At 42.1% G+C, this 60,948-nt stretch overlaps 2 protein-coding genes across 4 annotated transcripts; one reads left to right on the plus strand and one right to left on the minus strand.

Annotated features, from left to right (window-relative positions):
- Nucleotides 1–2,964: 2,964 nt before the first annotated feature.
- Nucleotides 2,965–12,574, minus strand: WDR12 (WD repeat domain 12). The gene is made up of 13 exons (XM_086615461.1): nucleotides 12,522–12,574; nucleotides 12,344–12,438; nucleotides 10,970–11,064; nucleotides 10,188–10,294; nucleotides 9,188–9,303; nucleotides 8,650–8,804; nucleotides 7,824–7,869; nucleotides 6,937–7,022; nucleotides 6,616–6,756; nucleotides 6,403–6,508; nucleotides 5,525–5,657; nucleotides 4,634–4,706; nucleotides 2,965–3,884 (listed from the first exon to the last, which is right to left on the minus strand). Exons 1-13 carry the CDS (start codon nucleotides 12,572–12,574, stop codon nucleotides 3,807–3,809), a joined length of 1,284 nt encoding a protein of 427 aa, XP_086471587.1. The 3' UTR covers nucleotides 2,965–3,806.
- Nucleotides 12,575–13,314: 740 nt separating this feature from the next.
- CARF (calcium responsive transcription factor) lies at nucleotides 13,315–58,056 on the plus strand. Of its 3 annotated transcripts, none has more exons than XM_086615534.1 (19): nucleotides 13,315–13,451; nucleotides 17,619–17,740; nucleotides 19,229–19,444; nucleotides 20,530–20,650; nucleotides 22,932–23,061; nucleotides 24,591–24,675; nucleotides 29,621–29,810; nucleotides 35,414–35,534; nucleotides 36,424–36,567; nucleotides 37,012–37,245; nucleotides 37,644–37,806; nucleotides 38,783–38,861; nucleotides 40,259–40,386; nucleotides 41,407–41,770; nucleotides 43,083–43,777; nucleotides 50,648–50,691; nucleotides 51,977–52,138; nucleotides 52,568–52,620; nucleotides 57,150–58,056. In XM_086615534.1, exons 2-15 carry the CDS (start codon nucleotides 17,663–17,665, stop codon nucleotides 43,199–43,201), a joined length of 2,172 nt encoding a protein of 723 aa, XP_086471660.1. In that variant the 5' UTR covers nucleotides 13,315–13,451; nucleotides 17,619–17,662; the 3' UTR covers nucleotides 43,202–43,777; nucleotides 50,648–50,691; nucleotides 51,977–52,138; nucleotides 52,568–52,620; nucleotides 57,150–58,056. The 3 variants fall into 3 exon arrangements, with proteins under 3 accessions (XP_086471660.1, XP_086471659.1, XP_086471661.1); XM_086615533.1 differs by having other exon boundaries at nucleotides 38,783–38,858; nucleotides 40,271–40,386; XM_086615535.1 differs by having other exon boundaries at nucleotides 38,783–38,858; nucleotides 40,271–40,386; nucleotides 43,515–43,777.
- Nucleotides 58,057–60,948: the final 2,892 nt, after the last annotated feature.

Consider the following 60,948-nt stretch of genomic DNA (forward strand, 5'->3'; position numbering starts at 1 on the left):
CCCTTCCAACCCAAACCTTTGTATGATTCTATGTGTGCTGAAATCTAGGGAAGTATGTTTAGTTTACACTGGAAATTTATTAGCCTGTATAAAACTCATTTAAACTTCATATCTCCTGTCAGCCTGTTCTCTCCTCTCGCCTGTGCCTCCAGAGTGTACAGTGCAGTCCTCGGCAGCTCACACCCAGAAAGAGGGTCCAGTAGCAAAGTGTTTGACTGGAGAGCAGGTATCTGAGGTGAGTTTGGGGGTCTCAAAGCCATGACCAGCATGTGGGTTGAGGCTGCTGTCCACAGTGCTGTGAGTGAGCTGGCATGCCTTCCCTGGTGGGGGGTTCTGCACGGTTTATGGAAAGGGTGCTGATCTTGTGAGTGGTACCATGGTGAATGGCATTATCTACAGATGCTGATTTAGGTTTTGTGTCACTTTCACTGGAACGTTTAGTTTCCTTCTTCCTCCCCATGTTTTTAACTCAATCTCCTAGCTGAGAGAAGGCTGAGAAATGAAAAGATCAAAAAACTTCACAAAATGCCAACAGAAGAGAAAAAACAGTGCTCTGCCAGGGCTGGCTGTAGGAACGTGATGGCAATCATCCAGAAGCAAAGATGAAAGTCAAAAAGCAAAGAGCTGAAAGACCCAGCTGAGGAAAACCAAACATGTGAACAGAAAATGCAAGTGTTACACTGAACCAAGGACCAAGCAGGTGAACCCTTGTCTTAAACTAACACTTAACGTGTGTCTTAACGCTTGATGTTGCTTGAACTGCATTTAGAGGCAGCGTATGTGTGCTGGTAAAGTTAAGTTTATGCTAGGTGGCAGTGCAGAATGAAAAGATGAAATAGAACAATTAATTGCACAACCTCTCAAAACCAAACCCACCCACCCCCATGACTGTTGATACAAAAAATGAGTAAAGCTTGCAGTAGTTGACTATTGTCTTTATTCCTCTCACTTGTTGTATCACGTTGTATAAGGAAAACTAGCTGTTAGTAGTTCAGTTGAACAGAACAGCTCTTTGCTGTTCTATATTATGCTACCAGGGCACTACAAATATGTAGAAATGTGTTTTGGTTTTTTTTAAAAAAAAAAAAGAAAATATTTTTGTGAGTAGAATCACTGTCAGCACTTTGGTTCTGGGAAAATAAGTTCATTTTTGACTCTGTTCTTTTGCAATTTTAAAATCTACTCATATTGACCATTCCAATTTCGCATCATTATCTTAAATAGAAGAACTGCATGTTTGGAGCAAAACAAATACTCTTATTAAAATATTTTAATGAAGATTACAGATTATCCAAAGAACTTTCAGTCAGCCAAATTAAGAAAATATTTTTGTATGTTCTGGGATACTTTATATCAGTGGTACTACAGATGCATTCCAAAAATATGTTGTACTTATGCTGGCATTACTTCATAATGTTAATTCAGGACACCTAGTTGCTTCTGTGTCTGACACAGTACTTTTCCTAATAAGAGACCCCAAGGTGAGAGGAGGATGTAAAAACCCCCATGCTTCTGAAGTACTGGTTGCCAAAACCGACCTTTCGTTACACTCTGTTATTTACTACAGGTGACAAATGTGGCAGATCTGATGGATTCAGTGTTTGAAACTGAAACAATTAACCACTTCTTAAGTCTAAATAATATTTCTAAGCTAAGCAGACAGTCCAAGTGACATGACTTTTTTAAAAAGTATTTTTCAAATTTTTCTGGGAAGACAAGAAAACTGTATTAAGATTACCTACCTTGAATTCATGAGTCCTTAGACGTATGCATATAAGAAACCCCACTTATTTTTATCAACTACTTAATTGGCTGGAAGTGCTCCACAGCTATCTGACTGTAAAATACGACAGTAATTCTAAAAGCCATGCTCAAGCATAATTTACCTGAAAGAAAAACTGAAAACCAAGTAGTAAAATAGATGTTTCTTGTAACACACAAAATAGCTCAAGACTTTAGATTAAATGGAGTCTTGAAGGGAAATGAAGTAAACTAGTCTCCAAACTTCCTTCACTTTTGTGCTTTCTACTAAAAGTATCTCCAAACTTTACTTGGTTAAGACCTCGAAAAGTCAGGTATACTGGATTAAGGATTATCTAAAGAGGATATTACTCTGTTCTATTTTCATACTAAAAAATTATTAAAGACTTTAAAAAAACTTTTATGAATATTAGGCCAACGATTTCTAGAATGGACTGGTATTTCCACAAATGTTCATGTAACATTATACAAATTTGTAATAGTGGGGAGGAATGAATGCTGCATGTTCCAGCACATACTAAATTCCTGCTCAAAAACACTTTGTATTTTTGATGGGTTTACAAAACAAGTTAAGTTATTCAGTAGGTCATGAACATACAACATATTTGCAAGTTCCAGTTTGTAGAGCAAATAGAAGTCAGTATTTTAAAGGATTAAAGTTTAGTAAGAAAAAAATGTAATTCGTTGCTATATTAAGGTATGAATAGCATGTATTGCTTTAGAAAGGATGCGAAGCATGTATTATCCATGTGAACATTCTCAGTAACATGATGGCAGGACAACTAATTCCTTGTAAGCAGCATTTGTCAATAAAGGTTAGTCTATTAGTTGCCATACATTACTTGCAGAGCCAAGGGACCGGAGATCCTTCATGTATCCTTGCCATTTTCTCCATAGGTTTGCTGTTCTGGTGTTTCCTAAACTGCTTACTCAGAACTTACTCATATTTTACAATGGACTCCTGGAGGCTGGAGTTCTCACTCTTCAAAGAAAAAAAATATTAACCTTGCACTTCAAGCATTTGACTTGATTGTGCTGTACAGGTCTTACATTTATTGAAAGCTGAGTGAGGATACTCAAGTTTGGTTTCCACACTGTTAAACTATGTGCTGGTTTAACATCACGTACATGACATCTAACAAACTGAAGGAGTAGCTTTTGCATTTAAATGCTGCATTAAAAGCAATACTACCAGCAAATAAAATGAGCATGTTTGGACAGTACTTATCCTTTATCAACCTAAAAGCTATTGCAACTTTTGGTATCTGTTCTTTCTAGGAACAAATTAATTTTTCTTCTACCTTCTCTGTATGATCCTCCACTCGTTTCTACACATCTGCTGCTTTTCAGAAGTAAGACACCACATTACTTGTACTGCAATATAACATGTACTGTGACACAAGGCAGGCATATTCTTATACAGTAATTTACAGCCCTATCTGAAGAGCAACAAAATAATGGAATATTTCATCTGCCAGTAAAGCTTCTTTATATCATACCATTTGCACTGCAAACATACGAAGTCTTCATCCTAGAAAGAAGACTGGGTTCATTGACTAAGGACCTAATCTTATGAACTGCCAACAACCATACTGAAAGGAGAGTTGAAGTCTGATTTTTATCTAAAGTGAGGCACTAAACCAATGAGCTGTAGATAAAGGCTTTATTTTTTTCCAAGGTAAAGCAGGTAAACTCAAAAAATAATTTAGTCCAGTGGGTAGTTTTTCTCTAAGTATCAGGAACAGCCTACTCCTTATTGAAAGGGCTATAGGAATAGCCATTTAAAAGATGTTGATTCAAAGCCATCAAAAAGGGAGGAAACGCCCTTTGCTTTGTTTCACTCTAATCACATTTGTAACTGCTTGTTGCCATTTTTCTGTGGCAAATAAGGATATAGGTTACTGATACAAAACCCAGGAACAACAGCTCTCTCTGAGCTACAGAAAGCTTCTTTCTTCAGATGTTGGTTGCACAGGGATGCTAACACAGAGCAACTGCAGCAAAAATATTTTTTAAAAAAACGTAATTCCTCTGGCTGTTGACCTTCATGCTCCAACATCAGAGGCTGTAGCTGGGTATCTGTAGCAATACAGTTTGTTGTCTGCACCACCACTCAATAGCAACTGATAAGAGAAAAAGAAAACTGTGATTAATATCAGAACTAAACAAAATACCTACACATACCTCCCTACCTCTGATTTTCTTTCCTTTGAAGACATAAACAGAAGTAATGAACTGTTAATGCATGACTAAAACCCAGAATCAAGAAGGAAGAAGCCTTGTCTCTTAACCCCCTCCTAAAATTAGTAGCAAAGTTTTTACAGGGAAATTTCTAAAGCTTTTCCTGCCTTTTACTAAGAACAGGAGCCACACTGAGAATCTTGAACACTAACAAAATGGGGTTTTTCCCATTTTATACATGTGCATATATACCACTACGATAGCAGAACAGCTTGCTCTAGAGAATTATACAGTTCCTCCTTCTACACGTTCTGCCATGCCCCAGCTGTCAGTTCATGCTGCTGCTTTAGTCGCCGTGGCAGCAAATGGTACCTTGGAACATGTATTTTCTCACCGAGGCATGGTGCTGTTCTCATGTCTCTCCTTGTTTGAGTATCAGTGTAACACATCCACTTCATGCTACAGAGCTTGAACTCTCATCCTACTCTTTTGCACAGTAGCATGGGGAAGTGCTGCAGTGCATATGGCAATAACACCTTCTCTTTTACCCAGTATCAACCACAGCACGCCTAAAACTTCCTGTTCTATTCTATCTTTAAGCAAAAAGGAAAAAACAAGTCTATGACTGCTTTTAGCCCTCTTCCTAACCACTCTGCATATAAATTGAGTAACTTGCTCTTCAGATTCTTACCCCTGCTTCTGCCCAGTCCACACACAAAACCTTGTCTTCATGAGCAGCCAAGTCATACAGAGGAGCTTTGCAGCTGGTAAAACACAGGTATTTACAATCACACATTTGAAGTTACATCAGCAATCACAGAAAACAAAATTGCTCCCTGGAAGAAATACTATCACAATGCCATGAAACAGATCTGGTCTAGCAATACTTTCAGAGAATACATATATCTACCATCTGTGATGTTTTCTCTGCTTTCTCCAGAGCTAGTTACATCAGTTTTAACCTCCCATATATCCCCAAAGAGAAATGCAGCAATATTTTTCACCTGCATACAAGCTACCTTGGGACTGAAATCTAGTCAAACTGCTTTTTAGGAACAGTTTATTATATAGTTTCCTTCTTTCATATGTGGATGCTGCTTGACTGTGTGTGTCTTCCAGAAAGGTCATTTATGCCTTCTGAATGCAAACTATTTAATTGCTTGGAAATTTCTAACGAAAGGTCTGAAAAGAGTATCAAATAAAACTTTACATTGTTAGGCTCATTCCTTGAAAAAAAACCAACATATTTTGTTCCTTAAAATAGAGGAATGGTTAGTAGACCTTCTGCTGTTCCTAATCCCAGTAGCAATGTTATGGTTGCTGCATTCTGCTGTTAATGCCATGTAAGTTCCCATGCTGGAATGCCATACAGGTCTCTCAGATGTTAAGCCACAGGTTCTCTGGTAGACTACAAGTATTTTTCTTCCTTTCGTTATATGCTTGACTCCTAAAACCTAGAGGATTTTCACAAACGCCACAGGAGTCTCCAATCAATGTCTCGGACTGCTTTTGCCATTTGATGAGGTTAACTGACCCTGTAAGCTTACATGCCTTTCAACAGTGAAGAACACATTTATTTTACCTTCTTGTGTCCCAGAGCTTCACAATGTTGTCCAGGGAACCAGAGATCAGCTGATGCTCATGGGTAGGTGACCACTTCACAGATGTCACCCAGCCTGTATGAGATGTCAGAGACAGGAGAACCAAGGAGCCATCTGAACAGAAAAGGAGGGGAAAAAAAAGACATCAGTAGATGCCAGCTGAAACCAGTGCTTTTAAGATGCATGTAAAATCCAGTGAGAAAAGCAGTCAGCAACATATTTGTGTTCAAGGCAAGTGTTTCTCCCACCCGTAATTCTAACTTCAAAAATCAAAATGAACTTTAAAGAAAGCAAAGTCGGCGGGAAGGAGGGAAACAACCGAACCAAAATTCAAAATGCATTTTTTTTGTCTCTAAACTCTCTTTTCAAAGATTTTTGGATAAAGGCAAAGAAAAAACATTGCTTTTTGCTTTAACATAGAAGAAGGTAATACCATTAAACTCTGGATTAGATTTACAGAAGCTGAACAAGTAAACATGCCTATGAAATAAATCTGGCAGGCTCAAAGTTATTCGCAATCCTGTCAGACATGGCACCTTAATGATTGTCTGACGAACTTCGGTGTAAAAATGTTCAGGCCTGCAACTGCACAGTTGAACATTCATTAGCAAGTTTGGGGGTGGGGGGGGGGGAAGGGAAAAACCTAAAATGAGTCAGTTTTCTAAATTATTAGATGAGAAACCAAAAGAAGTCTTGCACCAGATTATGGAAAATAGACATAATCTTTGTATTTAATAAAAGGCCTCAGATGGCTTGTTTCAAGCAGAGGGACCAGAAAACAGTTTGTGAGATGTCTCCCAACAGGGAGAAGTTCTGATTTTGAAAAAACAACTCTGATAACACACATGTTTTAGCTCACCTTTGCTGCGAGGATCCCATAGTCTAATATGTCTGTCAGTGCTCCCGGACGCGAGGCGTCGACACAGTGGTGAGTAGGAGACAGAATTAAACACTTTGTTTCCTGTCTGTCAGAAAGAAAATAGTAACTAAGAGAGGATCTACTATTTTTGCACAACTTTTTTATTTGAGCTGGACCTTAGCTGAACCTACAGGCAAAGAATAGTGATCTCACCAAAGTTGATTTGAGATCTCCAGTCTCAGCATCCCAGAGTTTAATGGTGTGGTCCCATGACGCACTGCAGATTTCTTCAGCATCTGACCACAGCACAGAGGAGATGGCTTCTGTGTGACCAGAGAGGGTTGCCAGGGGAGTCTAGAATTTAAAGGTGAGAAGAAATTCGGTTGAATATTGTCAACAAATAAAAACATGTGTCTGATCAGCCTCAGACCTTTCACCAGAAGTTTTCATATAGTTTCTTTTAAGAAAGAGAAGTTATTTTGTGTGGCCACACTTTGAAAAGAAAATCCTGGACAAACCTGGAGCTCATCTTACCCTTGTTAGTCCCAACTGTTCAGTTTTCTGCTTCTTCCGTGGTCTGTTAGCTGCTTCTTCCATTTCATCCTCTTCATCTGTAGGTACTGTGACAGAAGACAGTCAGACTTGATCTAGAGGCTTTTGAATTGCATTTCTGTAGAAGCAATTAAGCAAACCTCCACACTTAACAGTACCTAACCTCTCTATGAGGCATGAATATTTTAACCTTACACCTCTGATCAGACCAGTATTACCTACATTTTGAGTGCAAGGAAAATGAATACAAATTAAGTTATATTCTCCAGATCACCCAATTTAAAATGAAGTACCAACAAATTTTAAGACCATCCTTACTCATGGAAAATCCCGACAGTAATTCAGGTGTGTGATAAAACACTAAGATTCTTTTAGATACAATACCTACTCCCAAACTGAAAGAATATGACTTGTAACAGTGAAAGAAAACCTTCAGACCAAATGAAATTAGTCTATGTTTCTAGAAATAACCTGGTCAACTTACTGTCCTCCCATGTTATGGTGTCAATAACAGAACAGGAAAACGGACAAACTTTTGATTTGTAAGGAGTCTGTCCACAAACCTGTGTATTTATATAAATCCGTTAAAAACAAATGAAAGAGATAAAGTACTGGCTTCTGAACAAAATAAACATCAGCAGGCAGTTGATAACCATACTTTAAATTAAGTATGGTCTTTGTTACCAACCAAAAGATTAACTTAATACAGTGATGGATAGCTGTGATTTTGCGAGAAAAAAAAAAAGCTCTATCTTGCTTTCAATATTACAGATCCAAATTTTCTTAAAGAAAAAGCATTCAGATATCCAGGTCGTCGTTAAGTAGAGTTTTTTAAAGACAGCCAAGATGCCAGCTTACACTTATCTTACCTGCAGACCAGATCTTTAACATCTTATCCCAAGATCCACTGCAAAACTGTATGAACAGAAACATTTTGTTAGAAGTTCTTTCAGACAGACCTCATAAGACATTCTAAGTACACTTCCTGCTTGAAAAATTAACCAATGGGTTATAACACATGAAGAACAGTGCTAGGCTCCTCAAAAAAAAAAAGTTTGGTATAGATCAAATTATTCTTTTTCCTTTCTTTGCAGGAAAAAAAAATCTACAAAATATCTCTTTATTTCCTTCCTCATCAAAAGATTTTATTTTAACCTGTCTGATATTAAGCCAAGCTGGGAGGGATGACTCCACCTTTGGGGCATGATTGCTTTTATCTGTTGAATTCCTGCATAAAGGGAAAGGACCTCTTAACACCACCTGCTTTTTCTTACTATCATTCTGGAATTTTTTTTTCCCCACCAAAACTACTGTGAAAATTTAGGCCAAATTTGAAAATAGTTTATTATAACACAAAATTCATATGCATTAAAAGCAAAATCTACTTAAAAGTAAGCATTCAACTTCATTCAAGTCAACAGCAATGGTATAATGGTTTGTGCTATCTGAAGTCACTTTCAGCTTTTTGTGATATTAGAGGTTAACTGCATCGCGTTGTTTGAAAAGATGGCCTAGTGTTGATGTAGCACTCCTAATCCTTGATAACCAGAATTTATAACAAGACTGGAAATTTAACAGTGTGTTCAATCCTAATAACATGATGACTAGCATCTATGCAGGGAAAAAAAGATGATTTTTGAAATATGGGCTGCTAACATCCCAAAAGACAAAGATTTCTTTTCAGAAGTCACTCACTTTAGTTCTCGTGCAATCAACAGCTACGGAATCTACACTCCCAGCGTGTCCCCTGCAGCAATGAAGGGCTTTCACTTTGTTTTTCTCCACGTTCCACTCCCACAGCAGGATAGTCTGGTCCATAGAAGCACTGAGTAATAGGCATGATAAACTATCTGAGGAAGAAAAAAGTCATGCTTGCACCCCACTCAGCTTTCCAAAGTCTTGATAATAATCATTCTAGTCAAAGAAACAGCAGACAGATAGAAACCCACACGTATCTCAGTTTACATCATGTTACCCTGCAAGTACAATTAATACAAAAATATATATTAATATGGATAATGAAGGCTACAAGGTGGATAGACAATGTACATATTAAACTAAGTATATTCATTACTGTTAAAGGACACTTCTGCTTGCACCATTACTTCACTTCTAACACCGCTAACAGAGATTGAAATAACTGTTAGATTATTAAATATTCATCATTGAGGAATGCTGACATTTCTCCCCCAATAAATCAAACTATTGCTACTCTGCTAATAAAAATACTGACCTTGCTTCACCCATGCCACGTCCTTCACTACTTCTGTATGCCCAGCTATTGTCATGATGGATTTTCCTTCCAAAGACCAGATTCGAGCAGTCTGATCGTAGCAGCCAGTTAATATCCTACAAGGTACAGAATTTGAAACGTTCTTGTCTTTAAAACCAACAGTGTTTTTATAAAAAAAAGCTTCAACCAGAAACTTACAAAAACATTAGCATAGTAACTGGTTATCTGAAACAAATTCAAAGTACAGCTACTTTGTGCAGAAAAAAATTGAGTTTGAGAAAGTAAAAGATCCTTTTGTTACAGAGTAAAGTTTCATTAAAGCCTACAATTATAAAGCTAGGAGTACAGGACAAAAAGAAAAGCAACGAGAGTACCACATATTCTGGTAGGTGAGACTTCAGATTGCTTACATCATTTACAATAAAAGATAATTTGTTGTTCCTGGTATGTTACTACAGAATGTCAAAGCATTTTCAAACCATTATTAATATAGCAACATTTCTGAGTTAATTGGAAAGTTTATGTTAAATTACAGAAGAAAAGGACAATTATAGTTGGGGGTTTTTTTAAAGAAAAGCTCTACATAAAGGTACACTGTTATATTTGTTGCTAGTGAGTATCACATTTGAAGTCAAGGGTTTAAGCTAAAAAAAGAGATAAGGAAACCTTAGTGTCCTTTAAGAGAAAGGATAGTAAACAGCATTTGTATTATGGATTTGTATTACCAGTATCTCATGTTCAGTGACCCTGGCTGTTTTCTACTTGTGCTAAAGTCACTGTCAGCATAGAACAGAGGTGATAAAACAGAACTGCTTACAAAAGCAAGTAGCTGACTGACTTGATGGGGTAAAAAAAAAAAAACAAACCATAAACCAAAAACAGAGCAAAGAGAAAAAAAAAATATTAAAGAGACATAATACCACTTCATTTGATACCACAGAGTCATCTGCACACAACAGGAATAAGCAAGACAAAATTTAGAACTGGCTTAGGGATGTACCATTCTTCAGTGGCTTGAACAGAACTGATCCAGTCATCGTGGAAGATGCATTCCTCTGGCTGAGGGGCCATGTATTTCTCCACATACTCTATTTCCACCACTTCTTCCTGAGCTCACAGACAAAACACTTATTTAGTGTGGTTTTATTTTTTTTAATTGATAACAGTAATATTTAACTGTGGTGTAGTGCAAATATACAAGTTTTTTGGGCAAAGATCTTGGTATGCAAGTCCTTTGCCACATTAGTGGAATTAAAGAATTTAGAAAAAAAGCGTCTGAATTATACTGCTTTCCATATTTTTATCAAACTCCTATTAATAGCAAGCTGGAAGCAAAAGCAAGTCATTTCACTCTTCTCACGTTTTCTTCTGTATTTACCCGTATAAAACTGGTGTCTAAAATACTTCACAGAGTGAAGTGTAGTTAGTATTTCTAGAGTAATGCTAACCTCCTCCATTATTCCCCAATGTAACTACTAAGAGTAGGAGACAAAAATAGATTAATGATGAACTGAGTAAGACAAGAATTTCCCCTCTGAACTGTATACAGGCAATAGATTGGATAACGATGTTCCGTGCACTGCTCAGTCCCATACTCCCTAACCACTTTGAGTTCAGAATGGATTTACACATACAGGCAATTCTCCTGGCAAAGTCAGAAAAGAAATAAAACTGAGCAAGGAAATCTACCTAGTCAGGATGACAGTGTAACACCTAAATCAGATTGAAGCAAACTAAGTCTGTTGTACTATCCAAGATGGGGAGAAATTGAGTATGACATACCGTGGAGATATTTTCCATTTCCATGTGTGTGATGAGTGGCATACGCAAGAACTGGCCATTGATAAGGAAGTCAAATTCCACATATTTGTGATCAGCTGAAACAAATTAGGAAAAATCCATATTCAAGTGTCACTGTTTATTTGATACCATGAAGAAAAGCATCATTCTGTGGCCAGTTCAGGAGAATGGGGCCAGCAAAAGGTTAAAAAAGACAAGAAACTAAAAAAACCTCAACAAAACAGCCATTTCCTTCTCCCAGTTAGAAGTGGGCAGCCCATGAATTCCACAGGATTATGTGAGTTAAGAGGGAAGGAAAATTTGCCGTTGGGGTTCAAAGAGTCACACTTGCCTCTTATTGTTAACGCGTTCTTTTCTAAATAATTTTCTCTGTAGGTACATCTAATTAAACCCCAGCAGTGCTTCATCACTGTTCTGTATGGAGCTCGCCACTGCTAGCCCACCTCTTCATCATCACCAGTCCGAGCCCTGTATCTGAGGCAGCAACAGGAAAATTCTAAGAGTTTTTGGTTCGTATTTCTCCCTCTGTAATGGCATAGTTGACAAAGTCCCCATGTTTCAACAAGAGCATTGCACGGTGCACTAATTTTTGTCTTCAAGGTTGGTTGCAATTTCATGGGTTAATAGCAGTTTACAGAAGAAGTCTCAGTAGGTTAAGATACAATTAGTCTAGTTTCTTATGGAAAATGGGATTTTTCAACATTGCACAGGTGTCTTTCCCCTGAAAATCTTTCAAGTCCGTCAGGCCCATTTCAGCTAGCATGGAGAGAATGGTTGAGCTCTTCTCCTAGGCCTTCAAAAACACACCTTTGGTTTCATTAGCTCTTTTGCCAGGTTTTGGGGAGCCCTTCCATTCCCATCTGCTGGAGCAGCTCAGTCTGCCTTTGGAGCAATTCTTCCAGCACTGCCCACCAGCACTCGTACCAGCTGAGTTTCAGATCAAGTCCAGCGTGCCTTACTCTGGACGGCCAGACCGCAACAGCAGGGCAGGGCTGGCTCAGGGTGAAGCCCCATCTCCCTGAGGGGTCCGTGCGTTCCACGGAGCTGCCTCTGACTTTGACAGCGCGTTTCTCTGGCCGGGCCGGCCCCGAGCTGTCCTGCTTGTGACACGGCGTGCTGCACCCGGTGGAGCTCGGCCATTGCCTGGGCCCGTCTCGCCCGGCGCACGCCGCGGCAGGGCAGCCTGTCGCATAGCCCGTGCCCCGCCATCAGAAACACGGGGGCGAGGCGGATCGCGCCGCCCCCGGGCGGAGGGGCTCGGAAGGAAAAGCGACCGCGCGAGAGCGGCGCCGGCGCCGGCCTGGGGCCGCTCGGAGCTCCGGCTCGGGAGAAGCGGCCGCCCGCCGCGGCACCTACCGTTGCTGGCCGCCAGCAGCTTGTTGATGAGGTGGCTGAGGTCGGCGGTCTCGGAGGCCGCGGGCACCGAGAAGGGCACATCCTCCACGGCGTACCTGCGGGCACACAGCACCGTTACCGACCCCGCGCGAGGCTCTCCTCGCTCCCTTCGCACCGGCGCGGGCGGATGCCTCCTCACCTGCTGTTCTCGGTGCGGAACCGCGCCGTGAGCTGCGCCGTGAGCTGCGCCATGCTGCCGCCTCTGCCGTCCGCCTCGCCCCCGACCACGTGCCGCGATTAGCCGCGCCCGCCCGCGGGGCGCCGCCGCGCCGGAGCCCTTCCCCGCGGCCCGGCCCGCTGCCGCTGCCGAGCCCGCGGCGCCACGCGGCGCGTTGCCGTGGAGACCACAAGGCCCAGCACACCGCGCGCGGCCCGCCCGCCAGCTGCGGCTCCCGAGAGGCCGCGCGCCGCCGCCTTCCCGGCGCCCCCGGCCTCGGGGCGGGCGCGGCGGCGGCGCGCGTGCGCTGAGGGGCGGGCTCCATGGCTGCGCCTGCGGGAGCCGAGAAGAGGTTGCGTTCGCTCCGTCCGGGGCTCTCCGCCGCTCGCCGCGGGGCTGGCGGCGGCTGGGCCGCGTCGCGCCGCGCTGTGCTGCTCCGGGGCGGCGGGCAGGGCCTGCGCTGGCGTCCCCTTCGCCCCGGGGCTGTGGCGCGAAGGGGTGTGACCGGGGGCGTGGGTGAGGGGCGGAGGAGGAGATGCTGCCGGTTCCCCTCGGGGCTGGGAGTGGGGGGCGCTTTCCGTTGGGCACTGGCGGGCCCGTGCGCCACTGGGAGGGGGGGGGGGGTGCCGTGCCCGCCGCTGACCCGAGGGCGGCCGGGCGGCGCGGTGCGGGACACCCGCGGTACCGGCTTTGCCGCCTCGGCGGTGAGGGGTTCCCCGTGTGGGGCCGCGGTGTTGCCGGAGCCGGCGAGCTGCTGAGGGACTGTCCTCTGCTCATGGTGTCTTCTTGGCGTAACTTGGCTTGTGTTTCTTTGCATGTGAAGTGACGCATAAACCGATAAACTAAGAGCAATAAACCCGACATGCAGCGGACTCTAAAAGAAGCTGTAAGTGAATTTGCTTCTTAGCTTGGGTGAGTACCTGCTGTGCGCTTGGTTCGGATGTCTTTTTCCCGTCTTTTTGACTCTGGCCTCTTGGGGAGCAGCTGGGCTTCCCCTGTGCGGTGACATGGGTTGGGGCGATTTGTTGGAGCGGGCAGGTGTTGAGTGTTGATGTTTTGTGGGACTCTGAAGTCTCATCTGTTTCTAAAGCTTACTTAAAAGATCTGACACTGGTTTGTCAATGTAATTGATGCAGGTGCATCTTCCAGATACTTGTGCTAGCTACACAAAAGTGGCTTACTTGAGAAAATTTTTAAGTAGGAGTCCTCAGATCTTCTGTGTGTTCTTAGTGCTATCTGCCTGCCCTTCCATGACAGAGATGGGCTAAATCTCCAACCTGGTACAAGTTAATACAAAGCTAATTGTAACTCGTTTACTTGAGGGTATCACTATACCCTAATTTCCTGCCTGTTATGTTTTACTGTGATTTGTGCCCTTCATAGTGGTGGTAGACAAATGTCATCAGAGGTAGCTTTTTTAGAAAGAGTATTAAATTGTTGTAAGATAGGCAATTATCTTAAATCTTTTTGTAAAACCTCTGCAACGTTTCATGGAAAGCCCAAAAAAGATTAGTTGGTGAGGCATTCAACTGTATGTAATTCCTGCCAGGAAGTATAAGTTAAAACCAGAATGGGGAATGGGAATATCGTTATCAGAAGTGCTGAAAACCTGAACTTGGGTAGTCAAGCTTTGATTTACATTTTGGTTTTGGTTTTTTTTTTTTCTTAGTGGGTATGCATTGAAGACTTGAAGCTTGAAAAATGTAAGAATTCTCTCCTTTCTGCCCTGACAGAGTAGTCCTAGGTAGAATGTGCTTGTTATCACAATAAACTTAGCCGTTTTTCACAGTTCAAGTTTCTTCTCATGACTAAAATCTTGCAGTGTGACTCAGTGTTAAAATAATTAGCTCTGGGATTTTGAAAGGCAGAACTTTGCGTTGGGATCTGGCTGCATGTTGCCTTCACAAGGAGGCCTCGTAACTGAGGGAAGGTGGAAGCAAGAATTCATACGAGGCCTTAAAATTATGTCAGTCTAGAACTGGTATATTTTTAGGGAACACTGCTTATAGTTGATAGATATAGGTTTTACCATAGAATTAAGGGCTGGAGACAAGAATATAACAGAAATCTAATACCCTGCCTTAAGACAGGGTGGAAATGTGACTGGTCAGTAACAGGATTTTAAAGCAATGCTAGTTTGACTTTTCTGTTAGTGTCTTTAAAAGTTTATTTATTAAGAATCAGTATGTGGGCTTCTGAATCAGAGAGGAGATTGCAACTGTCATGAGAAAGGTTCATCTCAGAGTGGGCATTGAAATCCTATTCTTGTTGAGAGTACCTGATGTTGTACAAGTTGTGTCTGTGGATGACGATCAGTGAGAACCTGGTGTTGGCTCTGACAGCTGTGTTATCACAGGAGTTCTTGATGGCTAAGTAAATCGAGAGCTGACTGCCTTTTGTGTTTTGCTAAATGGCCTTGAACTGTCAATGTGTTTATCTTTGGAACTGAACCTCTGATGATAACATGTGGGCTAGATTGCAGTGCGTAATGTTTGCTCTCTTGAAGATCCTGTCTGTAAGACCCTGCATAAAATGCTTGTGGTGATTATCGTGTTTGCCTGTGCTAGCAGTTTCTGTAGCTGCTTGCTCTGTTTGTAGAGTTAAACCAAGGATATCAATGGCCATAGATTTCCTTTTATTTTGAGCAAAGTGCTTCCCGAGTGGAGGCAGCGTGAAGGAAGCAGTCCTACAACGTTAAAGTGTGCTAACCCTTGAGTTGGAAACAGTCTTGGAGTGGTGGACTTCATGGAGAGCAGCCTGTAGAGTGGTTTGGGTGGAGCTGCATTAAGGCTAAAGCTGAGGCATGGAAAGCTGCCTGATGTGTACACTGAGGACACAACTGTTGGTCCTGTTTAATGCTAACATTAAACTGACACATTTCTCCTTCAACCTCGTTGAATGTGAGACACAGCAATGTTACATTGGAAATTTCTGTGGCGCTTATGTAAGGTGTTTATGGCAAGAAGAGATACTTGGATTCTATTTACTCATTCAGGTCAAAATATTCATATGTATATATATATGTATGCAGGATTTATCTGTCTTGTTTGGGAAATTTGCTAGCAGTATTTATACAACTATAAAATTTCTTAATTATGTATGTACTCGTAAGTATCCATAAAAGTATATATTTTGTCTTAATATCTTTTTTGTTTGAGGTTGCACAGCACTTAGGTTAATGAAACCTGGATGATTAAACCATGAAGTTCATTGTCCAGGATGGTGTGTGTGCCAATGGTTTACCTGAGTTAGAAGAGTGATTAGACAGTGTCACAGGGCAAAAATGTACCAAGGGCATTTTCTTAAACACAAAGATAAAACTTCAGCTATTTCTGGGCTGCTTGTAAGAGGAAGCTGGATAAATATCACTGTATATTTACCCTGCTGCTGTCATTTTTTCCCTAAGCTTTATTATTAACCAGTGTTAGATACAGGATATTGGGCTACTTGTGCGGTTGGTCCATCGCCATACAGCTATCTTTGTGTTCTGTAGTCGGGTTCCAGCACGCTCAGGGTACGTGCCATCGGTATCTCTGGAACAAATTTCTTCAGTTTATCTCAAAACTAAATGTGCTGCTTTGGCAAAACTGACATATTTTCTTTAGCTATTTTAACTGAGGGGAAATGGTTGAGTGATGATGAAATCTAGTTTTCTGTCTTTTTTTCATTTGCTGCTAAAATGCTTCAGATGTTTTAACTGAAATATCTCATAATTGTTCTCAGATCCAAAGCTACAAAATATTTGGTAAACGTGAGGTAACTTCATTTGGAACTTGGTTTGGAGTGTCATCACTTGAAAATTGAGTGGAAAAATAAATCTGCTTTAGATTAAAGTATTTAGTATATTGAGCATATGAGCAGCTTAACTTCACAATGTTGTTTGTATCAGCAGGATGCTTTATTCAGCTTCAAAAGCCAAGGAAATGTGGATTTACTTTGCCAGTGGTCCTTTACATCTTTGCAAGGCAAAATAAATTTGTGCTGCCAGGGTTGTACAGTTCTTTTCAAGTGACTCTCTTGCCTTTTACATTCTCCTTGCTAAAGCTGTAAACAGTCAAAATATCACAGCCAGGAAGGTCCATCTCAAGGAATTTACTATGTGTTGTGTTAAAGAAGATAAAGCTGGTGGGAGTAGTGCTAATGTAACGATGCCTAGCTTTAAATACTGAAGGGAAAAATCCTGAAATCTTCTCCCCCTCCCCCCCGGCCCCGAACTGCAGAAATTAAGTTTTCTTCTATTCAGTTTGGCGTATTATGTGTGTAGTCTAGCATATATGTACCCTAGTAACGTAGGGGCCAAGTTAATTTGTCATTTTGTCTCATTGCTTATCAATATTTGGGAATGGTCACTGATTTAAAGAGTGTACTGTCTGGGTGAAAGCCTTATCCTGTGGATGTGGCAATTCACCTTCCAATATTCTGTTTGCTTGAAGGTTTATAGTGGGCAGCTGAGCTCCTTGAAGTACTTTCCTTTGGGATAGGAGGTAGATCTCTGAAGTGCCAGGAGCTCTGTCTTTTTGTCTTTCATCACGTGCTTAATGCCAAATTTTGGTTTGGATATCTGGTGGCTTTCCTGCCCAAAGCTTACTGCTGTAGATTAACAATAGTTTGTTTTGTTTTTTTTTTTTCATTTATATGTTGTTTTATAACCCTTTCGAAGAAATGTAATTTCCTTCAAGATGACTGCATGACAGAGTTGGGTAATGCAAATCCTGTCTGTTGGTTATGGAGGTAGTATTAAGTGTTCTCTAGATGTGTATGGTTGTTAGTTGAGTGCTTGTGGACCTATTTAGATGAAAATCGTGAGAGTGTGTATGTGTTTTGTATCTGTCTGTGCAATGACAAGTCAAGCAAATGATCTTATACAGGAGGCTAAACTATACTCCTGGAGCAACACATTGAAATTTTTCTGCAGTGAGCAATAAAATGATAGAGGCAAGGATTTCTTGAGGGCTTTGCTGTTAGCTTGCAACAGCATTAGAACTTGTAAGACTAGTAAGACCAAAAAAAATCCAGCAGCATTGTCTTGGTTGAGGCTAAAGTACAGAAATCTGAAAAAAACTTTTATAACTTTTTCAGATCGTCTTGTAACGGAGGAAAATGGAGCTGACCGTGATGTTGCTATGGAAGGATCTAATGATTTGTTCATAGGCAACTGTAATAGTACAGAAGAGTCAGAAAGAAATGATCAGGTTTTTCAGGTGAGGTACGAATGTCCTGTCTCTGTAGATTTCTTGCCTTTATAGTAATACATGGTCTGTTGAACAAAAGTTCCTTCCCGTGGATTCTTGTGCCATTCAGTTTTGAACTGATGAATATCCAGATGTTACATGTAATGACAACCTTTAGTAATTATGTGAATAGATCCTGTTACATTGCTGAGAAGTATATGTATCAAAAAAATTGTTTAATAAAAGAATACTTGATGACATGCCTTGGAGTTAGGGCGGATTCAGAACACTTGAAATCAAGTCAAATTGCTTAGTGACCAAATGTGGCAATTAAGAATTCAGGGACACAGGACATCTGTGTGGGTATTGGGGTAGGGGAGTCTTTAGTGTATTTATTATCGAATTTATCAAATATTGCCAGATATTCTTGGTCAGAGATATTTCTGTGCATAAATGTTCTTCTGCAGATGACTTCAGCTGACATAAGATATCATCCAGTTAGTGATTTAGTAGTGTGTTTATGGTCTCTGCACAATGTCTTTAACACAACTAGTGCCATTTAGTTACTGCTACTTTTCTGGTGCAGTTTATAGTAGACAGTTTCAGCACAGAAGATTTGAACCTGCAGGTTTTTTGAGAAGATTATTTGGCCCAGATCTGACATTAATATAATATTTAGAAACCTTTTTCCTCACTGTTTAGATTTATAATTTATGAGTTTTTGTAGCAGAAACATCAGGGCTGTTTGTGCGATTGCTGCAAGAGATAAAACAAATTGCATTCCTTCTTGCGTTGGCCAAATGACAGCCTGACATGATATTTTACACAAGGGCTGTCTATTTTCTGTTATTTTTACATTTTTTAATATTTGTGTTGTTAGAGTTTCAACAAGACATTTGTGCTTAAACATTTAAAAGTCATGAAAATGGGATGTGCTCTAAGACCTCGATTCTGCAAGCTTGGTCAGAATGAGCTCTGAGTACCTATTTTTTGAGACTTGCAAAATCTGATTCTTGGTCTTGAGTCAGTGGGTTTGTGTTGCTTGTTTTTCTTGTGTGGTAAAGAACTAAGAAAGTGTATAGAGATTTTTGTCTTCGTAGCTCAATGCATGTATGTAAAGGCCAAGTGGAATAGTATCTAGGAAATTGAATCAAGTTGATGGATGTTTTACAGTTTTGTTCTTAGTATAAGTTCTCTCAGTTTCTGGGTAGACTTGAGATGTTACAGAGTGATGAGTGGTTTTGGGGAACAGATTTTGGGCACAAGGGATTTTCTTTCCTCTTATTAGAGAGAGTTGTTCTGGGAAGCGGAAATATGAATACATTTTCAGCATGGAAATGGAAAACAAAAATAGAATTCTTAGTGTTATCTAATAGCTTCTTGATCAGAAGGACAAGAGCTTTCTCTGAGTATACAATACAGCACCCTGGTTTTAAATGGTTTTGTTTTGGTTTTTTTTTTAAATAGAAATTGCTGCTCAAGATTAAAGTATATTTTACTGGTTTTCTTCTGTGAAAGCATCTGACCTGCATGGATTCCAGGGATCCACTGTTTGGACAGAGTGACTCTCCTGCAGCCTTGCCCATTGCAGTACGCCTCTCGGGCACTTCATCGGCTGCGCCTGTGCGGCCACCCCAGCCGCAGCCTCACTCTGCAGAGGAGTTCCACCTGGCAGACCAAACTGGGCAGCCTCTCTGCGAGCTGCAGCCCCTAGGCGGGCCCGGTGCACCAATGGTGAGTGTGTCTGAAACAGGGCAGGTGGTATATTCACAGACGAGGGAGCTCTTTGAAGAACTTTTATCTGGTGCAAGGTGAAACTTTTCAGTGGTTCAGTTCATGCTCCGGTTGCCCTTCCTCAAGTAGGCAAATCCTGTCTCCAACCATTACTAATTTTATTAAACAACAACTTATGTCTGTCCCTAGAGGTCAGTTTCTTAGGAGTAAAGGCCAACATTTTTATAAGTTGTGATTATATAAGTTTTATAAGTTATTATATTGTTTTATAAGTTGTGAGGAAGGCCACGAAGATGATCCGAGGGCTGGAACACCTCTGCTATGAAGACAGGCTGAGAGAGTTGGGGCTGTTCAGCCTGGAGAAGAGAAGGCTCTGCGGTGATCTTATTGCAGCCTTCCAGTACTTAAAGGGGGCCTACAGGAAAGCTGGAGAGGGACTTTTTACAAGGGCATGTAATGATAGGACAAGGGGCAATGGCTTTAAACTGAAAGAGGGAAGATTTAGATTAGATATAAGGAAGAAATTTTTCACTCAGAGGGTGGTGAGGCAGTGGAACAGTTTGCCCAGAGAAGTTGTGGATGCCCCATCCCTGGAAGTGTTCAAGGCCAGGTTGGATGAGTCTTTGGGCAACCTGGTGTAGTGGAGGGTGTCCCTGCCCATGGCAGGGGGTTGGAACTAGATGATCTTTGAGGTCCCTTCCAACCCAAACCATTCTATGATTCTGTGATTAATTCTGCTAGTCCATGAATGAGGTTACAGTGAATCCAGCTATGAATGGCTTTCAGGTTTTTGATAGCTTTAATACAGTGTTGTAAGTTTCAAAGAAACATGTAATTCATTGTGGAATTCCATAAGGTGTTCTTTTTCCTCATCTTTAATCAGTTAAAGGGCTATTTTAAAAGGACAATAATTTTAAGAAATTTGCAGTAAATAGGCAGTTTCCTTATTACGTGAAATCAAGTTAGTTTCCAGGCCCTAATTCCAACCAAAATTAATTTCCTGTTCTGGTAATAATGCAGTCGTGCTGCATGATGATCACCATATAAACTAGTGCCATTCAAGCTTTTGTGTGATTGCCTTACAGATGATTGTTGCCAGCCAGTCAGAAAATGGACAAGTGCTGCATGTCATTCCTTCTGCCCAGCCAGGAATGGCCCAAGTGATTATTCCTCAAGGTCAGCTTCTAGATGTGACCAGCACACAGGGTGAGTTTAAGCTGTGGGCCTTGAGGATGTGTGTTCCTGTGACTAAGCATATCCTGCATGGTCTCTTTTTAAGCACCTTGTGTTTCCTTTCTTTAGTCAGTTATAAGACAAAAGTACATACTTACTGAATCTGCTTTCTGATTATGAATCTGGCACCCCACACACCATGTTTTCTGTTGGAGAAAAGCCTTATGAAATTGGAGCTATGATGCTCACGTTAGATATGTGGCGAATAAGTTGACGTATCAAGCACAAAGCTGCTGCTTGCCTTATTTACCATTAATAAGGATGTTTGTGGCAAGTCAGACAGCTGTACTGTCAGTTTCAAATCTTCACTGTTTACTTCATTTTGAGTGAAGTGGTTAGTTCATGCAATGCAGATAGAAGAATTAATGTTCTTCTGGTCTGTTCCAGAGATCACTGGTGTTGATGCATCTTTTGGGAAGCCAGGAATGAAGTAGCTAGGTAGAAGCTCAGTTCCCAATGGAGAAAGTGAGGTGTAACTTTCACTTAATTTCTGAGTTTTTTCCCTCAGTATGTTAATTGTTGCATTTTAAATATGTGGTGAGATGCACAACTAGAAGTGGGAATTTTAGGCTTTTCTCTAGAAAAGGGACATACTGAAATCTGAAAGCATTGATTATTTATCTGCAAGCCTTGCTGGGTAGCAAAATGCTGTGTACTAGTTTACAGTCACAGAATAAGACTGAGAAGTAGGTTGTCACATTTTGTTGAACTCTGAGATATTTTTTAGAACTGTTTTTGCATTTTCTGTATAAAATTCTCAATCTGAGCAAATTCTTAAAATGTGAGTGCTAGTTAAGTGCTTCTGTGGAATGACAGCTCAAAGGTAAGTCTAGAGTCCTGATGCTGGGTAGATAGAAAAACTATGTGGTATTCAAGTCATCATCCAGCCTTTTTCACTTACGGTTGGAATAGGGTTTTATGACCTTGCATCGAAAGGCTTAATCCTACTGTAACGCTCATCCTTCCCTCCCTCTCTACCTGCTCTTGCAGGGGTAAAAACCAGCACTTGGTTACAGTGTAGACTTATGTGACTTTAAGCTGACTGTGAGCCTTCAGTTACTAAAGAATTGCTGCTAATTTTTGTAGACAGTAAGTTGCAATGCTGAGTAGTGTTTTTGTAATTCCCATTTTTCATTCTACGTGGGGCTCCCTGTTTGCAAATAGCTCAATTTCACAATACTTGAATACATATTCTGCAACTACAGGGGTTTTTTTTGTGGCTTGTTTTTGCTTTCTTTTCTCTATAGATTTACTGTGTAAAAGGCTTGGTAGTTATTTGATGTTTAAAAGGTGGTAAGGAAGACTTTGTCAGTAGTTTACTATGGAAATTAAAGGGGAAGGAGAATGGACTGTCAGCCCTTGAGTTTCACTTGCCTGCGGGTGTTGATAATGCCTGAAATGACACAGGCTTCAGAGTGGGCCTTAGTGTCTTAAGGACACATCTGTGTAGAAGGAACCAGTGCTTTGAGCCAGAGTGGTGTTACTCTGAGGTGCACACTTAAGAGTCTTCTGGCACAATCTTTCTAGTGGAGTGATTTCTGTACTGAGACAATAGCTTATCACTCTCTCTAGGGGTGGGGGAAAGAAGCTTTCATAGTTGAAGGGCAAAAAATCCAGCATCTAAAGAGATCTCCTTTTTCTTTATGTTGAGACCAAAGTATCAAATGTCTGCTTTCACAGTTTTCTGTTATGTTTTTGTTTAACTATACACACAGGCTTCAGTCTAACAGTATTTTTTGACTTATGGATTGCTCTCTGTTATCAAGAAAGGTGAAAACATTTGTTCTAACAGCACATCAGATTCAATTAAAGAGACTTGCTTTTTTCTTGTTTAGGTGTTCTTTTCTAAATACAAAACAGGATTGAAATCTCCTTTTTTCTTATTCTAAAAGCAACCAGTGCATGATTTGCAGCTGACCAAAATAGTCATGCAATCCTATATGGATTTGTGGAAATGTATAAAGCAGAGTAATTTACAAGTTTTTCTGGTTACTTGATTTGTTGTGGAAAGATTCACTAGCAGTAGCATGGTTACCAAAGTCCTTGAGTACAAACAACCTTACCAAGTGTATCTTCTTTGTATGTGTGCCTAGAGTTTGAGTACTGATTCACAACTGTTAAACTACTTGATCATCTAGAAATCTTCTCATATGTCAAAATGCTTACTTTTCCAACACACAAAGTTTAATCATCACTTGTAATTGTCTTGTTCTGAGTTCAGTAATTAAGCAGGAGGATGTTTGTATTTTTGCAGATGTTTCGGAAGAGAAGTGTCATGATGGGAACTTGCAGACTGTGGCGGTGGCTGCTATAGCAGACAGTGCAAGCAGTTACATTCTACATCCTCAGGCATCTCTCACCGTGTCGAAAAAAACAACCACCAGGTAGGTTAGGAGTTAAAAGAAAGAACAATCACTTTGATCCACTGTTAGTACTGCCTTTTTTTCTTGCAGTTTGTTTTTGCAATGGTTATCACAAAATTACCGTAGAATAGAGGTTATGAACCCTTATTATTAGTGAATGATGGGCAGCTGACTTTGTTTGCAGGCTGCTTTTGTCTGTGCCAGAGCAGTGGAAAAAGCAATTAGAGTACCTGTATTCCAGAGACAGTTGGATATATTCTGACCAGAGCCATAGGTGGTTGTTTAAAGTAGCACAGTGCAAATTACGGAAAGTACTCCAAATAAGCACTGATACTGCCAACCAAGAGTTCAAAGTGATCCAGTGAAGGAACTGCAGGGAAAGTTGAAGTTTGAGGGAGCAGAGTTTCTTGTATATTAAAACCTATAATCTTCCCACAAGAAAGGTTGATGGTAGAGATTAATTTTTGAGATGGAGATTTCAATAGCTGACATTAACAGGGAGAGCCTAATCTTTGTTCTCTGGATAACTTCTTCAGCTTCCTTTGATAAAATATGAGAAAGTAGCTCCTAATGGTGTATTTCAGTGGAACATGTAGGGAAGCAGATTGGTTAGCAAAGTTTCTGAAGTTAAAGTAGTTATGTTTTTCTTCTCTTGATATCAACTTGATTCTGCCCCTGTGCTAAGTGATGCCTGCTATTTTAATTCCTGAATACACTAGGATTCTTTTTAGCTTAAAAAAAAAAAAAAAACAAAACAAAACCAACCAACCAAACAAAAAAAGCCCTAAACCTGACATATTTGTGGACTGCACACTGGCTTTGCATTGGTTTATGGTCTTTTGAAATCAAGACATGGAAGAGATTAGAATAGTCTCACAATGATATATTCAAGAAACATTTAAAGTTAAGAGAAACCATGTGTGAATGGATTTTGTGAATACAGTCTGTATGTGTTAGAAAAGTAATCCTGGAAAGGAGATGTATTTATATGGACAGGAGATGGTGCATTTGCGTTTTGCAGTAATAAACACGGAGTAAGCGTTGTTTCTGCCCAGGATTTAGGGAATGGAGAAACTAGATACTTACTTAAAATAGTTATTGGAGCTGTTTTTTCAATAATTTAAAGTATACTAAAATGTGCAGCATTTAACAAGTGTTTGATACTAGTTTTAATCTTTAGCATTCTAACATCTGTCTGTGTAAGAAATTGTCAAGACAGTCAACTCATCTATTTCACCATGTTTTGTCTATTGTTTGTCTACTGTCAAGCAACAGTATACTGAATACTGAATGTTCAGAGGTCTCCTTGAATGTAGAAAACCGTGGTTTTTTTAGATACTTATATTTACTGTGAATTATTTAACAATGAAATAGAATATGAGGAAAATGAACCCCAGGTTTCTAAGGCAAGTTGATACTGTAGTTTGGTCATATGCTGTAGAGTTGTACATAATGCATTGATTTGATATGTTACCTGTAGTTTAGACTAAATTGTTGCTTTCCTGGATGTCTGTATAGATTTTTACTTTTTTTTATTTATTATTTTTCAGGGTGGTAGAAGATCCCTTTCCCATCTCTCTCCAGCCATTGCCGCCAAATACACCTGCATGGGCGCGCCGTCTCAGGAACTGCGAGGTAGGCTGCAAAGAATTCTGACTTGATGTTTTATCATCTATATCTAAGATATTGATCCTATTCCATGAAAGTAATAAAGTTCATAGTTGTGGAAGTTGTGTTCAAGCTTCCTGGTATTATGAAATGGTGCTGGTACTAGCTGTCACTAGTAGCACATTTAAACTCATGAAATGCTATGGAATCCCTTCCTTTTTTGGCAATGCTGGAATAACTGACCATCAACAGCTCCTGAAGTGAAAAATGTGCTTTTGAAATCATGATGCTGTACAGTGCTGGGAAAAGGCACTGATGCACACTGTATGCTGTGTTAGAGTTCACTGTTGAACTACGGTGCAAGCTCTACTGTCTTCTGCTGAGCAAACTGGTTTGTGTTGCCCGTACTGATCCATTAATTAAAGAATGAAATTGCTTTTGTATGGCCTAAGTCTGCAACTGTTCTTATTGGTTTGTGTTGTCGCTTAGAAATCAAAATCCGTGTGACTTGCAAGGGTCAAATCTGGGATTTAACAGAGCACCTTGATGTCAGTGTTTTACTAAGGATTTTTTTTAGGTGTTCTCATAGATATGATTTTTAATATTTTTTTTACTACTGTAGTTACCTGTGCTTGTTTTCTCTTTTGTTAAAAAATGCTGTCTTTATTCCCTGTGATGGCTTTTGACCTAAACAGAACTCCCTTGTTTGAATAGTGTTAGATGTCTGCAAAACTGTCCTGATGACTGGGTTATCAACTGCTAGAATGCGTCATAAATCACCTAAAAGGAAGGGAGGGGAGACGGGAAGATCTTGAGAGATCACCTGCCCCTTCCTCCTGCTACATATCTCTTCCTGATAGATATTTATTTTTACTTTCTCTTTTTAAAAACTCATACACTCTCTAGCTGCTTCACCTCTTTAAATATCTGTACCATTTGAAGTTTTTCCTGTTGGCTTGGCCACTGATAACTGGAAATTGCAGTTGCAGGGACTTAGAAATGGAATTTCTTTCTGTATCCACTTAGAAATAATTTTAAATTAACTAAATATATTAATCTGTTCCTCTTTTTGTTATATGCCTTTATTTCATATAATTGGTATTGTCCACTATTAATCAATGTAAACATTGAGGTCAGAAAATAAGTAACACTAATTCCTCCATGGTGGAGATACTGTTTTCACAGAATAAATGAGTCACTTAATTCAAATGGCAAATTAGTTGTTAAAGTCCAGTAAGATGTATAACCCCTGATACTGTTTTTAGCACTATGTGGCACATGCTTTTCTGTCTTAACATTGGTGTGGTTTATCTGAATCATTTATTATTGAATAATCGAGAAGCTCAATATGAGCCGGCAATGTGCTCTTGCGGCCCAGAAGGCCAACCGCGTCCTGGGCTGCATCAAGAGGAGCGTGGCCAGTAGGTCGAGAGAGGTGATTCTTCCCCTCTACTCTGCCCTCGTGAGACCTCACCTGGAGTACTGCGTCCAGTTCTGGAGCCCCCAACATAAGAAGGACATGGACCAGTTGGAGAGGGTCCAGAGGAGGGCCACGAAGATGATAAGAGGGCTGGAGCACCTTTCCTATGAGGACAGGCTGAAAGAGTTGGGGCTGTTCATCCTGCAGAAGAGGAGGCTCCGGGGTGACCTTATAGCGGTCTTCCAGTACCTCAAGGGGGCCTACAGGAAAGATGGGGAGAGGCTGTTCAGGAGGGCCTGTTGTGATAGGACAAGGGGTAATGGTTTTAAAATAGAGGGAGGTAGATTCAGATTGGATATTAGGAAAAAATTTTTTACCATGAGAGTTGTAGAACACTGGAACAGGTTGCCCAGAGAGGTGGTGGATGCTCCATCCCTGGAGACGTTCAAGGCCAGGTTGGACGAGGCCCTGAGCAACCTGATCTAGTTGGAGATATCCCTGTTCCTTGCAGGGGGGTTGGACTAGATGACCTTTGAAGGTCCCTTCCAGCCCTAACCATTCTATGATTCTATGATTATTGGTTTCACTTTATAAAAGGACTTGTATTATGGTCTGCTTGGTCTACCTTAATCTTACTGCAAGAAATTTCACCTGCTGTGTTTAAAATTCACTGCAGCAACATTTATAGAAGCATTCTTATTTTTTTTTAAAAAGGAAAAAAATACCGTCTGTTTGAATATGTTCTGAGGATATAAACATCTGCCTCTACTGTTCAGAGGAGCTATTGCCTGTATGCATGAATCCTCTCTGTTCTTTAAAAAAAAAAATAAATTTGTTGCTTTTCTCCCTGCAGTCAACTTGTCAAGGAGGAACAACCCAAATTCTCTTCCTCCTTGTGTGTTATCAGCAGAGTTACTTTGCTGAGTTTGATAGTTACACAGTGTGTAAATCCACTGGAGACCGCTAGGATGCTTGTGCCTTTTCATGGGCACAGACTAGAGACAATGGGATTTTGCGGTGTCTTTCGTCCTTCAGGTGTGACTGTCTTGCAGAATGTTTTGTTACTAGTAACAGGATAGGAGGGTCCAAATGGAATTTGGAGATGCCAGCAGGTGAAGCTGTGGCTTAACCTTGTTATGCGCTGCCAGTCGTATATCCCAGGGAGTTGGACAAGGCTGAACTCCAAAGGGCGATGACTCCTTTGGCAGTTAGCTCTGCACGCAAGCACAGAGCAGTAAAAGCTGCAGCTGTCAAAAATTAGCACTAAGCTCTGTGTTTCGTGTTGATTGATTGCCTGCCTGCCTTGAAGTGTTTAGCTTACACTTGCTGTGCCTAGACAGTGTAATGCCTCTGGTATCCTGTTGTTAGTTTACTCAAGGAAAACTGCAGTCTTGATGTGTGTACTTCAGTGTAAGCTTTTATGTATGCTTGCTGAGATGAGGCCAGGGGAGAGAGAAGGAATTGCTCCTTCTTTTGCTTGAAGATTGACTGGGTTTAAAGGGTTGGAAAATACGAGATTACTTTAGAGTAATTGCATTATTAATAAAAAATAGATTTTTGAATTTTAAAAAAAGTTATTTTCTATAACCTACTTCGTTTTCAGTGATCTGATCAGAATGCGTTTCCAGCATGTATCAGTGTAATGAAATAGTGTGTAATTAAAAACTGCATTAGTTAATCAACTGTACAAAGCTAAGTTCATGTGTTTGTGTGAGGCATATGGTCTCATTTGTTCCTACTTGGGAAGCTCCTAGAGAACAGGAATCCTATGTGCTATATGATTTTTCTTTTCCTCCTCCCCTCCCACCAATTTTGGGAAAATTATCTGTCTTGTGCAGAAGTGAAGCCAGAATAGGAGACAGTGCCTTAACTGTTACCGCTACTTTCATGGCACAACAGTTTCGTCAGTCTTCTCTCATCTCCCTAGAATAAGACCGTGACCTATTTACAGTGACATTCACGGGTATACGATGTGGAAAGAAAAACACTGGTCATGCAGTATGCACTGCGTGGAGGTAATACCTCTTGCAAAAGGGGACAACTCAAGTTTCTGTAAAGAAGATACTTCTGGTACTTGTCAGGCTGCTCTGCTTCTCCTGGCTTTTTCTGATCAAGTTTTGGACAGAAATTATAATTTCTGGGTAAACGATTGCCAGCTTCTCTTTCTCACCACAGCTGTGAGTGCAGCCTGTGTAGACTTTAACTGCTGGAGCAGTGTGCTTGCAGTGCACTGAGCTGCAAAAGTATGAGTAACTGGTATCTCAGAATAGCTCATGCAGCTGGTGCATGCGTAACCCTTTTGCTTTTGGGCTTGCACTAGCAGCAACCCCGTGCCGGCCCAGTTCATTCACAAGGTGAATTTGTTCTTTGTTGACTTTAGATCTTGCTAACCACAGTCGTTTTGTTTTTCTTCGGCAACTGTGAGGCAGGTTTTATGCAGTTTTCACTAAATATTTGTACGATAATGATCTTGAAGAGAGCTGTTGTTGCTTTATTTAAACATCCAGCTGCTCTGTCACTGAAGGTGGCAAATTAGATCCATTGGACTTTAGTACTTATTTACCATACGTTTACCCCACAGATACGCAGTGAGGCTGAGCTGGCAATCTACTCTGGATGTTACTTCCAGCTGCTTGGTCAGCCTGATCTTGAGCTGCATATGAACAGAAGCGAGCATGATGTTCTGAATTCGCATGGAAAGCTCTCCTCTGTTCCAGTGCTTTTGCTGCTCAGTGGCTGGCCCTGGTAGACCAGCACTGAACCAGCTGTGATGGCGCTGAGTAGCTGAACAGCTGTCACAGGGGATATTGCAAAGTCAGCAAGTTGTGGTTTTATTGTTGTTTGGGTTTTTTTTAATTATTTCTTTCTTTCAGTCAGATTAGATGCAGTTTTTCTGGAGTTGCCCAGAGCTTAGCAGAGTTCTTTGAAACCATCATCGGTTTGCACGTGGCAAATCTGCTATTTTATGTTTCTGTGTGATGTCAAGAATCAAGAGTGCCGTGAAGATTGGGAGGGGTATTACATCAGACATCCAATTCAAAGTTAGTGCACTAAGTGGGTGAGGTGGCTACTGGTGGTACAAGCAAGTGTATTGTACTCCAGCTCAGTGCAGCATATGCATGTTGAAGTAGATGCATAGACACTTAGTGCTTCAGTGATTATCTGTGGGAGCCAAGTGAAAATGTTTGCCTAAGATGAATTTGTCTAGGAAGTGACTGCAACTGAAGTGTGTGTTGGGGGAAACAACAGGAGGGAAGTTGCCTTATGAAAATCAGAGTTGGCAATAACTGTAATCTTTTCAGCAGTTTGTGGTGTACTTAGGGTCTTGGAGGGCTGAAAAACTCCTGACCTCGGTGGGGACTGCTCTGGTGTTTGATCCCATGGTAAATCTATTTGTGAGGATAATAGTGTGGGGGGGGAAAAATGCAAAACCACAAAAATCTTAGCCCATGTCTTCACCTGCCAGAGTCCTTGACTGCTTTTGTTTTCTTGTGTAATGTTCAGCAGTCAGCTGGGTGAATAATCCTATTATTCCACCTCCTTTCCATGCAGAAAATTGGGGACTCATACCGCGGCTATTGTGTGAGCGAGACAGAATTAGAGAGCGTTCTAACGCTACACAAGCAGCAAACACAAAGTGTGTGGGGGACGCGCCAGTCTCCAAACCCAGCCAAACCTGCCACACGATTGATGTGGAAATCTCAGTATGTCCCATATGATGGGATCCCCTTTGTCAATGCAGGTAACTAACTTTTCTTTTAATAACTGCTTTCAAAATTTCAATGTCACTTGCCAACTGGCCATAAAGAAGGTTCTTTATGGTGTTCCTTAGTGTTGATAAAGTCAAGGCATAAGCATTAAAAAAGAGCAGCTTGGGTGACACAATCTGAAGGAGCTTGTTTCTCTGAAACCACAGGCTTATGTTTTGTTGTGATAAATTCCTTTTCTTCTTTAGAAATAAATAGCTAAGTACGATTTGATGGGGGTTCTTGTGATGAGATCTTTAGATGAAGGTCCCATCTGCTCTATTGGGATGTGGAAGTTCTTGTAAGGGTAAGACCTTGTTTGAGTATTCTTGCCTAACGTTGAGATCCTTTGAAGAGTTTGTTCCACGGGAGCCAATAGACGATTTAAATGGCATGCTTTAAAAAATTAAGTTTAAAAAGCAAAATCAACATACCTGAGCAGACATATACTTTTTGTTTTAAATGAATGTGCAGGCTTCACAGGTTGCTAATTACATACTTAGCTCATGCAATTCATATGTGAAATTACTCAGAATTTATTCACAGGCTTTAATTGTTACATAGAGATCACGAATGACTTGAATGTAGGTTATGTGCTTTTTTTTTCCTCTTTATTTTTTTTTCCTGAAAGTAACTGAAAAAGTGAAATGTTAGCACCAATTTTAAAGTTTCAGCCATAAACTATGAGGGTTTATGAAAGCTAAGAAGAAAGCCAAAACAGCTTCCACTTTTTTTTTCTCCAAAACGCGTATGAGACATCTTTAGTTTCCTGTAAGATCTGCCTGATAATTGAGTTGCTCACAGCAAGATATTTAAAGCACAAATATAGGTAGTTTTTTCTTTAGTGTTGTAAACTAATAGAGACTCTGATAATTAAGTTGTAATATTTTTTGCTTTGTTCAGACCCCCAAACAGGCATTACATATATTTCTAACACGATGCCTTTCCAGTATGTTTATATTTAGTTTATAACTCCTCCATGAAATTCATTCAAATTCCTTACACCTGTAGAGCAGAGGCTGTAAATATGATTTACTGAACTGCAGTTTAAATCCCAGATAACTGAATTCTAAAGTGCGCAGGTATACAGTGCGCAGGTATACGGTGTTCTTGAGGAATTTATCCCTTCTGGAACCAATCTGTAATACCTTCCCTGCTGTGCTTCAGCTGTGGGGAAATACAGAGAAGCCAGATAGCTCCCTAGAGTGTAAACCATGCCCTAATCATCAAAATCTTGATTGTTATTCTTAATAAGAATTTTGGATAGTTGATACTTTTGTAAAACAAAGACCCTGTAAAATTTGCTTTTAAGATTCGTATTAGCAAGCACTAGTTTAAAGCTGTTGAAGTCTTTTCAATCCTAGATCTTTGATTTTGTTTTTAAAAAAGAGGCAAGATACCTGTTTGTTATACATAATTTTAAAAAAAATTTCCTATTTCTTTATTTGAATTGAATCATAGAATCATAGAATGGTTAGGGCTGGAAGGGACCTTCAAAGGTCATCTAGTCCAATCCCCCTGCAAGGAACAGGGATATCTCCAACTAGATCAGGTTGCTCAGGGCCTCGTCCACCCCGGCCTTGAACGTCTCCAGGGATGGAGCATCCACCACCTCTCTGGGCAACCTGTTCCAGTGTTCTACAACTCTCATGGTAAAAAATTTTTTCCTAATATCCAGTCTGAATCTACCTCCCTCTATTTTAAAACCATTACCCCTTGTCCTATCACAACTGGCCCTCCTGAACAGTCTCTCCCCATCTTTCTTGTAGGCCCCCTTGAGGTACTGGAAGACCGCTATAAGGTCACCCCGGAGCCTCCTCTTCTCCAGGCTGAACAGCCCCAACTCTCTCAGCCTGTCCTCATAGGAAAGGTGCTCCAGCCCTCTTATCATCTTCGTGGCCCTCCTCTGGACCCTCTCCAACTGGTCCATGTCCTTCTTATGTTGGGGGCTCCAGAACTGGACACAGTACTCCAGGTGAGGTCTCACGAGGGCAGAGTAGAGGGGGAGAATCACCTCCCTCGGCCTGCTGGCCACGCTCCTCTTGATGCAGCCCAGGATGCGGTTGGCCTTCTGGGCCACAAGAGCACATTGCCGGCTCATATTGAGCTTCTCGTCCACCAGTACTCCCAAGTCCTTTTCCTCAGGGCTGCTCTCGATCCATTCTCCGCCCAGTCTGTATTTGTGCCTGGGATTGCCACGACCCAGATGTAGGACCTTGCATTTGGCCTGGTTGAACTTCATGAGATTGGTACAGGCCCACCTCTCCAGCCTGTCGAGGTCCCTCTGGATGGCATCCCTCCCTTCCAGCGTGTCGACGGCACCACACAGCTTGGTGTCATCGGCGAACTTGCTGAGGGTGCACTCCATGCCACTGTCCACGTCCCCGACAAAGATGTTGAAGAGGGCCAGGTCTAACACAGACCCCTGAGGGATGCCACTCGTGACCGGTCTCCACTTGGACATAGAGCCGTTGACCACTACTCTCTGAGTGCAGCCATTGAGCCAATTCCTTATCCGCCGAGCGGTCCATCCATCAAACCCATGCCTCTCTAGTTTAGAGAGAAGAATGTCATGCGGGACAGTGTCAAAAGCTTTGCACAAGTCCAGGTAGATGATATCCATTGGTCGACCCTTGTCCACCGATGCTGTCACCCCATCATAAAAGGCCACCAAGTTGGTCAGGCACGATCTGCCTTTGGTGAAGCCATGTTGACTGTCACCCACCACCTCCTTGCTCTCCATGTGCCTTAGCATGGTTCCCAGGAGAATCTGCTCCATGACCTTGCCAGGCACAGAGGTGAGGCTGACCGGCCTGTAGTTGCCCGGGTCCTCCTTGTTCCCCTTTTTAAAAATGGGGGTTATGTTCCCTCTCTTCCAGTCCTCGGGGACTTCGCCAGACCACCACGACTTCTCAAATACAATGGCCAGTGGCTTGGCAACTTCATCCGCCAGTTCCTTCAGGACCCGCGGATGGATCTCATCAGGTCCCATGGACTGGTGCACCTTCAAGTTCCTCAGATGTTCCCGAACCTGCTCTTCAAGTACAGTGGGCGGTGGTTCATCCTCACAGTCCCTGCTAGTTCTTTCCACAGCTTGGGTGGTAAGACAAGAGGCTTTATCAGTGAAGACTGAGGCAAAAAATTCATTGAGTAACTCAGCCTTCTCTATGTCCCGGGTAACCAGAGCACCAGTATCCTTCCGGAAGGGGCCTACATTCTCCTTGTACTTCCTTTGTCCCCTACATACCTATAGAAGCTTTTCTTATTGCTTTTTATTATATCCCTTGCCAAATTCAATTCCTTCAGGGCTTTAGCCTTCCTCACCTGATCCCTGGTCACTCGTACAGCTTCTCTGTATTCCTTCCAGGCTATCTGTCTCCACTTCCACCCTCTATAGGCTAACCTCTTCATTTTCAGTTGGTCCAGGAGCTCCTTGCTCATCCACGCGGGCTTCCTGGTCTTTTTGCCCGACTTGTTCTTCATCGGGATGCACCTCTGCTGAGCTTGGAGAAGGTGCTCCTTGAATGTGGACCAACTTTCCTGGGCCCCTCGTCCCCCCAGGGCCGCCTCCCATGGCACTTTGCCCATCAGGTCCTTGAAGAGGCCGAAGTCCGCCTTCTTGAAGTCTAGGGCACAGAGCTTGCTGAATGGTTTCCTTGCTGCCCCATGGATCTTGAACTCCACCGTGTCGTGGTCACTGCAGCCAAGGCTGTCCTTAAGTTTCACATTGCCCACCAGTCCCTCCCTGTTGGTGAGCACAAGGTCAAGCATGGCACCCCTCCTTGTCGGCTCCTCTATCACGTGTAGGAGGAAGTTGTCATCCGCGCATTCCAGGAACCTCCTGGACTGCCTGTGCCCTGCCGTATTGTGTCTCCAACAGATGTCAGGGTGGTTGAAGTCCCCCATGAGGACCAGGGCTTGTGACCGCGAGGTTGCTCCTATCTGGCTATAAACCACCTCATCTGCTCTGTCCTCCTGGCCAGGTGGCCTGTAACAGACCCCTACCGTAACATCGCCCATCCGTTCCCGTCCTCTAATCTTGACCCATAAGCTCTCTGTCAGCTCCTCCTCCAACCCCAGGCGAAGCTCCACGCACTCCAGTCGGTTGTTGACGTAGAGAGCAACACCCCCTCCTTGTCTCCCCTTCCTGTCCTTTCTAAAAAGCTTATACCCCTCCATGTTGACACTCCAGTCATAGGAGTCGTCCCACCACGTCTCCGTGATGCCAATAAGGTCGTAGCCCTGCTCATGTGCACACATCTCCAGCTCATCCTGTTTATTTCCCATGCTGCGTGCGTTGGTGTACATACACTTCAGCTGGGCCTCCGACAAAGCCGACTCGCTGGCTGGAGTGACAGGGGTTCTCTTGGACGGCAGTGTAAGTTCGTTTGAACATACCTGCAGTCCTTCCTCAGCCTCTGGACCCTCGGTGCTGGCACTGGTGCCATGCTGACAGCGGTATGAATCTGACTTCTTGGCTGGAGCGGCTGGAATTCCCTTCTTCTGTTCTACAGGTACTTCCAGCATATCTTTATCATTCTTGATATTCCGCCCCTCCCCCTTCAAATCTAGTTTAAAGCCCTGCCAATGAGCCCTGCTAGCTTTTGAGCTAAGACCCTGGTTCTCCTCTGAGAAAGGCATGTCCCATCTGGTGCCATCAGACCTGGTTCAGCGAAAGCCTCCCCATGAGGAGATATACAAATAATTGATTTGTTTTAGATTTATTTTTAATTTGTCTTTATTTTTTTAGTATCATACTCTAGGGCAATAAATCATTGTGTGTCTTTGGAAATACATTGCTATTATGATACTTAAAAATATTTTGATTATATTACTTGTGGTATAGGCAGCTCCTTGCCTGCATACTGGAGTGTATGAATTACAAATAAAATATAACTAAACATGACGTGGAAGAAATTTGGAAGAAATTCCTTTCTTGACCACTTTAATGCTATGCCAGTTACGCCTTTTGTTAGAGATCTGACTGGAAGAAGTCACTTACTTTAAGGTTAAAGCTAAGCAGTATTTGTTTAAGCCCATTTGGTTTTGTGTGGGTGTGCCACACTGGAGCAGTGTTATTTAGCACATAAGATAGGTCAGACTCGCAAGTAAGAAACTATGGGACAGCATGGTCTGAAGTATTGATTTAAGACAGGAGGCTGGAAATAGCTGCTGACCTTTGATTTGAGCTGTGCATTTTCTTGGTTATTTTGGGGATTCTGCTTCTCTTTATTACCAGTGTTGTGCTCCTTTGGTAACTTGCAAGGCCACTCATCTTGTACGGTATTGGTGTTCACCAGGGCAGAATCCAATATTTTTCCTTCATGTATGTTGCAGGAGCATTGTGAGGTGTAATAAGTTTGGGAAATGCTTTGAAAATGCTCTGTGTTCCCTACATGCTGGGAAAGAAGTATTTACACTGTATTTGAATGCTTTCTACACTTAAGTGTTCTGCCTTCTGAAGAGTCTGAAGTGTTCTGCCTTCTGATGGTAAACAGAAATACCTGTTTCGGAACTCATCTTTTCTGTAGTTACTCTTTCACTGTAATGGCTTCAGTGGTTGCTTGAATAAGTAAAGTGCATTACTTTCTGTTTCCAGGAAGCAGAGCCATTGTAATGGAGTGCCAATATGGGCCAAGAAGGAAAGGGTTCCAGCCCAAAAAAGCTGTTGAGCAGGAATGCACCTCTGGCCATGTGTACAAAGCCACTTGTCCAGCAAGGTAAGAATTGTCTATAAAGCTGGAAGAGCTACTAAGCATCTGAAGAAAACGTTTAGGGGTGGTAGCTGATGTGCACTGTAGCTCTTACCTTTGTCCCCTTGATAACTTGAGGTTGGTACTCATTTAGAGAGAAGGAGAAAATGGTGACATGATAAACTGAATAAGGCTTAGGTTTGCTAGGTAGCCTGGATACAAAGTAGTAGTAGGAGATGAAATACAAGTGGTAATCATTCTTTGCCTGAGCATTAGTTAGTTATTGGGGTGTTCTTTAGTGACCATTTTTGGTCCCAAAACTTTTTTGTCTTATTTGTTTTTCCTTCAGACTTTTAATTGTGCTCATATCAGTCAGTCATCCTAATTTAGCAGGTGTCCTGTTTGCTGAAGGAGTTAGTTCTTCCACTTCACTGGGGACTTTCTCCTTATCCAACACTAACAGTTTTTTTCTGTGTCTTTGAGCATCCTCCTGGGTGCTTGTTCAGTTTTTACTGAGCCAAGAGTGTGTTTACATGGACAATTGCAGCTAGGTATATATGTGCTCAATCCTGACTTCAGGCTGGGTGAACTACAGCCTGTTCAGCAATGGTGTTCTGCTTTTACTATACTGAGGGACAGAGGATTTTTGCTGAGGGGCAAAATCACTCTGAGTGGCTTCCAGACTGGAACAGAAGTGTTGTCTATTTGTATCTATCTGCATCCTCTGTTGATGCGTCCTTAACAATTCTACCTTTTGCTTAGATGCTCCTTGCCCCCTGCAACACTCTGCTTGAACTTTTTCTGTACTAGTATCTGATAGGAAGTAGGTGGGGGTTTTGTCTTCCCCCCTGAGGGCAAAGCGTACTGAAGGAGAATTATTTTATTTATTTTTTTTATTCCTCCTGCCCCTTGGAAGGATCTATATTAAAAAGGTTCAAAAGTTTCCGGAATACAGAGTTCCTACTGACCCTAAAATTGACAAGAAAATCATAAGAATGGAACAGGAGAAAGCATTCAACATGCTGAAGAAGAACTTGGTAGATGCTGGCGGTGTCCTCAGGTGAAACTTCCAGTTTTTTCTTTGTCTTGACAAACGAAGCAAAAAAGAGCAATGATTTGCTTTATTCTTTACTTAGTCGCTTTATTAAGGCTCTTGCCTCATATCCATAGTAAAAAATCCCCCAAAGTCAGTTAGACTTCTGTGGCTCAGAAGTATTTAGTTTAGTAAGTGTATTAAGCACCAAGTTGTGGAACTTCAGCAGATGTTTTCATGCAGAGAATAGGTAAATAGTTGAATTATTTGGGAGGTTGAGCAGGTTTGGTTTGCATCGGAAGATGTGAGAGGGCCCTGAGCTCTGAAAGGCAGTATCTTCCTGTTCAGGGGCTGCAAAAACTTAAATCACTCTAACTAGATTGTTTGTCATTGTCAGAGTGTTCCCCCAAGAGACTCATTTTTTTTGCCTTTGCTTGAGATTGTGTGTAGAAAATCTTTCCTTCTCGCCAGGTGGTATGTACAATTACCCACTCAGCAAGCCCACCAATATCATGAAATGGAAACTTCCTGCCTCCCTTCTTCACCATCCCATTTTTCTGTGCCTCCTCCTGAGGAGGAGGAGGAAATTGTTAGAGATGAGAACTGTGCTCTGCCTTCCCGACTTCATCCTCAAGTGGCAGACAAGATCCGAGAACTGGTGTCTCGGGGAATAGAGCAGGTCTATGCAGTGAGGAAGCAACTAAGGTACAGAACTGTCTGGCATGCTCTCAGTCTGTAGTGTTATATCTGCTTTTGCATTTGATTAATTTGGTTTGCAGCTAAATGGTAGTGCTGATGCATTACTGAAGGTATTTCCTGTATGTCATGAGAATCTGTTTTTCCCAGCTTTTGTCTTTTCTTTCCATTTTGTTGTAGGTAGCCACTAAGAGCTGCTGTCCTCTTTAAAGTTAATTGAGTAAGAGGGGATTTTTAATTCCAAACTCTGTAGCAGATGCACAAAGAACTGGGTCAGAAGATCATCTAGCTTGCTCTTGTCTTGTCATTGCAACAAGGGGAGGGAGAAGGTAGCGGTGTCTATTCAGACGGAAATAGCATTAAATATTTTAAATATGCATATTTTAATGTCCTTTAATATGTGACAGAAAGTATGTGGAAAGAGAATTATTCAAGCCTGATGAAGTGCCAGAGAGACATAACCTGTCCTTCTTCCCCACTGTGAATGACATCAAGAACCACATTCATGAAGTGCAGAAGTCCCTGAGGAATGGCGAGATGGTGTATAATTCAGAAAGTATCCCAGCAACGGTACGTTGGCCTTTGTTTCTTTTTTGATTTTTGGAGTTAAATACTGGAAATACGTTTTTTAATTTTTACCACCTAGCTGTATTTCATCCAGAATTCTCTGTGACTTTATATTTCCAGCAGCAATATTTTCAGTGGAGTCTCTGGCTAAGCAAGATTGGATTAAACGTGAATAAAACCTTTTAGCCTTATTTGGTACTTCTCATCAGCATTAGACTGCTATTAGCTATTTGCCAATTGTTCAGTACTAGCACTTCATGATGACTGCGTGAACTGGAAGCCATGTGGTGTGGAAAAATGGACACGCATCAAAAATTTTATTCATGACCTTGTCATTGTTGTGTTTTGGAGAAGTTACTGCTACTTTTCCCTATCTGAAAAATGAGGATGAAGTATGTCTCAGGTGCAGGCTAAATTAGGGCTTGTGCAACATTTCAAATGTGTAACTATTAATAGATACAGCAAGTGAAGTAGGCATGAAATAGGTACTTCAGAATGCTCAGTAACGCTTATGTATCGTTGCTTAATTTTCTTCCACCTATTGAATAATAGGGGATGCACAGTGATCCTAATTTTCCCAGTTATGAGGCTGACTGCTAAGGAATTGCTGATTTAAAATCGGTTTTGACAAACTGTACTGTTAAATCATGCTGTGTCATCAGTCTTTCCCTCTCCCTACATTGCTTTTGGCCCAGGTGAGTGGCTATTTGTTAGTTAGCCAAATGGTTTGACTATTTTCAATTGTAAAGTCTTTGAACTGTCATCGGCAGACTTTAGCCTTGCTGGTAAAATGCATGTTAAAAAAGTCTTTCACAGTATTTTTTTTTCGTAAACCAAGAGCTCCCAAAATGCATAATTATAAGAAAATAAGAAAGGGTGGGTTTTGACTCTGTTTTCCTATGGGTCCTGTATTAAGCCTATGTTCTTGTAGTAGACAAAGCTGCACCCTTTCTGAGAACTGAGATCTTTCTCCTTTCAGCTGCAGTGGACCACAGACAGTGGGAATGTTCTCACAGAAACAGTGACCGTTACGTTTGCATCACCACCTTCAGATGGTAGGACTGCATTAACAACTTAGCTGTCTCCAAATGGGATCTGTTTTATTAGCTATGTTGCAGAAGCTCAGTTTCCTTCCAGAGAGGTTGCTGTCATGTTCTGTCACTCAGCTGAAGTTAAGAAGGATTATTTTGGTGTGTCTATTTTGGGACACTGTTTTTAACTATTTGACTGCATGTGAGGAAAAATACATGTAGTCGTGATAAGGTTGGCAGAAGTAGGAAAATTATGAATTTGGCTTTTATTTAGCATTCTCAAGCAACTGAAAATTTTAACAGGATGGTTATGTGGAAGAAAGTTTTGCCTTGGATGAAGGTGCTAATAACGCCTGTGTAGGGCAAATTAATTTCTTACTGAACAGATATATGTCAGGGCTCACAATACCCAGGACCCAACTGGGTACTTGAGTTCCTTGGTGATTTGTGCTTTATTCGTACTTAAACATCTTGCTAAGAAGGACTTGAATGCATATTGGGATTCCTGCTACTCACAAAGTCATTGGCTTGATGAGTTCCACTGCTAGGAGGAGGCCCTGAACAACAAACGCTGTATATCTGTTGTCAGAATTGAGAGCACTCTTTTCCATTTTTCTTAATGCTTAGAATGGAAATAGAAACAGAGGTGTTGAGTGGCAGCAAGGCTGTGAGGTATGTTTCTTCAGTTCTTTGTGGTGTAACTTTTTTATTAATGTGTGAAGCCAAAGTAGCATCTCTTCCCAGTGATTGCTGAGCCACCTAACAAAATATTAAACTTCCTCCCACTCTGCTGCGAAATCATAGTGTAGATTTCTATAGAAACTTGGGTTTATGCTTTTATGGTCAAAGGTCTGATTATTTTATTTTTTTAAGATGCTAGTTACACTTTTCTTCCTTTGTTGAAAGTGGGTTCCTGCTACTATTACTTCAAAACATGTACTAAAACAGAATACTGTGTAACTAGATCTAGTTCCTACCCACATAGAATTACACATAGGCTTGGATGCTCCATTGCATCATGGTGGCTGATAATAAATTTAAAATTAGATTATTCTGCCCTTTTCCTCAGGTTTCAAGGATATTTTGTCTAGTGTGACAACAAAAGAACTTCCTGGCATGTTTGTGGTTGCTTTCTCCATCCCTTGTTTAACAGGTTTGATAGGAAACTCATCAGAAAAATTTTTGGCTTTTAGCAAACATATAATTGCAGCAAGGTGGAAGAGCCTAATTGTTTGCATACATTAAGATAACGCTGCGGACTTCTTAGATGCTTTTAATCTCAGTGGCACTGCTAGGTTGTTTCCTCATTTAATTAGACATGATAGTGAGTACTTTTTGTTCCAGACAGCTGATAGAGAGATCTGCAGGGACCAAAGTTGTCATGTTTAAAGATCTACTCATGTTGACAGTTATCCTTCACTGTGGTTCTTGCCTAGAGTCGGTTGTCACTAAGGCAGAATCCAACCAGAGCGGGGAGTCCTTGCTACCAGAAACAGCTCAGCTGTTATCTTCACTCTCTTCACTTCAGCCCAAGATATTTGCACAACTTCAGGTACAGTCAAGTCCTTTATAGAACATGAAACATTCTGCACTGGGAATGCTGAATTTGAGCTGAGAAAAGCAAAATCCCTCTCAGCTCATAATACAAAACACTGGCTAGGTAACATGGACTTTGAAATAGGTATCAGCTCTTACTTTGGCCTCTCTTGCATCTCACATTTAGCATATAGCTGTGGTGCAGGGGATCCCACTACCATCTTTTGACACTTTGAAGTTAGGGTCTGTTGTGAGGGCAAAACCAAGAAGATGAAGGTAGTGGGCTTCTGCCTCAAACCAAGCACCTATTCATTTTCCACATGGTCTGATCATTTCATAATAAAAATGTTGCAAAACTGGGGGGAGATAAGTCAGTCTTACTTATTCTTTTTAAATCCTTCTGCAGCCTCTTAAGAAAATACGCTAAAATCCTAAAACTGCTCCCAGCTCAGATCTGTAAACTTCCAGATTGAAAGGCTGAAGAGTGGGGATAAGAATGTCATGCTAAAAGAGCTTCTTCTAAAGCTTCTCTTCCTTCATAGCTGGCTCTGTTAGCTACCTTCTGTAACTACTTCTTTGAAAAGTTACCTTCATACTTCCTGAATCCCAATGGAATGCATGATCTCTTCCCTAGAAATTGAGAGTCTACAGTAAGGTGCTGTTCTACTTGCTATTTCCCTGTCTTTCTGAAGACAGCCTGGCTCCACTCTCTTTTTTTAAAACAGTATGCTTAGCTTTTAGTGCCCACCACTTGTGGGAATGGGCAGTATTGGGGAATGATTGGAAACTGAGTATCAATCCAAAATTAGAGCTTTATAGTCATTAAGTAGTCTTCTAGATGCTGCTGGATACCATTGTGCTGGTTGTTTTCTAATACAACTTTAGCCTAGGGTTGCTGGGATTGACTGTTCAAAATAGCTGAAGTACAGGGGTCAGAAGCTATCCAGTTCCAGCATTGCAAAATACATGTCATTAGATGCAAATTCCTTCTGCTGTAAATACTGGTATGTTCGTACTTCTGCCTTCTCTTTCACAGGGGTTACAGCTGCAGTCAACTTTTACCTCCACAAGTGGATCAACAGCCCTGATAGCTGTAAATAACCATTCTCCTCCCAGCCCTGCAAGTCTCCTGGATTCCACAGGGAGTGCAGTAACCAACCATTCTCTAGTACTTAGTCAGGGACACAGTCTGCAAGCAGGTGCTGGCCTAACACAGCATAGCGCTGCTGCCTCTGCTTTTGGAACTCCTCCTGGCTCTGATCAGAGTCTGGTCAACGTGGGCCAGTTGGTAGCAGTTGGAGGGGCAGATGACTCCAGAAGCCTAGAAGGAGTCCATCAGATTCTCTTGGGAGATGTACAGAGTATTCCAGTACGGATTGTGGACAGCCATCCCACACTTAGTAAGTTCCTACTAATATGTGAATACAGAAAATACAGTGGATTTTGTTCTGTGTGTCTTGAAGAAAGAGAAATATGTCAATAATGGGGAACTCCAGCATAGAGTTCTTTCAGCTGATTCTGACTAGTTTTTGCTGTGAAAATGTGCTGACTGAAAAACAAAACAAAACAAAAACCAAACCCAAAACAAACAAACAAAAAAAACCAAACCAACCAACCTACCAAAACAACAACAAAAAAACTTAGGTTTTGCTATAAAAAGATTACTTCTTCATTAAACTGTGTATCATGTTCTTTTAATTTCAGAAAGATTATCAAATGTGATGGATGTTGTAAGTGAATTTTTAAGGAAATACTATTTTACCCAAAAAGAAATGTAGTCAAATTTAAAATACTATTACTGCAAGGACTAAATTCACTATTCCTTTGGGATTTCTGGGGTTTTTTTTGACTAAGATTTCAGTCTCTCATCACCAGCCTGAATTTGGAAATTGAGAATATTGTTGCCGTTCCTAAGTCATGTGAAGAAGTTGCCTATAAAATGCACAGATACTTTATTTTTTTTCAGAGGCAAGTTCTTTGTCAGGAGAGGATGAGGACAAAAAAGTCTAGACTGAAAAGAGAATAAGGTTACAGAGCTTATTTGGAGGAAATACCACGTACCTGAACTTAGCAGTTCAGTCAGAATGTCTTTAAAGATATTTTTTTCTCCTGTGTGTGCATACACTTATGCACACGTGCACTTGGTTAAAATTATTGTGTATGTTCTGGATTTTTCTCCTGTCCAAGTACTAACTTCAGAATAAGCTATTTCCTGCTGAAAATGGGTGTGCAGTCATTGAGAAGTGACCAATCATGCCTGAAGTGTAAGTCATTCTCTAAATCAACATGCTTCAGAGTTAATTTTTTTCAGCAATAGCACCTCCATTCCTCATTTTCCCTGAAAAAGAAAAAACTAACATGGTAGCTTTGTTTATCCATAGGAAAGAGGAAGGACATGTTGTGTGAGACGAATTTTGTATCTCCAAGCATATATTTTTAAATAAAATAATAATTTTTAATTATTTTTTTTAAATATTCTTGATCAAGGGGGCCCTTACTGCAGTAAATTGATGTCAACTTGTAATGTGTTATAGCACAGTAGATAACGTAACTGGCTGTCAAACTACACAGCAGCTAACTTCACAAATGCCATACCTATTAGCTTGAGTTCCTGAAGTATTTTTCTTTTCAATGCATGCAGTTATTGGGGCTGAAGCGTTCGTTGTCAGTGGACTGTGAACTTCAATGTTTGATTTTTGTTTTGTTTTTAAGCTGAAGAAAATACAGAGGCTGTTATCTGTGTGAGCCAAGTTAAACAAGAGCCAAGAGAAAAAGCATTGTCTATGGAGCCCGATAAAATCAGAGACTGCCATAGTTCCTCAACTGTTTAAAACTCTGTGAAGCCTGGAAGGATTTTTCAAATCAGAGAACTCTAAATGTCTCGGAAGGACAGGCAGGTGCTTTCAAAGTAATGCCGTTCTTTTTAAGTCGCATTGTGACATTCAGAATAGGCATATTTTACACTAGTTCTGATAGACAGCTGTTTTGATTTAGGACTCATGTGGCTCACGGCCAATTACAGGTCATTCAGTTGCCCTGTGGAACACCACCTCTCTTGTTTCAAGTTTTGGGTAATTTGGATTCTATCCAAATGGCCGATTTCAGTTGACATTTCTGAAGGTCCTCCACAATTTAATTCCTTAGCTTTAGAATATGGATCACAATGCTGAGTTTGCTTTTTGTCCCTGAGACCCTCAACTGTTACGGTGCTACAGAGACCATAGAATCTGCCAGCTCCAAGACCACAGAATCCAACAGCAAAGTGTATCACTACAGCAATGGTTTTGTGACAAAACGAAGGTCCAAGACACTGAATTTCAAAGTGATGAAGGACATGGATACTTAAGAAAATGCAGCTTTGACCCGATCATAATGTTAATGGTGTGAAGATCAAGGAGAGGAGAAAGGTGAGGTCACCAGGTGAACATAAGGTTGTATGACGAAGAAAAGTGTGTGAATTGTAATGGTGAATGTTTTCAACTTTGACATCTTTAAATTTATGTTCTGGCTTTATAATGAGGTTCGTTGCTGCACACCTTTGCAGGGGTATGACATTAGCAATTGGCCATAACAACTAAAAGCAGCTGTCTTGTCTTATGGAAAGTGATTGATGCTGCCATTTCAGCTCATCTACCTTTTGCTTTATGCACTTACACTATCAGCTCAGATAAATATGACTAAACCTGCTGCTGATCATGATGTAAGGCTTATGGATACATTAGTAATGAAGAGAGACCCAAGAAAACAAAGTAAGTAATATAAATCTAAGCAATATGTGCAAGTGTGCTGTCACTGTAACATTCAGAAATTTATCTTTTTCAACAGTGGCAGGTTCTAAGACTGAAGTGGTCTGCATTACTTAAAATAATTACCAAGAATCTTTAAAAAACTGAATATGATAAATATCTTTTAGCAGTATTTAAGCTGAAGTCATATTAAGTGACAAGCACTGAGTTGCATAATCTGTGACAGAAATGTTTCTTTAAGGAAAAAAAAAACACCACCTAGAAATGAGTTGGCATCCATTTAAAGCAGTAAATGAAATGAAACAGATGCCAACATAGATATTAAGTTAAACAATGCATTGTTTGCTTCAGATGTTTAATTCTTAAAGCAACATTCAGAATATTTTGTATACAGCAATGTCATAGAATCATAGAATGGCTTGGTTGGAAGAGACCTTAAAGATCATCTAGTTTCAACCCTGCTGCCATGGGCAGGAACACCTTCCCCTCCATCAGGTTGCCCAAAGTCTCATCCAACCTGGCCTTGAACACTTCCAGGAATGGGACATTCACAGCTTCTCTGGACAACCTGTTCCAGTGCTTCACCACCCTCAGAGTGAAGAATTTCCTTATATCTAATCTAAATCTCCCCTCTTTCAGTTTAAAGCCATTGCCCCTTGTCCTATCACTACACACCCTTGTAAAAAGTCCCTCTCCAGCTTTCTTCTGGGCCTCCTTTAGATACTGGAGAGCTGCTAGAAGGTCATCTCAGAGCCTTTTCTTCTCCAGCCTGAACAACCTCAACTCTCTCAGCCTGTCTTCATAGGAGAGGTGCTCCAGCCCTCTGATGGTTTTTGTGGCCCTCCTCTGGACTCACTCCAACAGCTCCATGTCCTTTTTCTGTTGGGGACCCAAGAGCTGAATGCAGTACTCCAGTTGGAGTCTCACGAAAGCAGAGTAGAAGGGGAGTGACACCTCCCTTGTCTGGCTGGCCACGCTTCTTTGGATACACCACGATACAGTTGGCTTTCTGGGCTGAAAGTACACATTGCTGGTGTATGTTGAGCTTTTCATCAAGCAACACCTCCAATCCTCCTCAGGGCTGCTCGCAATCCACTCTCCTACCAGCCAGTACTTGTGCTTGGGATTGCCCCGACCCATGTGCAGGACCTTGCACTTGGCCTTGTTGAACTTCATAAGGTTTGTACAGGCCCATCTCTCCAGCCTGTCCAGGTCCCTCTGGATGGCATCCCTTCCCTCTAGCATGTCAACCACACCACACAGCCTGGTGTCATCAGCAAACTTGCTGAGGGTGCACTTGATCCGACTGTCCATATCGCCAACAAAAATGTCAAACAGCACTGGTCCCAGTACCGACCCGTGAGGAACACCACTCATCACTGCTCTCCACTTGGACATCGAGCCATTGACCACAACTCTTTGAGTGTGACCATCCACCCAGTACCTTATCCAGCAAGTGCACCATCTGTCAAATCCACATCTCTAAATTGGAAAGACAAGGATGTTGTGTGGGACAGTGTCAAATGCTTTGGACAAGTCCAGGTAGACGATATCAGTTGCTCTTCCCTTATCCACCAATGCTGTAACCCCATCATAGAAAGCCACCAATTTTGTCAGGCACAATTTGCCCTTAGTGAAGCTATGTTGATTGTCGCCCTTTATTTTCCATGTGCCTTAGCATAGTTGCCAGGAGCATGTACTCCATCATCTTGCTGGGCACAGAGGTGTGACTGACTGGCTGTAGTTCCCCAGGTCTTCCTTTTGTCCCTCTTTAAAGATGGGGAGGCTGTGTTTCCCCTTTTCTAGTTGGTGAGAAACTTCACTGGACTGCTACAACTTGTCAAATATGATGGATAACGGTTTAGCAACTTCATCCGCCAGTTCCTTGAAGACCTGTGGATGCATCTCATCAGATCCCATGGACTTGTCCACCTTCAGATTCCTTAGATGGTCTCAGACCTGATCTTCTCCTACAGCGGGTGGTTCTTCATTCTCCTAGTCCCTGCCTTTACCTTATGTGACATGAGCAGTCTGGCTAGAGCGCTTGCCAGTGAAGACTGAGTCAAAGTCATTGAGCACCTCAGCCTTCTCCATATCCTGGGTAACTAGGTCCCCTGTTTCCTTCCAGAAAGGGCCTACCTTTTCATTAGTCCTTTTATCACTGATGTACCTATAGAAGTTTTTCTTGTTCAGTAGTTCTGTTATTAGTTGCTACTAAGTGGTTGAGAACTTGATTATAAAATCAGGTGTTGTTTTTCTCCATGCTGTACAAGGAGGTAATCTGAGAACTTTTTCAGACTAGAAAAAAAAAACAACAAAAAAAAAACCCACCAAACAAAACAAAAACCCAAAACAAAACCAGGAAAAAGTGTGATTTGTCTATGTAGAGGAGTGACTGTAAGAAATATTACACAAACATAGAATCATAGGGTTGGAAGGGACCTTAAAGATCATCTAGTTCCAACCCCCCCTGCCATGGGCAGAGAAATCCTTCACTACACCAGGTTGCCCAAAGCCTCATCCAACCTGTCCTTGAACACTTCCAGGGATGGGGCATCCACAACTTCTGTGGGCAACCTGTTCCAGTGCCTCACCACCCTCAATGTAAAAAATTTCTTCCTTATATCTAATCTAAATCTCCCCTCTTTCAGTTTGAATCCATTGTCCCTTGTCCTATCACTACACATCATTGTAAAAAGTCCCTCTCCAGCTTTCCTGTAGGCCCCCTTTAGGTACTGGAAAGCTGCTATAAGATCACCCCAGAGCCTTCTCTTCTCCAGGCTGAACAGCCCCAACTCTCTCAGCCTGTCTTCATAGGAGAGGAGCTCCAGCCCTCGGATCATCTTCGTGGCTCTCCTCTGGACTCGCTCCAGTAGCTCCATGTCCTCCTTGTGTTGGGGACTCCAGAGCTGAACACAGTATTCTAGGTGAGGTCACATGAGAGCTGAGTAGAGGGGCACTTCCCTCGACCTGCTGGCCACACTTCTTTTGAACATGAAAATAAACATTTTAAATTTGTTAGCATACAATCAAGGCATTCACAAACATCATCTAAATAGTGTCTGTTTAAAAACAATTTTTAATTTTCTTTGAATATTTAAAGCTAAAACTTTCAAAAGTCTCACGTTCAACTTGGGTTCCCAATACCTTTATATGCAGCATCTGTTAGGTAGGTGCTATGTCTTAGTCTTACCTTAAAATATATTAACTTCTGTGAGGTTAACTGACACTGTTAATGCTGTTCCTTTAAAGCTAACGTTTATGGGTTAGCTTAAATTAGAATTTTCCAACAGGATCATGCTCTTATTAAATACAAGTCAGTATTTTATCGTGCAAGTGCATAGAGAGTCTCCAGTTCTTTGGAGTGTCTCATATTTAGTTTCTACACTGACTTGTTTTGTGGTATGCCATACTCATTTCTGGGCAGGTAAAATCCCACAAGGTTCACCCTTTTGAGTTTTTGTTGTTGTTGTTAATTGTGAAAATATGTCCAAAACGGATGTTCTCTGCTGCAGTCGTGGTTCTGGCACTCACAGGCCGCAGTCACCTTTCTTTTCCAGCTCAGCAAGTATTTACCAGAAGGAGTACCTCCTTCCACACTGCTGTATTCAGTCATTCCATCACCTTTGGTTTTTCTTAGAGTTTAAACTAATGCATTCTAAAGTATATCCCCTTTCTCAATATTACACATTTTTTGAGCATTATTCCTCGTTTTTGAGAATGCTTATTCTCAAAAGAATAAATTACAGCTAAAGATTACCAGCAAGAGGTTATTTCAGTTTATTTCTCTTCAAAGCAGAGAATACATTTGTGGTTGGAGTAAAAGCTTAAGGAAAGAGAAGTTACATTTCTACCAGTTCTTGCTTGGTTCCCTCATTAAGAGATCTGTTCTTTAACAGTCACTGTTCTTCCCACCATGAGCTACAGTCTCATCCTGTGCTGAACAATATTTCTGACAGTACTTCTATTTTTGGTTTAGTGCTCACAGCTGGAGGAAATACTCATTTACTCCATCTTGAACTGCAGACTGTGAAGTGAATTTTATAATCTACCCTGAAAACAATAGAACAAAAAGTTGGGAGAAATTCAAAGAAGCAGTAAAGAATTAGTTGTTTTTAAAAGCTGAGGATGAGAGTTGCAATTCTGTTCATTGAAAAATTTTATTTGAAATACTTCTTCAGCCAATACACACATTTTTGTTTTCCGTTTCCTTCATTTTCACAGAATTTCAGTTTGTCTTCCAAATACGTGTTTGAGTTTGCTACTGTATTGGTTTTTTAATTTAACCTTTCCTCTTTAAAGAGTATGTTTACATTTGTTTTGTGCATGTTGCTAATGGAAGAACACAAACTCCTCACCCATATCCAGTCTCTATTCAGCTTAACACCTTAATTCACTAATATCCACCTAAATTTTACACAAAAGGCTTTTATTATCTGTGTGGAAAAAAATCACAAGTAAACAATACCACTTTCAATGCACTTAAATTTGTTTGCAAAAATACTTGAGGCTGATTTTTCCAAGAAAGCCATGTAGCTTGGTGCAAAGCAGTTGGTTATTTGTGTTGGAATTGTAGATGTTTTTTGGATGTTTACTTTGTTTTCTTGTGGTTGTTGTGTTCAAGCGTTTATTTGGCAAACCTTGAAATCCTGAGCTTCCACAGTACTGTAAATGAACAAATTATCCAATTTATCCTCATTGTTCGTTACCTGTAAGAGTGAGTGATTGGCTTGACGAGAACGGCTGTGCTTGTGTGTGCATGCGAACAAATTTTTTTGCTAAAATGTAGAAAAGATGTAAAAGGGCACACATCCATAGCTCTTGTTCAAGTCTGGCAGCCTCTTGGATGGAAGCCAGTAGTGTTGATGAGTCCTTTTCGTGCTGTCCAGGCTTGGTCGTGTGGTATGAAGATCGTTGCAGTTTGTACAAAATTTGGAAACAAATATCTGTATATGTATGTGTGTATATATACTTATATAGTAACTTAATATATAATATTCCTATTCAAATGTAAAGTACTTTTTCTTTTGAAGTAGTGGTCTATGTTGTGGTTATGGCGCTCATGTGGAGAAATACAAGAGCTACTTGAGGGCACTGTTTTCTGGGAATGAAGGAGAACAAGTAGGACAGCACAGGGAGACCAGGTGGAAGAAGTTCCTGAAGGTGTGTTAAAAGCAAGGGTCCTTCAGGGAGGGCTGGACGGGGCTGCTCTGGGGGTACTCTGGGGCCCTGGCAAGGGATTGCAAGCCCATCGCAAAGGCTCAGTGCAGCTCCTGAATCTATGCCAGTAGTGGATAAGGGTGAGTTCATGGTAGGAATTTAAAGGTATGGGAAAAAAAGGAAGCCTGTCCTGCCCTCAAAACCAACAGGGCTACTTGAGTTTTGGTGAGTACCAGAGGCAGCTAAATGACTTCCTGTAGTCTGACACACCCATTCCTATCTTCTAATACAAAGAAGAAACTCCTCTTGGGCCTTCAACCAAGGAGTGTAGGCTCTCTTCTTTTCTATGTTACCAAGGAAAACATACCCTTTCTTCTCAACTGAATTAACTTACTGCTCTCCTCATCAGTCTGGCTGCAGCTGTGTCTACCTCAAGCATGCTCAGTAGCCATGCAGTGTTCTCTTCCTTCACACTTACTAGGGCTTCCACCCAAGAACCATGCCCTCAGGCCTCCAGTTCTCAATGTTTCACTGTTACACTGTTGAAGCAGCTGGTTAGTTCACTGCACCAGTAAACACTGGTGAGATTTTCTCCTGTCAGTTTTAATTCCTGTCTCCCCAGGATCCTAAGTCATAGAATCATAGAATGGCATAGGCTGGAAGGGACCTTAGAGATCATCTAATCCAACCTCCCTGTCATGGGCAGGGACGCCTCTCAACTAGACCAGGCTACTCAAGGCTCTGTCCAACCTGGCCTTGAACACCTCCAGGGAGGGCGCATAAGAAGGCACCAGCCTTCTGACATAAGAAGGCACCAGAAGTGCATATGTTCCTTTTAATTTTGTTTTTTCCTTGCTGTGGGGCTTATCATCCTTACCTGGATGAATATCAGGCAGCACATTTCACAGGACATTTGTTACGTTCACAGCAACTGAAAAGATTTGAGAAAACAAGGAGAAAAGGATAATTTCTACCAGCTGTCAGGGCTTTATATTGAGAAACTGGCCTATTTCCTTTCATAGCACTTGAGTTCCTGGTTCTGGCTGTTGACTTGACTGTTGGCAAACTTACAATTTGCTCCTTTAAGCCTATTCAAACAGATATGCTCTCAGAAGGCTAGGCAGGAAGAATCTGCTCCATTAGGGATAGAAAGTGTGATATAGCTGAGGATAGTGCTGTGGAAAGTTCCTGCTCTTCATGGATCGCTGAGAAAATTCTCCTTTATCTGCCCTTCCCTTCTGAAAAAAGCTTATGTAGGAATAAACTTCAGAGCTTATCCCATCAGTAATGATTATCTTCTCCTAGCAACAGTGCACCTCATTAATGAATGAAAAAAGTGTTGTGTGAAACAGGCTGTGTTGATTTTTTTAGGTCAGAAGCTATCCAGCAGGTCTATCCAACAAGCATCAACTAAGGTAAGATTTGGAGGGAGGAGGGGAAGGCAAAAATTCCTGTCACATTCCATTTCTAATGCACGTGACAAATGACATGTTTATTTTCTGAAGTGGTTTTATGTGTTTTATGGAGAGTCTTCAAAGGAGTGATCATAAAAAGTACTGCTGTATCATAGAACATTAGTGGGTGTTTGTCATCCAGGACCCCACCCTGTTCTAGTACAGGAGGGATTTAAAAAGCATGGAATGCTTTCTGAAGACAAATACTGAGTGTCTTTGTCCTAAGGAGTCTTCCTTGGCCAGAAAATTAGGAGAATTGGATGCTGTGAGACTAATTCTCATCAGTAGATAGAAGAAAACTTGTGCTAGATAGAAGAAAACTTGCAAAAGGCATCCATATGATAACCTCTTTATGGAAAAAGTTACCTTTGAATGCTTAATAGTTTTAAGTGATATATGCATAAGGGATTGTATGTATCTTGAGGAAAAAAAAATAAAAGGAAAAAAGAAAATGGAGACATGAATATAGTTGTTTCCATGTAGTTCTTTAATACAGTTTTAATTGCACTTAACTGTGGTTAAATGATGCAGACATTTTAGGGCACATGTAATCAGATCTTTTAATGTGGATAATTGTAATTCATGTTTTTACTAGCATCCTTAGCTCTCTGCAGTGCTGCTCAGTTGGTCATTTGGCATGTACTGGGCTTCTGCTAATGACAGTCTGCCTGTTAAAACAAGAGCATGCTGTTCTAAGCAAATTAAATTTCTCGCTCTTCCTGATCTCTTTTTTTTTTAATAGAGATTAATAAGGCTCATAGGAGGATTAAAATCTGCTTGTAGTGTAGTTAAGAGTTTATTTCTGAGTCCTCAGTATGAAGGAGCTACAGAGCAAAAAGCTACATACTATTAGATCTGCCGTTTGGTCCTTTTTCTGATGTACTTGCATTTCTGGAGCAGGACAGTGTCAATACAGCATAAGCTACCACTAAAATACTGTAAAAAATTTTAGCTCTGTCCTTTATTTAAATGTTGATAGTGGCTCCAGGAAAGATCAGAGACTTGCTTCTGCTCTTTGTAGAATAGTCTTTGTCTCTAGATACTATTTAAAATGTAGTTAGGTATGGCAATCAAATGGCAGCAGGAAACAGATGTGTGTGTTGGTAGATCAGTGGGAGAGGGAGGAGTACAGTCCCAGTGTCCCCATTCCAGACTATGTTCTCTGTGCTAGTTCTGAATGCACCTGTTGAGAAACAGTGATGATTTGTGTTCTGACATAGCTGTTCTTTCTGCATGCCCACTCAAGAAGTTGTACAAGCCTGCAAGGGATATGGAGATCATGAAGAAAGCGTGTAAGATCTTATTGGAAGACGTGCAGGAACGGAAGAGATTAGAGGTTGATGACATGACTTCAATAAAGCCCATGTTCTTTGGTGGGAGGAAGAGGATTTTTCAATAGTGAATAAAAGTAAATCTTCCTTTTCCGAAGTATTAGAATTACTGTGTCTTTCTGATGTGCTTGACAAGATGCCTGGTGTTTGGACAGATCTCAATGTTTTTATGAGTATGTGCCAAAATGTTAGTAAATACTTACCCATGCATTGCCATCTTTGCATGCCATACTGAAAGTGTAGGCCAGTGGTGCCTCCTGATCTTTGTATTGTCTGTGTACATTTTTTTTAAGCTAAATGAAAGTTTGTTTTGTAAGGAAATAGTGGAGAGCTTCTGTCTGAAGTCCTTTCAGATATATGCTTTTTACAGAGTAAGCTTTAACTTAAAGTAGATAATGTTGTATTTCTGCAGAAATTTCTTAGGAGGAAATACTAGTGTATACTTCTAACCCTGTGATAACCTAAACCAATCAAAGCCTTTTTCAATTTTTTTTCTCTTTATCCAGAACAGGAAGCATTCCAAACTGTCCTTCAAACCACCATGCTCAGAGCCTCAAAGGTTTGGAACTTCTTTTCCTCTGTAGGTGATCTTCCATCTATGCTGCTGTCGGGTTTTTTTTTTTTTTTGGACTGAGGGTCGAGACAAGAACCGAAAAGGGAGCACCCACCAAACATGGTCTCGGGCAAAACATGACTCAGGCTTTCTTCATAAAAACAAAACAATTTATTAACAGTTACTTAACAAAAGACAAAAGGGAACGAAACCGGTTACTTGAGAGGAGAAAAGAGAAAACAAGGCCCGATCTTAAAACAACACCTCCCCACCCCCTATTTTCCTTTCGTTCCTGGCTCTGTCTTCCCCCCAGCGGCGCAGGGAGACAGGGAATGGGGGAGTACAGGTCAGTTCATCCATGTTGTTCACTGCCGCCTCTTTCTTAAAGGAGGAGGAGTCTTTACACCATTTTTCCCTTGCTTCGGTGGATCCCCTACTCACAAAGAAAAAGTCCCCAAACTTTTCCAAAGTAAGTCCTGCCCGCAGGATTGCAATCCTCCCCATGGATCGCACCAGTTCGGGCTTTACCAGTCTCGGCCTCTTAGGGAGCTGCTGCCACTCGCGTCGGCGTGGGTCGTCCCACGGTCTCCAGATGCCTCCACGACCTCGTCGTGCATTCCATGCCCCATTATCAACAGTACCTGGTCGCGCATCCCCTGCTCCACGACCTCTCCTGGGCTCAGGCATCTCCTTCCCGACGTGGGTTTCTCCACAGGCCACGAGTGGGCCGCTGCTCCGCCGAGTACACCCTGGCTGCAGGGGGGCCGCGTGCCATCTCACACCGATTGCAAGGGAAGCCTCAGCTCCAGTACACCTCCTCCTGCTCCATCTTTGCTGACCCGGTCGTTGTGGTTGTCTTCTCTTAGATATTAATCCTCTCTGGGGGAGCTCGGCCCGGCGGGCACCCCGGGAGCGGGGCGCTTACCGAGTCCCCCATGCGGCTCCCCGGCGCCATCTTGAGCACATGGCGCCGGCCCGGGCCCGGGCCCGAGCGGCCGCTCGGCCGGGAGCCGGGAGCGAGGGCAGCGCCCTCCTGCTCTCTCCTCGCTCCTGAGCAAAAAAGCCCCTTTCCCGCCCCTTTGTCTCAACTTAAATAGGGCAATTCGCAGAGGCGCCGCCTTGGCTCAACCTCCCCCGGGGGGGATGGGACTCAGATCTGGTGGCACAGGGAGCAAATCCCCTCCCCTGCCACCAGAACACCCCCCACACATCAAACTATCACATTCCACCCCTCGCCTCTGCGAATTCCCTATTTAGGCACAGCTTCAGTTAAAACATTGAACAAGAACACACATTTCACAAACAATCCACCCCTAGTCCCTTCACCAAACACAACAATCAAAGTTTCCCAAGGTCCCTCTGTTTTCACCACTCTGGAGTCCATGTTTTGCCCGTTACCTCTCCCAATCACTATTCTTATCTCGAATTCCTCAGCCCCACGTTGGGCGCCACAATTGTCGGGGTTTTTTTTTTTTTTTGGACTGAGGGTCGAGACAAGAACCGAAAAGGGAGCACCCACCAAACATGGTCTCGGGCAAAACATGACTCAGGCTTTCTTCATAAAAACAAAACAATTTATTAACAGTTACTTAACAAAAGACAAAAGGGAACGAAACCGGTTACTTGAGAGGAGAAAAGAGAAAACAAGGCCCGATCTTAAAACAACACCTCCCCACCCCCTATTTTCCTTTCGTTCCTGGCTCTGTCTTCCCCCCAGCGGCGCAGGGAGACAGGGAATGGGGGAGTACAGGTCAGTTCATCCATGTTGTTCACTGCCGCCTCTTTCTTAAAGGAGGAGGAGTCTTTACACCATTTTTCCCTTGCTTCGGTGGATCCCCTACTCACAAAGAAAAAGTCCCCAAACTTTTCCAAAGTAAGTCCTGCCCGCAGGATTGCAATCCTCCCCATGGATCGCACCAGTTCGGGCTTTACCAGTCTCGGCCTCTTAGGGAGCTGCTGCCACTCGCGTCGGCGTGGGTCGTCCCACGGTCTCCAGACGCCTCCACGACCTCGTCGTGCATTCCATGCCCCATTATCAACAGTACCTGGTCGCGCATCCCCTGCTCCACGACCTCTCCTGGGCTCAGGCATCTCCTTCCCGACGTGGGTTTCTCCACAGGCCACGAGTGGGCCGCTGCTCCGCCGAGTACACCCTGGCTGCAGGGGGGCCGCGTGCCATCTCACACCGATTGCAAGGGAAGCCTCAGCTCCAGTACACCTCCTCCTGCTCCATCTTTGCTGACCCGGTCGTTGTGGTTGTCTTCTCTTAGATATTAATCCTCTCTGGGGGAGCTCGGCCCGGCGGGCACCCCGGGAGCGGGGCGCTTACCGAGTCCCCCATGCGGCTCCCCGGCGCCATCTTGAGCACATGGCGCCGGCCCGGGCCCGGGCCCGAGCGGCCGCTCGGCCGGGAGCCGGGAGCGAGGGCAGCGCCCTCCTGCTCTCTCCTCGCTCCTGAGCAAAAAAGCCCCTTTCCCGCCCCTTTGTCTCAACTTAAATAGGGCAATTCGCAGAGGCGCCGCCTTGGCTCAACCTCCCCCGGGGGGGATGGGACTCAGATCTGGTGGCACAGGGAGCAAATCCCCTCCCCTGCCACCAGAACACCCCCCACACATCAAACTATCACATTCCACCCTCGCCTCTGCGAATTCCCTATTTAGGCACAGCTTCAGTTAAAACATTGAACAAGAACACACATTTCACAAACAATCCACCCCTAGTCCCTTCACCAAACACAACAATCAAAGTTTCCCAAGGTCCCTCTGTTTTCACCACTCTGGAGTCCATGTTTTGCCCGTTACCTCTCCCAATCACTATTCTTATCTCGAATTCCTCAGCCCCACGTTGGGCGCCACAATTGTCGGGGTTTTTTTTTTTTTTGGACTGAGGGTCGAGACAAGAACCGAAAAGGGAGCACCCACCAAACATGGTCTCGGGCAAAACATGACTCAGGCTTTCTTCATAAAAACAAAACAATTTATTAACAGTTACTTAACAAAAGACAAAAGGGAACGAAACCGGTTACTTGAGAGGAGAAAAGAGAAAACAAGGCCCGATCTTAAAACAACACCTCCCCACCCCCTATTTTCCTTTCGTTCCTGGCTCTGTCTTCCCCCCAGCGGCGCAGGGAGACAGGGAATGGGGGAGTACAGGTCAGTTCATCCATGTTGTTCACTGCCGCCTCTTTCTTAAAGGAGGAGGAGTCTTTACACCATTTTTCCCTTGCTTCGGTGGATCCCCTACTCACAAAGAAAAAGTCCCCAAACTTTTCCAAAGTAAGTCCTGCCCGCAGGATTGCAATCCTCCCCATGGATCGCACCAGTTCGGGCTTTACCAGTCTCGGCCTCTTAGGGAGCTGCTGCCACTCGCGTCGGCGTGGGTCGTCCCACGGTCTCCAGACGCCTCCACGACCTCGTCGTGCATTCCATGCCCCATTATCAACAGTACCTGGTCGCGCATCCCCTGCTCCACGACCTCTCCTGGGCTCAGGCATCTCCTTCCCGACGTGGGTTTCTCCACAGGCCACGAGTGGGCCGCTGCTCCGCCGAGTACACCCTGGCTGCAGGGGGGCCGCGTGCCATCTCACACCGATTGCAAGGGAAGCCTCAGCTCCAGTACACCTCCTCCTGCTCCATCTTTGCTGACCCGGTCGTTGTGGTTGTCTTCTCTTAGATATTAATCCTCTCTGGGGGAGCTCGGCCCGGCGGGCACCCCGGGAGCGGGGCGCTTACCGAGTCCCCCATGCGGCTCCCCGGCGCCATCTTGAGCACATGGCGCCGGCCCGGGCCCGGGCCCGAGCGGCCGCTCGGCCGGGAGCCGGGAGCGAGGGCAGCGCCCTCCTGCTCTCTCCTCGCTCCTGAGCAAAAAAGCCCCTTTCCCGCCCCTTTGTCTCAACTTAAATAGGGCAATTCGCAGAGGCGCCGCCTTGGCTCAACCTCCCCCGGGGGGGATGGGACTCAGATCTGGTGGCACAGGGAGCAAATCCCCTCCCCTGCCACCAGAACACCCCCCACACATCAAACTATCACAGCTGCAAATCGTTGTGTTCAGAGTCTTCCACAACAAAGAACAGCGATTGTAGAACCAAGCTCATGCAGGGAAAGGGGTGGGGTGGGAAACAGGAATGACACCGGAATCCTTACTTACCACCTCTCCTATCACTTGAGGCCACTTTCTTTTCATTTGCGTAATCTGACCTTGTCACTTGACAGAATGTCAACAGCAATATCTGCAAACTGTAGTTTGCTTATAAACATCTGTGTCACATCAAGTCTAGATGTGACAAATTTTCTTTGTGCTTGGAATTTGCGTTGGTTTAGTGAAACCAATGGTGTCATAAATGGTCAAGTCTCAAGAACTGACAGAGCCTTCTGGTGTAAATTTGGTCTTAATCTGAGCTAGGGAGAAATTCGGAGGCTGTGCCCGTGTGTTCTGCAGTATTTGCTGAGCAGAAAACCCTTCAGTTTCTTACAGCTCCCAGGAGCTGCGTTTGTGTTTCTACCTGATGCAAAGCTGCTTGTATTTATCTCCTCAAGGACAGCTCATGGAATTCTGCTTTCCAGCTTAAAGGGAAGATAGAGGTCTCCCTGTATGAAAACTTGATGGTCATTGTACATAGCCTGAGTGAGTTGGGAGCACCTAGAACAGTCACCCTCAAGCATGCTGTAATTTAAGCTGTGTTAGGAATGGACACTGGGAGAAGGAATAAGTCACTGAAGGATATAATGGTAAAAGCAGGCATTCTTGCTCTTCACGTAGTACCCTCCTCACACAGTACTTTTTCTTATACATGTTGAGAGAAACACTGATCAGCAGTGGGAGGAAAACAAATCTCAATTTCTCCCCGCCACCTTACAGTTTTAACAGTGGTTTTGCTAATTAGCGACAAATTTGGCCTAAAAAATATCTTCTGTCCTAGATCTAAGTGTGTATGGTGTTTAGTTTGTAAAGGACCATGCTAAAAATTCATTTGTGCTTTGTCAGATCATTGTTCTTTTAGACATAAATTTAACAACTTCTCACAGATGTTTCTCTTAAAGCTAAAATTAAATGGGACAGGAAATTAATTAATAATGTTTCTTGCAGATGACACTCTTCAGTTTTCTGAAGTGTGCAGGTGTTTCCTCCTTGGCTTCTACGTTCAGCTCTTAGTTTGCTATGTGTTGGATGTTTTCTCAGGATCACTTACCTCTGAGAGTACTCCAGATAACCGGCAAGAGACCAGAACGGAGAACAGAAGAGGAAGTGAAGTTTGTAAAAGGCTGCTTGCAGGAGATAGAAAGCTCTCAAAGTTACAACTCAAGATTGCAGTTTCTTCTGGTTGAAGTGGTTCACTTTAAATGGTGAATGGTTTTTTTACTATACAACTTTTTTTATTGTTGATTTTGGTGCTATTTATGCTCTGAGCTCACATCTAATAAAAGCTAGAATGGTAATTGCGTATATTTGCTTTTATCTTCAGTGCACTAGTCATCTTCTGAATGCAAACTGGTGTAACAAGTCCATGTTCTTGGCTATTGACAAAGCCGTTATCACATCTGAGGTGTTCTGTATGTGGAGCGAGATGGAGAAAGGGGGAACCTTCTTGACCTTCTTACTTCTACTGAGAACAGATGACTGTGGAAAGAGGGCTTTACCACTTTTAAATCAACATCTTCACAATAATTTTGTGGGTGCACAGGTTTTTCATTTCAGATTATAGTGCATGTCTAACTTGGAACATAATACAAGCCATAAAATTCTTTCTCCTTGGCCTCCTCATTTTTTTGTCTCCTAGCACTGTACTCATACTCAGCACTTTTGGGGAGTGGGAGAATTGTTTTAACACATTCTCGTCTACCAGTTCTCTGCCTTTCTCCCATTGCCTTTTCTCCCATGCAGAGCAGCACAGAAACAAAAATTCCTCTTTTTTAAAAAACCTGCTCTAGCATTCTCAGTTTCCCATATTTGAGAATGAATTTCCTTTCTGCTTTTTTGTGCTGGAGTTTGATTCTTCGCATGATTGAAATGTAAGATGCTGTTATGTTTTGCTTGAGGAGAGGGTGATACTGGTGTGAGCGCCACTGCTCCCTTTATTCCAGAAGTTCTTGCAGGAAGCACCTGCCACAGGTTCTGCTCCTGCACCTGTGTCTCCACACAGGTCAGCACAACTGCAGAGCTCTGCTGCTGAGAGCAGTGACTTGTGCTACGTGTGCCAGCAAATTATCAGCACAAATAACTGTCCTTCTCCCTCTTACGTTGTTTTGAATCCAGATCAGTCTGTGGGTCTGGCTCTTTGTGCACTCCACAAATGATGCTTTGAGCACATCTTGAAGGGGAGCACAGGAGAGGGTCAGGAAGCTGTTAATCTCCAGCTTTTAGGTTATGTTTCTGTATTGGGTGCAGGTGCCCAGGTGTGGGTGGCTCTGTGGGACACAGCTCGTTCCAGCCAGCTCTGCAATGGACCCACTGCAGGACACTGCTGAGTTCATCAGTGAAGCTGGTGTCACATCTGTGAAAGTGTATTTAAGGAAGAGCAAGTGTTGTTCTTACAGATGTTAAGGATGCAGCATCTTCATAATATTGTATCTAGCTGTGCTTCAGAAGGAGACAAAGTTTGGGATGAGTGGCATCTTTGGTGAAAGTACTGTTAATCTTGGGAAAAGAAATAAGCAGAGTTTGAGATTGATATTCCTGTGATTTTCAGAGATTATTTTCCTGAATGAGAAGGGAATTTCCTTAGAAGGTAAGTTTTGTATGTGGATTCTTACATCACCTACCAAAAATATCCGGCACTGGCCACCAAGGGTACCTAGGCAGGGTACTAGGTGACGTAACGCACCTAATGGTTTCTAGTAGGGGCACTGTTTGGAATACAAAATTGATGGATGGCTTCCTAGCATTTAGCTAAATTAATCTTTAATTTCTTTCCCTCTGTCCACTTTCCATGAAAAGAAGATTCTCTGTTAAAAGGAAAATTGTGAATTGTTAGTTGTCTGTATGGAGGACGCAAAGCTATTTGTGGTGGATAAAGAAGACTTCTTTGAGCTTCAGAAGGGATTGCACCGTCATTATAAACTTCATCAAGTGATTTCTTCCAATGATATCACTCACTTTCAATTATCATCTTACTGTGTACTTATTGTATAATCTATTCCATAAGCTTTCCTGGCTATGTCAAGGCCATATAAGAAATGCATGTAACAGTTCTCTTTTCTCTTGGAAGTTCCATGAAAGGGAAGGGAATTCCCTGTTTTGCAGCTCTCAGGGACAGCCATGCTTGCTTAGCCACCAGCTGCTCTGGAAGAATATGTGGTTGTCTGTGTTCCCTAGCTCCCAAAAAATCTTTTGCTCTGAAGTACTCCATAAATTTGTGAAGTTGGACCAGGCAAAGTGAATTTGGTGTATTTAAAAGAAAAAAAAAAAAAAACAAACAAAAAACAAAAACAAACAAAACAAGAAAAAAACAACCCGCAGGCAAACTACTATGCAACCAAATTTAGCATCTTCAGGAGCTGTGGCTTTGGGTTTATCAGCAGCTTGATGTTTTCATAGTGAAATGTGTTTTTATTCAGCCAGTTGGATCTATTAAAAAAGCATCTCCCTTTTATTTCAGACTTGTGAACTTCTTTGCAGAATTGTCTGAGATCACACTAGTGAGATTAGCTAATAACTGCAAAATAGGAAAGCTTCACTGGACAGGTGGTAACAAAAGGTACCATAATGTCAGCCAGCGTAATTATCATTAGGAAGCTAAGATCTCTCAGACATTAACCACAGACTAATACTTTCAGTGGTACGCTGGCACTTGTTCGGATCTTGCAAACGAAAGGAGTGATTATGAGCCATTGCAGAAAGAACTGGGAAATAAAGCACCAGTCTGTGGTGATTTTGGTTTCTGTTGGATTTGTCATGCTTTTACTTAGTGTTCAGCTCCTTTGGGTACCCTGTGTAGGATCTGTTTTATCCAATCTCTTACGTAGGAAAAGTTAAAATAAGTAGTGCATAATACACAAGTTCTTTATGGCAAGATATATCATATTTCATATCCATTCTAACAAATAATTAAAGTTTGAATATTATTGGTAATTATCAGCAGACATTTGAGTGAAACTTCACATGTTCTGTATTCACTCTTTTATCTGTCTTTTGCTTTGGGAATTGATGAATTGCCATTTCTTGGAGAGCAGTTACCAGCAATGAACTGGCTATTTTCGAGTGAGCTGCAGGTTCCTGAATGTAGCAGAAATTACTTCAGGTAGGGAAACTGGAACCATATTTAATTTTGAGTGGCCAGAATTCCTGAAGAGAAGAGGCACTGGAGCCACCTCTGCTCTCAAAAAAAAAAAAAAAAAA

Source organism: Tauraco erythrolophus, chromosome 8 (genome assembly GCF_009769465.1).
Source record: "Tauraco erythrolophus isolate bTauEry1 chromosome 8, bTauEry1.pri, whole genome shotgun sequence".
NCBI classification, from domain to species: domain Eukaryota; kingdom Metazoa; phylum Chordata; class Aves; order Musophagiformes; family Musophagidae; genus Tauraco; species Tauraco erythrolophus.

Bases quoted from the DNA above. Each gene is read 5' to 3' on its own strand.
- WDR12 (XM_086615461.1), bottom strand. From the start codon at position 12,574: ATGGCGCAGCTCACGGCGCAGCTCACGGCGCGGTTCCGCACCGAGAAC. The intron at 12,439-12,521 runs GTGAGGAGGCAT...GTGTGCCCGCAG, and splicing joins TTCCGCACCGAGAACAGCAG to GTACGCCGTGGAGGATGTGC. The intron at 8,805-9,187 runs GTCAGTATTTTT...TTTCTTCCTCAG, and splicing joins CGTGGCATGGGTGAAGCAAG to ATAGTTTATCATGCCTATTA.
- CARF (XM_086615534.1), top strand. From the start codon at position 17,663: ATGGAAGGATCTAATGATTTGTTCATAGGCAACTGTAATAGTACAGAA. The intron at 17,741-19,228 runs GTGAGGTACGAA...CTTCTGTGAAAG, and splicing joins GAAATGATCAGGTTTTTCAG to CATCTGACCTGCATGGATTC. The intron at 23,062-24,590 runs GTAGGTTAGGAG...ATTATTTTTCAG, and splicing joins TCGAAAAAAACAACCACCAG to GGTGGTAGAAGATCCCTTTC.